Source organism: Ovis aries, chromosome Y (assembly GCF_016772045.2).
Source record: "Ovis aries strain OAR_USU_Benz2616 breed Rambouillet chromosome Y, ARS-UI_Ramb_v3.0, whole genome shotgun sequence".
Taxonomy (NCBI): Eukaryota; Metazoa; Chordata; class Mammalia; order Artiodactyla; family Bovidae; genus Ovis; species Ovis aries.
In genome coordinates this window covers 10,603,593-10,675,681 of record NC_082741.1, presented here as the reverse complement: position 1 = coordinate 10,675,681, position 72,089 = coordinate 10,603,593, and the positions used below count along the sequence as shown (strand labels likewise).

Sequence of the window (72,089 nt, the reverse complement as noted above, 5' to 3'; positions counted from 1 at the left end):
AGGGTAAAAGAGGACAGTGCAAAAGTAGGCATAAAACTCATTTTAAAGAAACCCAGATCATAATATTGGATTCCATTACTTCATGGCAAATAGAAGGGGGGAAAGGGAAAGCTGTGCCAAATTTTCTCTTCCTGGGCTCTCAACGCACTGCAGATGGTGACTATAGCCATGATATTAGAAAACAAATGCTCATTGGCAGGAAAGCTTGGACAAGCCTAGACAGTGTGTAAAACAGCAAAGCTACCACTTTGCTGACAAAGGTCCATACAGCTGAGGATATGGTCTTTCTAGAGGTAACATATGGTTGTGAGAGATGGACCATAAAGGAGGCAGAACGCTGAAGAACTGATGCTTTCTGAATTGCGGGGCTGGAAAAGACCCGTGAGAGTTCCTTGGACAGCAAGGAGAACAAACCAGTCAATCTTGAAGGAAATCAACCCTGAATAGCCATTGGAAGGACTGCTGCTGAAGCTGAAGCTCTAATACTTTGGCCACCTGATGTGAAGAGCCAACTCACTGGAAAAGACCCTGATGCTGGGAAAGATGGAAGGCAGAATGAGAAGCCAGAGTCAAGGATGAGAAGGTTGGATGGTATCACAGAGGCAGTGGATATGAACCTGGGCAGACACCAGGAAATGGTGGAGGACAGGGAGACCTGGCGTGCTGCCATCCACAGCTTCATGAAGTGTCAGATACGACTTGGCCACTGAACAATCACAAGTAAGTGTCCTAATTTCATTCTTTTACCTCTAGCTGTCAAGATTTTCCAGCATCACTTGTAGAAGAGGTTATCTTTTCTCCATTGCACATTGCTGCTTCCTTTGTCATAGATGAGGGGACCGTTTGGGCATGAATTTCTGTCTGTGTTTCTGTCGTGTTCCATTGGTCCATATTCCTGTTTCTGTTTCAGTTCCATGCTGCACTGATTACTATAGCTCTTTAGTAAAGACTGAAGTCAGGGAGTCTGAATCCTCCATCTCTACTTTTTCTCTCTCAAGACAGCATACTTCTTTAAGGTCTTCTCTATTTTCATACAAGTTGTAAAAAAATTTTTTTTTCTATTATCTGTGAGAAATGCCATTGGTACTTTCATAGGACTGGCACTGAATCTGTAAACTGCATTTTGTAGTGTAGCCATTATCACAATATTGGATGCAGGGGGCACTCTGCAGAAAGAGAGAGGCAGTGGAATGTCCCTAGCAAAGCCGAGGGGTCCCAAGGAGAGGTGAGCCTGATGTCCACCAACCCAGCCCATTGGCAAGCAAGAGACAATCAGACGCAACAGGGGTTCTGTCTAAGCAGTTCCGCTTTATTGCCACAACCTCTTGGTTTATATAGGCAAGCAAGGGGCTTTGCGAGGGACTTTCCATAGTTGCACCAATCACGTTAAAGGTCAAATTGTAATATGCCATAGTTGCACCAATCACGTTAAAAGTCAAGTCTTAATATACCATAGCTGCACCAATCACGTTAAAGGTCAAGTCGTCATGCGTTTCATTGTAACAGGAGTCTATGATGACCACGAGCTGTCCACGTGCACGGAACTCAAGAGAGCCAATCAAAAGTTTTGATGAAAAACTTAAGCCACGCCCTCATCTCTTCCGCCAGGCACCATCTTAGCTCTAAACCGCAAAGCTAGCCCTTCTTTTTCAAGGTTTCCCACTTAGGGCCCCACATCTCCCCCTTTTTTATTTTATTTAAGCCCTTGAGACATTTGTATTGATGTTCTGTAGAAGAAGGCATAAAGCTGTAGGTGGCCAACCTCCAGCCTCACCAGCCCCTCTCATGGCTGTGCCTGTCTTAGGTTGCCCTCCTCTGAGGGTCTTACCTGTAATTGGCTATCCAGCCACCTCTTGGGGGCTAGGCAGAATCTCTCTAGATGATGGGCATCTGGAACTATTTATCTGTCTCAGTGAATCTCTTGAAGGGCTAAATTAATCCAGGGGTTTTGTGGGTGCCCAGTGTGGGGCTCCTTTTCCATGACCTGGGCAAGCATAACTTCTTTGCTGTAAGTGCCTACTGCAGGCTGTGAGATTTTTTACCTTTAACATTACAAGCGGAATAACAAAAACAAGCAAATAGAAGGCATTTTTAAACCAGGTAAGTGGACTTTGTACCCAGTCCAATAGATCCGTTGCTCCCTTTTTCACCTGTTAGTGTCTCATTTAACACTGGAAAAGCTGACAAAAGCTGGGGTATCTCATATCACAGTCTATGTGTGCCAAGACACTCAGTGTCTCAATTGCTCTGGCATGGAGATCAAGCTGTTGTTGGAGTCCCTATATGGTGAATCTCAGGTGTTCCAGCTGGTTTGAAATCCTTGTGCAGAGGCAGTGGACATGCCATTCACAACCTCGATGGTCAGAGCTTGTTGAACTCAATGGATGCTGACACTGTTGACCCTCATGGTTGACGGCCTTGTGTGTCATTAAACCCAGACTTTAAAGATTCTAAAAACTGTTTCACAGCCATGGCAATGATGAAGGTCAGCAAGGAGAGGATAGGTAATCCGACGATCACCAGGAGCAGTGTCCACCAGGGTCGCCTCATCGATGATCTGAAAGGAGAGAAAAGATCGCCTCAGAACTTTTTGTTCTTGGGCTCAATATGTGAGTGTCTCTTTAATCTGTCAGATTTTGAGATTTGACCCCTCTCTTGTAGTGTAAATTTAAGATTCCTTGCTGGCACCCATATAGGGCTGGGGTCCCCAATGGGGAATATGCATCCGAATCCTCTTCCCATTGTAAGGAGTGGATGGGGCCCCTTCCACTGGCCAGTGATAGGACCTTTCCATCTCACTTGTATTTCAGGTTTTGTTTCTTGGTTAGACCAATGCTTTTGAAAACATGGTATAGGTTCATTTTTTGAAAAATTTAAAATGTTTAGAATAAAGAGTGCCAATTCCAAGTTGCCGGTGAGGGCTTATTCCCCCTTTTTGTTTTCGTAATTGAGCCTTTAAATTTTGATGGTGCCACTCAATTATGGCTTGTCCCTGGGGGTTATGTGGGATTCTGGTGTTATGACGAATGTGCCATTGTTGGAAGAATTTCTGTAACCTCTGGCTGATGAAGCGAGGGCCATTATCTGTTTTTATTTGATGGGGAAGGCCCAAGGTCACAAAACATTGTAAAAAATGGCTTTGAGCATGTTTTGCTTTTTCTCCTGTGTGGGCAGTAGCCCAGCAGGCATGAGAGTAAGTGTCAATAGACACAAAAACATACTTAAGTTTTCCAAAAGGAGAATAATGGGTCACATCAGTTTGCCACAGCACATTGGGTTTTAGCCCTCGAGGGTTTACTCCTGGGGGATGTAAAGGCGGTACTTGTAGATAAGGAAGACAGGATTTACAAGTATGTATAATTTTCTTTAATTCTCTAATAGGGATCTATGGAAACCTTTTATGTAGCCCTCTCCAATTTATATGAGTAAGATCATGAAGATCATAGGCATCTTGTAAGTTACAAGCTTGGATTGTAAGGGAGGCTGCTCTATCGGCCAGGGAATTTCCCATTGAAAGCAATCCAGGTAAATGTTGATGACCCCTAAGATGGTGTACATAAATGGGGTTAACCCGTTCAAGTAACAGGGCACGTGCTTGTATCATAAGGGGAGTAATAGGATTGTTATCTAGCTGTATGTGAGAATTTAGCAATCCTGGAAGCAAGTTTAAGACTGTCAGAAAACAGATTCATGGGTTCAGGGACTTTTGTGAGCACCATGACAACAGCAAATAATTCTTTAAACTGTGCGGACCCCTCACAAGGCCCAAAATACTCTCGTATATGTTCATCTGGCTATTGTGATTGCTGTGGTGGCTGGAACACGACGACTGCTGCACCATTCTTTCCCCCATCAGAAAAAACATTGAAGATATCTGGTATAGGCTTAAAGAGAAATAGTTGGGGAGCCCTCCAATCTAGGCAACCAAAAGAAGGAACCCATTTGTGTGGCCCATAATGACAGTCAAGGATGCCTAGGTACCCCTCCAGGGCTAAAGCTATTCTCCCATTGTTTCTTTGAATCCATTCAAAATCTGATAGTCTATGTGGGATAACAATCTTATCGGGTTCATGTGCATGGCATCAGACTGCGATATCTCTTCCCTTCTGTATTAAGTCAGCCATTTGATCTATACTGGTATAGACTCGGGGAGTTCCCCCCAAGGATATGTGAACCCATTGTAGAGGCTTCCCCCCCAACCCGGACCAAGGCTGCCATAATTAAGGACGGACTAGGCAGGACCCACAATTGTAGACTCTCTTCAGGATATACCTGGTAAGCTGGGCCACATTGAGGGCCTTTTGTCTTGAAAGATCTTTTTATGGGAAGGAAGAAGGGCTATCTCATCATTGGGCAGTCTATCTTTTAATAGATAAAGAGGGGCAAGAGTTGACCTGCTGAAACAGGGATCCAGCGTCGTAGCCAATTGAGTTCTCCCAAGACCCGTTGTAGGCCAGTCAGGGAGTAGGAATCTTGGATGTATAGCTGAGGTTTTAGGGGGATCACACCTTCTAGGGACAGCTGAGATCCAAGAATCTTAAAAGGTGGGACAACCTGACTTTGTCAGAGGATATATGGAGTCTCCCTTTTGATAGACACTTTCATAAAATTTTATATGCTTCTGTCATCTGTTCAGCAGTAGGGGCACCCAAGATGATATCATCCATGTAAACATACAATTTAATATATGTCAGACCCCTAACTGTCTGGAGAAGATCTTTTACATAATTTTGACAATAGGCAGGGCTGTTTGTCATTCCCTGTGGTAAAACTGTCTATTCGAAATGCTCATCAGTCCTCTTGAAGTTAGTGGAGGGTACTGAAAAGGCAAACTTTTCACAATCTTGGGATTGTAGAGGTATAGAAAAGAAACAGTCTTTAATATCTGTTACCGTAAGACATAGATTACTAGGAATAGCTGGTATCCAGGGTAACCCCCTTAGGGGTGTCCGTTGGATGATCATTCTCTCATTGATCTTTCTAAGATCTTGTAACCTCCTCCATTTTCCCGAGGATTTCTTAATTACAAATATCGGGGTATTCCAAGGGCTAGTAGAAGGGCGGATATGTCCCAAATTTAGTTGTTCAGAGACGATTTCTCTAAGGTCTTGTAGCTTAGTGGATGGAAGAGGACGCTGCTCCACCCATATTGGGGGTCCAGGTTTCCATTGTATAAGAGGAACCTGGGGGCAGTGGCCCTTAGGATTGGGAGGCACCTTCCATTGGGTTAGAGGCTCTCCCTTGTGAAGCTGATCAAATTCGGGATCTCCTCTATAGTTTGGTATGGGAGAATGTTTATAATGTTGATATTTTTCCTCATTAAGGTCATCATAAAGGCCCTTATAATCCATGGTAATATATACATCTGCTTGTCCCAAAATATCCTGGCCAAGCAGATTTGCATTCAATCCAGAAGCTATCAGGGGCCAAACGTCTCCTGTAGAACCATCAATATCTTTCCAGGGGAGCCACTCAGCAGTCTCCTTACATTGAGTGTCCCCCCCAACGCCCAATAATTGAGGGCCAGGGACCAATTTCCATCTAGGTGGGACCTCCTCTGCCCTGAGTACTGTCTGATCAGCTCCTGTATCGATCAGACATCGAAATCTCTTTCCTCCCATGGTAATATCCATTTTAGGCCTTAATCCAGGCACAATAGGCACAGTCCAATTGGCTCTGGGGGGCTCTTTGGCCTTAGTGATCCCCCTTAGCCTTGTAGGGGGTTGGAGCAAGCTGCATCTAGGGAAGGGTTTTGAAGGAACTTTTCAATATAATCTGGAGAGAAATGAGGTCCCCTTTTGGGTGATGGGGCTGGGGGTTGCCCCTCATCTAGTTTAGAGGCTTGCCTTCATTCTCAAATTTAGATTTGCACTCTGCCCTCCAGTGATATCCCTTCCTACATCGCAGGCATGGAGTAGTGGGGGGGTCTCCGACCAGCAGGCCCTCCCCCGCCTTGAGGGCACTCCCTCTTAAAGTGTCCCTCTTGTCCGCAGCCAAAGCATTGACCCAATTTTGGGGGGACTAGGGGTCCCTTAGGGGTCCTCTCCCCCCCAGAGGCCGTCATAGCGGAGAGGGCCTTGGTCATCGCCTCGGTAAGAGCTTCAGTCTGAGCCTGAAGGGCAGTCAAAATAGAGCGGGTCTGATGGCTCTGTGTCCCCACGTCTTTGGTGGCTACAATCCATCACTCCATAGAGTGGTCTTTCTGTCCTGTGCAAGCCAACTTATGGTCTGAGTTCATCTCTTCCCAGACTAATGGTCTAACAAATTGATCTCTCAGGGGCCCCGGAGGGAATTTCCTCTGTATACTCTTTTCCACCCAATTTATGAAGTGGAGAGGTCTTCATTATTTTTTTTGAGTGATGCCCGATATAGGGGGCTCACTGGGGCCCTCCACAAGCTTTTTCCAGGCGGCCAGGCATATGGACCGCACCTGATCTGTATAAGGAGCAGGAATGGTGGCCTGTTGAGGTCCCATACTCCATTGATCTGCCATCCCTGACAACATCCCAAATGTCACCAGGATAGCGGGATTGGCAGCTTGATTTCTTTTTGCCTGAGCATGACACTCTTCCTTGAGAAAGGCACACCATTTGATATAGGTATTCCTGGGGAGCACTGCCTTACATAGCATCTTCCAGTCCTGGGTCATACAAGGTTGATGAGCCAGGCCCTGGAGAATAGTTTCTGCCCACGGGGAGTTCGGGCCATCCTCTGCCACTGCCTTTTTGAGCTCTTTTAAATCATTGGCCTCCCAGGGGTACCAGGCTGCCGGCCTATTCCACCCCGGGTTAACATTTACAGGAAAGGCTTGAGTCGGGCCAGTAAAAGGCAGCGAGGATCTCCACGGGTCTCTGATATAGGTTCTCCCTTTCCAAAGTGACCTCATTGTCTTTCCCACCCAAGGTGCCCCCAGAATTTCCTCAAATGGGGGAGGCAGGAAGGGGCACAGATCTCTCCCCTGGGCTCCTGGTCTCGGGACATCAGAGGGGTCCCTATTCTCTTTTGCCCCTTTATCATCCCCAAAAGGCTCCCATGGCCCACTATTCGCTCTAGAGTATTTATTCCCTACAGTCTCTTTTGCTATGTTTTGGTCGGACATGACTCGTTCCTCGTCTAACTTTTCCCATAGTTTTCTTGATTTTGAATTGGGGGTACCCATACCAGTGACATGCTCCTCGCTCCATGAGAAGCAGAGCTTGAGGGCCAAAATGGTCAGACAGAACCTTAAGGGGGGCTTCTCACCGTGTTGAGCCTCTCATTGCCTAGCAAGGGTTTGTACTCGATCCCAAGTGTCCCAAGAAAACAGATTGGCTGAAGCAACCCAGGGGGCTAACTGTACAATGGCCTAAGTGTCAGAAATCTCAAGTCCTCTGCTTATGAGCATATATCTCAGTGCCCTGAGTGCAGGCTCATCAGATTTCCCGATGTTATTTCCCATGCTGCTGAAAGAGAATAGAAAGAAAAGTCTTTGAGGACAACCACCAAAAATCCTACCGGGAGTGGTGGCAGCCAGAAAGCTGGGCTTGTGGTATGCTTTTGAAACTGTGTATGTGCCTGCATTGTTACACAGAAGTTTTCTTGCTGGGGGTGGGCACCCTAGAAGTTTCTAGCCTGTTCCGTGACCCTCTTATCCTGTCACAGGAGTCTTCAAGTGGCAGGCGCCCTAATGGCCTTTAAGTGCCTGACCCATGCCCACAGGGAAGATTCTAGCCCACGTTCTCAGTTAAGAATGATTAAAGGACCAATACAGTATACTAACACATATATATGGAATTTAGAAAGATGGCAATGATGACCCTGTATGCAAGACAGCAAAAAAGACACAGATTTGTTTAACGGACTTTTGGACTCAGAGGGAGAGGGAGAGGGTGGGATGATTTGGGAGAATGGCATTGTAACATGTATACTACCATGTAAGAATCGAATCGCCAGTCTATGTCCAACACAGGACACAGCATGCTTGGGGCTGGTGCACGGTGATGACCTGGAGAGATGTTATGGGGAGGGAGGTGGGAGAGGGGTTCATGTTTGGGAACGCATGTACACCCGTGGTGGAGTCATGTCAATGTATGACAAAACCAATACAGTATTGTAAAGTAAAATAAAGTAAAAATAAAAATTTATTTAAAAAAAAAAAGAATGATTAAAGGGGAGTTTCACCTGGTCGGGCTCTGGTTACTGAGGCTTACTTGTTGTGGGGCCTTCAAAGTCCACCAGAGAGTGGCCCTAGCCAGGACTTATCAATTGCATCCACAATTGTTCGCCTGTTCACTGAAACTCTCGAAAAAGGAGTTAAGAACAGATCAGAAAAGAAGAAAAGAACGAAAATAAGTCAGGAGAGTTTTTTGCCACTTCCCTCAAAAGAGAGGGGGACCCACCTTGAAATCCAGATTACCTCAGGCGATACTCCTCTAAAGGGGACCTCTGCACCGCCACCAGCCTGCGGTCCTTCATCACTCCTCTTTCAGAGCCGCACGGTGACACCACCTCCATCCGTCCACTTCACAGCCCACGTTGGGTGCCAGTTTCTGCAGGGGTTGCTCCACAGAAAGAGAGAGGCAGTGGAACTTCCCTCAGCAAAGCTGAGGGGTCCCAAGGAGAGGTGAGCCTGATGTCCACCAACCCAGCCCCTCAGCCAGCGAGAGACAATCAAACGCAACAGGGGTTCCGTCTAAGCAGTTTCGCTTTATTGCCACAAACTCTTGGTTTATATAGGCAAGCAAGGGGGCTTTGCGAGGGACTGTCCATAGTTGCACCAACCACGTTAAAGGTCAAGTCTTAATATATCATAGTTGCACCAATCATGTTAAAGGTCAAGTCGTCATGTGTTTCATTGTATCGGGAGTCTATGGTGATCACAAGCTGTCCATGTGCACAGAACTCAAGAGAGCCAATCAAAAGTTTTGACGAACAACTTATGCCATGCACTCATCTCTTCCGCCAGGCGCCATCTTAGCTCTAAACCGCAAAGCTAGCCCTTCTTTTTCAAGGTTTCCCATTTAGGGCCCCACAATTGGATTCTTCCAGTACATGAGAATGGTAACTCTCTCCATCTCTTTGTGTCACCTTTGTTTTAGCCATGCCTTATTCTTTTCTGTGCACCAGTCTCTTTGCAGCCTAGGTAGGTTTTTTTCCTGGAAATTTTACTCTTCTTGTTGCCATGGTGAATGGGTTTGCTTCCTTAGCTTCTATTTTTGATTTTTTTTCTTATTGTATAGGAAAGCAAGAGTTTTCTGTGTGTTAATTTCATATCCAGCAACTTCCCTAAAGTCCTTGATTAGTTCTAGTCGTTTCCCAGTAGCATCTTTGTATTCTCTGGGCATAGTGTCACGTCATGTGCAAACAGTAACAGTTTTGCCTCTTCTTTTCCCCTTCGTTTGAAAATCGTTTTCTTCTTCTCCTCTGATTTCTGTCATTTGGAGTCTCAAGACTATACTGAATAAAAATGGTGAGAGTGGGCATCTTGGCTTATTCCTAACCTTGTGAGACATGCTTTCAGTTTCTTACCATTGGGAGTCATGGTTGCAGTGGATTTATTCATATGTGGCGGCCTTCATTAGGAAAATTGAAGAAGATTCCCTCTGATCCCACTGATTGTACAGGTTTTCCCGTACACTCATCATAAATGGGTGTTGAATTTTGTCAAAAGTGTTTTCTGTATCTGTATCCTAAAGAGTTTCAGGACCTCTCCTTGGAAAACTTAGTTATCTTTCAGTGTTCTTTGTCCCTTTCGCTCCCTGATGCGAAGAACGGACTCATTAGAAAATGCCCTGATGGCTGAGAATGATGAAGGTAAAAGGAGAAGTGGTCAGCAGAGGATGAGATGGGTAGATAACATCACCAAATCTATGGAGATGAATCTGAACAAATTCTGGGAGACAGGGAAGGGAAGTCGGGCAGGCTAGAGCCCATGGGGTTCCAAAGAGTTGGGCATCACTTACTGACTGAGCAACAACACAAATTCACTCCTTCTGTGATGGACACTACAATTTATTCTTGACTACTTCCTACTGGAAATCAGTGGAGAAATAACTCCAGAAAGAATGAAGGGATGGAGCCAAAGCAAAAAGAATCCCCAGTGGTGGATGTGACTGGTGACAGAAGAAAGATCCGATGCTGTAAAGAGCAATATTGCATAAGAACCTGGAATGTCAGGTCCATGAATCAAGGCAAATTGGAAGTGGTCAAACAAGACATGGCAAGTGTGAACATCGACATTCTAGGAATCAGTGAACTAAAATGGACTGGAATGGTGAATTTAACTCAGATGACCATTATATCTACTACTGTGGGCAGGAACCCCTCAGAAGAAATGGAGTAGCCATCATAGTCAACAAAAGAGTCCCAAATGCAGTACTTGGATGCAATCTCAAAAACAACAGAATGATCTCTGTTCGTTTCCAAGGGAAACCATTCAATATCATGGTAATCCAAATCTATGCCCCAACCAGTAACACTGAAGAAACTGAAGTTGACAGTTTTATGAAGACCTACAAGACCTTTTAGAACTAACATCCAAAAAGATGTCGATTTCATTATAGGGGACTGGAATGCAAAACTAGGAAGTCAAGAAACACCTGGAGTAACAGGCAAATTTGGCCTTCGAATGCGGAATGAAGCAGGGCAAAGACTAATAGGGTTTTGCCAAGAAAATGCACTGGTCATAGCAAACACCCTCTTCCAACAACACAAGAGAAGACTCTACTCATGGACATCACCAGATGGTCAACACCGAAATCGGATCGATTATATTCTTTGCAGCCAAAGATAGAGAAGCTCTATACAGTCAACAAAAACTAGACCAGGAGCTGACTGTGGCTCAGATCATGAACCCTTATTGCCAAATTCAGACTTAAATTGAAGAAAGTAGGGAAACCTGCCAGACCATTCAGGTATGACCTAAATCAAATCCCTTATGATTATACAGTGGAAGTGAGAAATAGATTTAAGGGCCTATCTGATAGATAGAGTGCCTGATGAACTATGGAATGAGGTTCGTGGCATTGTACAGGAGACAAGGATCAAGACCATCCCCATGGAAAAGAAATGCAAAAAAGCAAAATGGCTGTCTGGGGAGGGCTTACAAATAGCTGTGAAAAGAAGAGAGGCAAAAAGCAAAGGAGAAAAGAAAAGATATAAGCACCTGAATGCAGAGTTCCAAAGGATAGCAAGAAGAGATAAGAAAGCCTTCTTCAGCGATCAATGCAAAGAAATAGAAGAAAAGAACAGAATGGGAAAGACTAGAGGTCTCTTCAAGAAAATTAGAGATACCAAGGAAACATTTCATGCAAAGATGGGCTTGATAAAGGACAAAAATGGCCTGGACCTAAGAGAAGCAGAAGATATTAAGAAGAGGTGGTAAGAATACACGGAAGAACTGCACAAAAAAGATCTTCACGACCCAGATAATCATGATGATGTGATCACTCATCTAGAGCCAGACATCTTGGAATGTGAAGTCAAGTGGGCCTTAGAAAGCATCACAATGAACAAAGCTAGTGGAGGTGATGGAATTCCAGTTGAGCTGTTTCAAATCCTGAAAGATGATGCTGTGAAAGTGCTGCACTCAATAGGCCAACAAAATTGGAAAACTCAGCAGTGGCCACAGGACTGGAAAAGGTCACTTTTCATTCCAATCCCTAAGAAAGGCAATGCCAAAGATTGCTCAAACTACCGCGCAATTGCACTCATCTCACATGCTAGTTAAAGTAATGCTCAAAATTCTCCAAGGCAGGCTTCAGCAATATGTGAACCGTGAATTTCCTGATGTTCAAGCTGGTTTTAGAAAAGGCAGAGGAACCCAAGATCAAATTGCCAGCATCTGCTGGATCATGGAAAAAGCAAGAGAGTTCCAGAAAAACATCTATGACTGCTTTTTTGACTGCCAAAGCCTTAGACTGTGTGGATCACAATAAACTGTGGAAAATTCTGAAAGAAATGGGAATACCAGACCACCTGACCTGCCTCTTGAGAAATCTGTATGCAGGTCAGGAAGCAACAGTTAGAACTCGACATGGAACAACAGACTGGTTCCAAATAGGAAAAGGAGTACGTGAAGGCTGTATATTGTCACCCTGCTGATTTAACTTCTATGCAGAGTATATCATGAGGAACGCTGGACTGAAAGAAACACAAGCTGGAATCAAGTTTAGCGGGAGAAATATCAATAACCTCAAATATGCAGATGACACCACCCTTATGGCAGAAAGTGAAGAGGAGTGAAAAAGCCTCTTGATGAAAGTGAAAGAGGAGAGCAAAAAAGTTGGCTTAAAGCTCAACATTCAGAAGATGAATGAATGGCATCCGGTCCCATCACTTCATGGGAAATAGATGGGGAAACAGTGCAAATAGTGTCGGACTTTATTTTGGGGGGCTCCAAAATCACTGCAGATGGTGACTGCAGCCATGAAATTAAAGACGCGTATTCCTTGGAAGAAAAGTTATGACCAACCTAGATAGTATATTCAAAAGCAGAGACATTGCTTTGCCAACTAAGGTCCATCTAGTCAAGGCTATAGTTTTTCCTGTGGTCAGGTATGGATGTGAGAGTTGGACTGTGAAGAAGGCTGAGCACTGAAGAATTGATGCTTTGAACTGTGGTGTTGGAGAAGACTCTTGAGAGTCCCTTGGACTGCAAGGAGATCCAACCAGTCCATTCTGAAGGAGATCAACCCTGGGATTTCTTTGGAAGGAATGATGCTAAAGCTGAAGCTCCAGTACTATGGCCACCTCATGCGAAGAGTTGACTCATTGGAAAAGACTTTGATGCTGGGAGAGATTGGGGGCAGGAGGAGAAGGTAATGACCGAGGATGAGATGGCTGGATGGCATCATGGACTTGATGGACGTGAGTCTGAGTGGACTCCGGGAGATGGTGATGGGCAGGGAGGCCTGGTGTGCTGTGATTCATGGGGTCACAAAGAGTTGGACACGACTGAGTGACTGAACTGAACTGAACTGAACTTCCTTTCTAACCCACTTCACCCTGTCTATATCTCAGTTATGTTTAATTCTTCTTCTTATCATGCTTTAGATTCAGCCACATATCACTTTCTTTATTGCCACCAACCTGGCCCCAGATGTGTGGGTTTCAACTGTAGTTGACTCAGTGGTCTCCTATCCATTCTCTAGCATCCACATATGTTCCTCACACACTGCCTACCTTTCTGCAATCACAAGCTAAGCCTTGTGACAGAAGCCAAGAACTTAAGATGAGCCTATGAGGACTCTGTATTCTACCTTATTCCCAATCTACGTGGTGTTCTTTTAACTCTATTCTTGAATCATATTGACCTTTCAGTCCGTGCTCCATTCTTCTCAGTCTCACTGTCTGTGCCTATGCCATTTCTTCTGCTTCCATTGCTTTTTCGTTTTTGTTAATGCCTATGAGACCACTGCAGATGGTGATTGCAGCCATGAAATTAAAAGACGCTTACTCCTTGGAAGGAAAGTTATGACCAACCTTGATTGCATATTTGAAAGCAGAGACATTACTTTGCTAACAATGGTCCACCTAATCAAGGCTATGGTTTTTCCAGTAGTTCATGTATGAATGTGAGAATTGGCCTATGAAGAAAGCTGAGTGCTGAAGAATTGATGCTTTTGAACTGTGGTGTTAGAGAAGAATCTTGAGGGTCCCATGGACTCCAAGGAGACCCAACTCTAAAGGAGATCAGTTCTGGGTGTTCTTTGGAAGGAATGATGCTAAAGCTTAAACTCCAGTACTTTGGCCACCTCATGCAAAAAGCTGACTTATTGGAAAAGATTCTGATGCTGAGGGGGATTGGAGGCATGAGGAAAAGGGGACGGCAGAGGATGAGATGGCTGGATGGCATCGCTGACTCAATGGATGTGAGTCTGAGTGTACTCCAGGAGTTGGTGTTGGACAAGGAGGTGCCGGGAGCCAGCGTGAGGAACTCTGCCCATGGCAAAGGTCATGAGGAAGGAGGCTTCAGCATACGCAAAGGCAGGATTGAGCCTCAGGAAACCCCCTGTTCCCGAGCATCTACCCCCAATACCAGAGTCTGCCCACTTTACTGTTTTATGCTCTCACCTACACCTCTGACTTTACAGGGGGCTCTCCCCCATCACCTCTCTCGGAGAAGGAGTTAACCTACAGCCCCAGTTAATAACAATTCCTGGGCATGAAAAGAGCATTTCAACTTCCGAACTCCTCTGAAGTTTATCTAGCCTGCCTGTACAGGTTCGTCTGGCCGCATGTGATTGTTTACAGCCTCCCAACCGTGAGAGGCAAGAGATGCTATAAACTTTCTAAATACAGATTCTTTTGAGAAGTTAGAAAATTATTAGAATAGTATAGTGGGTTGATTAGAGATTATATTGGTGAAGGGTATTTCATTTGTTGAGCCAATATTTGATGCTAAATCCCCTGCCCTTATGCATGTTAATGAATATATAACTAGCATATAGGAGAAATAAGTATTGACCTTTAAGATTAATCATGTTAAACTTAGGCTAAGTAAACTCCTTTCTTAATTGTAACCCACTACACCTTTACCCTATAGGAATGCAACTTTATCTTGTACCTTTGGAGGGTGGTGCTTGGTTTAAGAAAAATCACCCCTGGAAAATAAGTTTCTGGTTGACTGACCGTTATCAGAAAAGAAAGGATCATAAAATGTCAGCAGGCCTCATGGCCATAAGATGATGTAAAACCCCTAAGACCTTTTTTGTATACATTTATATGAAGCACCTGGTTTTGCTAATGATCAGGACTGCCAACCCCCACTTGACTCTAAATTTTTCATTTGTCTCTATGTGTAACAAAAGGTATATAAGCAAACCTGAAAATAAAGAAATCAGATCAGTTTCTGGAAAGACTGATTCCCCCGTGTTGTCTTTCTTGTTCTCTGTCTTTCTGGCTGAATTCCCACCTGGAGTGTGGGTGCTCGCCAAGCCTGCTAAGTTTGCCCTGGCTTTTAAGTTCCACGCGAGAGGGAGCCCAAGGTGGGACACCCTCCAATATTCAAGTGGGCACCAGTGGCCTACATAGGTAGTGCAAGCTTCCTGTCTCAACGCTTTATTTGTACCCCATGTAAACCAAGTTATTCAGCCTCTTTTTCTCCACTAATTTTCCTAGTACACCATTTCTTTCTAATCTCCCTCTATATCTTTAATTAAGCAATTAATTCCTGGGATGCTGACTCCATCCCCACTTCAAATTACCCTGCATCCACCGGGGCTGGAACCCAGCAAGGAGGCCTGGCATGCTCCAGTTCATGGAGTCCAAAAGAGTCGGACACGACTGAGCGGCTGAACTGAACTGAACTGATGAGATCTCATTTTAACTTCCTCATGCAGCTTTTTCTGATTTTACAGATTGTTATTAGATTATTATTCTAGATTGACCTCTTATATGTGCTTTGATAGATTGCCTTCAGTAACTAGAACAGACGACCACCTCCCAAGTCTATTTCCTTTGCGATTTTATTCCATTCCCTTCTGGAATACAGGTCTTTATTTGAAACATACAACCTACATAATCGATAAGAAACAGGTCTGTTAAACTAACTAACTAAACTTAAGAAACTTAATAAACTCTGGACTTGAAGACAGATTCTTGAAATCCTATCCTTCAAAAAAAGAATAATATTGTTTACAAGTTAAAACAACCAGTTTTGGGTGTCAATCCCAAGATCAGCTAAAAAGAAATATCATCAGATTCTAAGAAAAGCATATATATTTCCATGACTAATGTGACCAAGAAACATCAAAAAGAAAAAAAAAAAGTAATCTAAGAGGCCTGTATCAAGGAGAGTAAATAGCAACAGACAGTGGCATTTCACCTTAAGGAAAACTGAGGCTAGAGTATGAATATGTTTCACTTTCAATTTTTTTGGCAAATAGTAGTTGCTATTGAGCTGTTTTAAATCCTGAGAGATGATGCTGTGAAAGTGCTGCACTCAATATGCCAGCAAATTTGGAAAACTCAGCTGTGGCCACAGGACTGGAAAAGGTCAGTTTTCATTCCAATCTCAAAGAAAGGCAATGCCAAAGAATGTTCAAACTACCACACAATTGCACTCATCTCACATACTAGTTAGTAATGCTCCAAATTCTCCAAGCCAGGCCTCAGCAATACATGAACCAAGAACTCCCTGACATTCAAGCTGGTTTTACAAAAGGTAGAGGAACCAGAGATCAAATTGCCAACATCCACTGGATCATGGAAAAAGCAAGAGAGTTCCAGAAAAACATCTATTTCTGCTTTATTGACTATGCCAAAGACTTTGACTGTGTGGATCACAATCAACTGTGGAAAATTCTGAAAGAGATGAGAATACCAGACCACCTAACCTGCCTCTTGAGAAATCTGTATGCAGGTCAGGAAGCAACAGTTAGAACTCGACATGAACAACAGTCTGGATCCAAATAGGAAAAGGAGTACGTCAAGGCTGTATATTGTCACCCTGCTTATTTAGCTTCTATGCAGAGTACATCATGAGAAACCCTGGGCTGGAAGAAACACAAGCTAGAATCAAGTTTGGTGGGAGAAATATCAATAACCTCAGATATGAAGATGACACCACCCTTATGGCAGAAAGTGAAGAGGAGCGAAAAAGCCTTTTGATGAAAGTGAAAGAGGTGAGTGAAAAAGTTGGCTTAAAGCTCAGCATTCAGAAGACGAAGATCATGGCATTCGGTCCCATCACTTCATGGGAAATAGATGGGGAAACAGTGCAAACAGTGTCAGGCTTTATTGTTTTGGGCTCCAGAATCACTGCAGATGGTGACTGCAGCCATGAAATTAAAGACACTTACTCCTTGGAAGAAAAGTTATGACCAACCTAGATAGTATATTCAAAAGCAGAGACATTACTTTGCCAACTAAGGTCCGTCTAGTCAAGGCTATGGTTTTTCCTGTGGTCAGGTATGGATGTGAGAGTTGGACTGTGAAGAAGGCTGAGCGCCAAAGAATTGATACTTTTGAATTCTGGTGTTGAAGAAGACTCTTGAGAGTCCCTTGGACTGCAAGAAGATCCAACCGGTCCATTCTGAAGGAGATCAACCCTGGGATTTCTTTGGAAGGAATGATGCTAAAACTGAAACTCCAGTACTTTGGCCACCTCATGCGAAGAGTTGACTCATTGGAAAAAAACACTGATGCTGTGAGGGATTGGGGACAGGAGGAGAAAGGGACAACCGAGGATGAGATGGCTGGATGGCATCACGGACTCGATGGACGTGAGTCTGAGTGAACTTCAGGAGATGGTGATGAACAGGGAGGCCTGGCGTGCTGCGATTCATGGGGTCACAAAGAGTCGGACATGACTTAGCGACTGAAATGAACTGAACCGAACTGATTCTGTAGTGGGATTCTTTCCCATCAGATTCCCTGAAAACACACTCCAGGTTTGCTACTCACAGAACTAAGTGGTGAGGGTTTTCAGGAGAAATGGAATGAGGGAAGCAAAATACAGCAGAGGAAAAACAAAATGTAACCTCAAGCGGAGACCAAGTTGCACCATGCTTTATCTCATGTTGTACTACATCGTTTGCTTCCATGTCACCCAGACAAAATTTGTCCCATAGATGTGGGGTTTTCACCTCTGGGATGAGGAGGCTTTCATGTGACCAAAGGCAATTTTCCATAATAGGGAACCTTTCAGAAAAACTCGTGGCCAGGATGTAGAGTTGACAGATACCTAGTCAAAGGGACCTGGGTAGTGCACTAAAAGAGGTATAGTCTGGTGCAGTCTTCCCAGCAGGCCACACTGGCTCTCTTTTTTACCACTGGTCTTCCTACTTATTGTATGCCTGATTCAGAGGCTACCTCTGACTCTTGGACCACTAGAATTTGCCATGAAGTGATTCTCCAAGCCAGGCTTCAGCAATATGTGAACCGTGAACTTCCAGAAGTTCAAGGTGGTCTTAGAAAAGGCAGAGGAACCAGAGATCAAATCCCCAACATCGACTGGATCATTGAAACAGCACGAGAGTTCCAGAAAAACATCTATTTCTGCTTTATTGACTATGCCAAAGCCATTGACTGTGTGGATCACAATAAACTGTGGAAAATTCTGAAAGAGATGGGAATACCAGACCACCTGACCTGCCTCTTGAGAAATCTGTATGCAGGTCAGGAAGCAACAGTTAGAACTGGACATGGAACAACAGACTGGTTCCAAATAGGAAAAGGAGTACATCCAGGCTGTATACTGTTGCTCTTCGTACTTAACCTATATGCAGAGTACATCATGAGAAATGCTGGGGTGGAGGAAACACAAGCTGGAATCAAGACTGCTGGGCAAAATATCAATCACCTCATATATGCAGATGACACCACCCTTACGTCAAAAAGTGAAGAACTAGAGAGCCTCTTGATGAAAGTGAAAGAGGAGAGTGAAAATGTTCGCTTAATGCTCAACATTAAGACAAGTAAAATCATGGCATTTGGTCCCATGACTTCATGGCAAACAGATGGGGAAACAGTGAGAGACGTTGTCAGGGAATCTTGACAAAGGGATTGAACCTGGCTCTCCCACGTTGTAGGTAGATATCTTACTTTCTGAACCTTGCACATCAAGGGCAATGAGAATACTATGCATTCCACCGACTAACCACCATGTTCAATGTCTAAGGTCCTGGGTACAATTGTCCTGTTGAATGGTTCCTTTTGGCTGCTACTAGTAATCTAGGCTCTAAAGTGAAATAAAAGATGCTCAGTCATGTCTGAATCTTTGCGACCTCAGGGACTCAGCAGTCCATGAAATCCTCTAGGCCAGAATACTGTTGTGGGTAACCTATCCTTTCTCCAGCCAATCTTCCCAACCCAGGAATTGAACCAGGGTGCCCTGCACTGCAGGCAGATTCTTTACCAACTGCGCTATCAGGGAAGCCCCTTCCAGGCAGTGAGGTCAACCTCTAAAATGCATGCGTTAGTACAAAGTCCTGTGCACAGAATTAGATACTTATGAGTAAGAAGGATTCTAAGGAGCAAAATAGCCAGGTGTTTAGTATTGAAAATATCTATATATGAAAGAGTTTAGAGGTTCCAGGGGGATGCCTTGATTATGAAGCTTGCAGGTAAAGGAAAAATTAGAAGAAAGAGTTTGCAGGCCCACATTTGTTCCATAATTCAGCTTCAACATCTTAAATATTATCGATTGTATACACTGTCTTGTGAGGCAGAAAAGGTTAATGCTTAGAGTTGGGCAAGTGATAACCTTATCCAGTATCGTAACTATATAGATTAAGAAATAGACATACAAGAGAGGTTGCTTGTTTAAGCCCAGCAAGTTATTAGTATGAATTTTCCTCAGACAGGTTCGACCTGAGAAAATTGCAGCATATCCCCAAGCTACTGTAGGGCTTATGTTTCCATAAGGCTGGACAAGATACTACACTCAGCATCTGATACTATATATAAGCCACTGTTACCATTGTCATCATTTTCTGTACTACTATGTTTTTTTTCTCCTCAGCAGCAGTAGCTGTGGTGGTTACCTGCTGTTGCTTACACTCTGATCAGCCAGAGCTTTTTAATATTAGTCCAGGGCTCTCAAGGTCTAGTGGTAGATTTCTTGGATGAATATGTCAAAGATGAGCAAGCAGTAATTTATCGGTCAGCTTGTGGTCCTACCTGTAGCTATTCACCAGAAAGAGAGAATCTATGAATAACTATGTCAGGAATTTGTAAGCGCTATGAATAAATACGCTCAAGTGCTCTTCACACTATTCTACACCTCAGTCTAAATAGAAGTGAGAGTAAAAAACGATTGTAATGAGTATGTCTGATACATATTAATGCACAGACACCAGCCAGACTATAGGTCGTGATGTATTTGTTGAAGCTTATAGATGTTCTGGAAGCTTCTGAAGATGTAATTACATGCGAGTTAGACTCGTCAATAGATCAGGATTTGGTAGCAGAGACTGGGAAATAAGGGAAGGACAGTTCAGTCACAAGGAAGAACACTGACATGGCACAGTACAGGGAAAGAATAAACTATGGAGACTCAGGCACCTGAATGACAGGTTATGTGTGGTCATGTGCAATGGGCAGGGATGACAGAAGAGATTAAGAAATATCACAGTAAGTAGGATGTGAAACTCATTAGAGATGCTTAAGTGGAGGAATGATAGTTTCTGATATCTCTTCTGTGGAGTAGTGATAATAATCAATTGACTTTTGAGGACCAACTACCCTTTAGTTTTAGGATGCTGTATCTTCAACTTGGCTGAAATAAGCAGTACCAGTGGAAGAGACTAATGCTTGCCCTAGTCCCTAATTCAGGACATAACAGTAGCTCCAGCTTCAGGGCAGCAAACTGGTGGAATTTTCTCCTCCCCAAACATTTCTTGAAGGGGTAGGATACAAGATGGAATAGGTGTTAGGACCTAGTGAGGGAACATGTTGCAGCCATCCTTGAAATTCTGCATCAGCAGCCATAGTTCTGCATAGTTCTAGCAGCATGATTAAAAACATATTTATTTTCTTCAGCTGTTCATTACTGGAATTTGACACCAACCAGCCCCTTTAAGACTTCCTTATGGGCACCGGTGCTTCTAGATACACACTAGCCCCTCTTCAACCCAGCACCAAGCTGTATTTCGTATTTTAACTATAGGTACAAAGACTACCACTGTGCCTCAAACCTATTGAACTTGTTGCAGAACATGTCCGGGAGGGATAAGTTGTAAGAACTTCTTAATCTGCAATTGGTTCTGTATGCCTATGGGTTCTGTGTCCATTTGGGACTTGTCAATACCTGGTCTCTAGAACCTCTGACAAAGAACATAAACCCTAGATGTATTGGCTTATTCCTGGAGCCCTAAGGGGAAATCAGTGCCACTAGCTCATGGGCCTGATACTACCATCCCCAAGGGAACACAGGATCTGCAGAGTCATTATCTTTGTGTGGAAGTTTTGGGAGGTGAAGTTTAGAAAAAAGAAATGTGAAAACATAAAGTTAATTGTGTTGGACACAGATATTCCCATTCCTCTCCTCTGCACTCTACTCCATCATCTGCCTATTTCTCCTGCTTCAGGTATTGAATGGCAGTAAAGAATGGATTTTTCTTTTTTTGTTTTTGTACTTTCATTTAGGGGGAAAAAAAGGTGGGGGGACTCAATGAATTCGGAGGTAGACAAGATTTCGAGAGTTTAAGCTTTTTTTCAATTGGTCCCTCTATCTGCGACTCATCCCAGTCCACAATATCATAAAGCTTTCTTATTCACAAGTGTAATTCTGGAATTTCAGGAAGACTCTCTGGAGCAATGAGCTTGTACAGGTTGCTTTGTCTTGAAAGAGATGCAGGAAAATACATGGGTAATGGTTTTCTTCAGCTCTAAATATCTAACTTAATAGAGCAGAAATACCAAACCACTCCTGTTTTCTTGCCTGTAAAATCCAAAGGACAGAGGAGCCAAGCAGCCTACATTCAGTGGGGTTGCACAGTCAAACATGACTGAGCACACACACACACACACACACACACACACACACACACACATATCTTACTTACATTTAGAAAGAAATTGTTCTCTGTTTTTGAAAGTGGTATATTCAGTTCACACTTAAGGATGAATCTTTTTCTCTAAATTAACTTTGTGCCTTTTTTAATGGACTACTGGCTATTTCTTTTCCTTTAAAGGAAAGAAATTTAAAAAAAAGTTTCCTACTATGTGGAGAGAGTTTTTCTTCCTTTCCTCTATCAACATTTTGGAATTTCTTTCCTGTTACCTGAAGTAAGGATTTCTACATTGTCTTGGCTTTAGGGGGTCTGGTCCATTGGTACATTTCTTCTCTGGATCTGGGAATAATAACCTCTAATTTAATGTTACCCTTGTCTAGAGCAATAGGGAGTGCAATGGAAGGCTCTGCGACTGAGGCGCAATGATAACCTCGAGAATCCCATATATCTCTGCCTCATCTAGGAGTAGCAGGCTACTTTACAATGAGAACAGATCTCTCAAAGCACTAGAGACCCACAAGAACTCATCTCCCAAGTGTATGTTGCTCTGCTTCCTGTGATTGCCATGCTGTCGTGCTTACTTTTATGTCACAAGTAAAAGAAGTTTTCGATTCCATTGTATTCCACAATTATTTCCATAGCAAGAATGTCAATCTCCCACATATTCATTTCTCCAAGCTAATTGACCCTGTCCAAGAATGTATCAAGAAGGCTGAAAGTCCATTCTCTGAAGGAGTTCCCAGATATTAGTGAAGTTTCCACAGGCTTTTCACGTATTTGCCTATTTCATACTGTAATAAGACTGATAAGAAGTCATGAGGTCGGTCACAATTGTCTCCATGAGAAACACATCAGAAGTACTGCTGGAGGTATCTGAGTGCTCAGGGGAAGATGATGTTAGGAAGATGAAAGCATGGCCTCCACAGTGACATATGTGAAAGTGTCAGAAGCAATGGGCTAGACTGATTGATTGCTTTAGTAAAACAAAGAGGGATGGCCAGTAAGGTCAAAAACGATCCTGTCAAGAGTCTAAGCAAGAAGTTGAACTCTGTGGTTTACATTCGAGAGCAAGCAGGATCATCATATGTAGGCAGTGAGGGGGAAGACTTAATGAGAACTAGCTGGGATAAACAGGGACTTATTGATATCTATGACAAATGAACTATGTACAAGGGTTGCTGATTTCTCCTCAGAGCTTATCCCACACTGTTAAGTCAATCAGCCAACTCACAGCCCACTTTGCCATGGCCTTTCTTTCTTTACAACAGTCCTTTATTTACAACAGTCCTTTATTTACAACAGAAGCTTGGCATGTCTGGACTTCTGAATTTTATCTCCCTTTACATTCACTTGTGCATATCTGGCATAGGAGGAGTTACTATAAAATGGGCCATATTTAGTGGCAGGAAGTCATTCAGTACAACTGTTACAGTCAGAGAGTGAGAGAAAAGTCCTAACACAAAAATGTGGCTTTCAAGTTAATGCTATCTTCATTTTGTGTAAGGAGAGATGTATTCAAAGATAAAGAAAGAGAAATCCGAGATAGGTGGTTATATGATCTTGTAATTGAAATATTATGAGGATGCTCCAACAAACCTCTCATCCTTATGCACTAGGAAACAGGTGGAATGAAAACCACAGTTACAGAAAACTAACCATATTGAAAACTTGAATCTTAGCCTTGTCTAATTCAGTGAAACTAGGAGCCAGGCCGTGTAGAGCCATTCAAGAGGGACTGGTCATGGTGGAGAGTTCTGACAAAATGTGGCCTACTGGAGAAGGGAATGGCAAACCATTTCAGTATTCTTGCCTTGAGAACCCCGTGAATCGTAAGAAAAGGCAAAAAGATAGGACACTGAAAGATAAACTCTTCAGGTCACTAGGTGCCATATATTCTTGGAACAAAGACAGACGTTTGTAATATTGTATGGGACGCAGTGATGAAAACCATTGCCAAGAAGAACTGTAAAAAGGCAAATGGTTGTCTGAGAAAGGCTTTCTAATAGCTGAGTGAAGAAGTGAAGCGAAAAGAATGGAGAAAATGAAAGATATAGCCACCAGAATACAGAGTTCCAAAGCACAGCAATGAGAGAGAAGAGAGCCTTCCTATGCATAAATGCAAAGAAACAGAGGAAAACCATAGACTGAGAAAGACAAGAGATCTCTTCAAGAAAATTAAGCATACCAATGGAACATTTCATGCAAAGAGGGGCACCATAAAAGACAAAAACGACATGGACATAGCAGGAGCAGACAATACTAAGAAGAGGTGGCAAGAATACACAGAATAACCATTGATAATGACTGAGATAACCATGATAGTGTGCTAATTCACCTACAGCCAGACTTTCTGGAGCAAGAAGTCAATTCGTCCTTAGGAACCACCGCTATGAACAAAGCTAGTGGAGGTGATGGAATTTTGGCTGAATTATTTCAAATTCTAAATGAGGCTGTGAAAGTGCTATACTCAATAGGCCAGGATACTTGGAAAACTCAGCAGTGGCCACAGTTCTGGAAAAGGTCAGTTTTCATTCCTATCCCAAAGAAATGGCATGTCAAAGAATGTTCAGACTACCAACAATTGCACTCATCTCACACACTAGCAAAGGAATGCTCAAAGGCTCCAAGTCTTCAACAGCAAGTGAACCAATAGCTTCTAGATGCTCAAAGGGGATTTACAAAAGGCAGAGGATACAGAGAGCAAATTGCCAACATCTGCTGGATCACAGAAAGTGCAAGAGAATTCCAGGAAAACATACATTTCTTCTTCACTGAATACACTAGAACCTTGGACTGTGTGGATCACAACAAACTGGAAAATGCTTAAGGAAACACCAACACCAGAACACCTTACCTGCCGCCTGAGAAATCTGTATGCAGGTTAAGAAGCAACAGTTAGAATCGGATGTGGAACAATGGGCTGGTGTCAAATTGGGGGAATGGAGTACATCCATGCTGTATATTGCCACTTTGCTCATTTAACTTACATGCAGAGTACATCATACGAAAGGACGGATTTGATGAAGCACCACTTGGAATCAAGATAGCCGGGAGAAACATCAACCTCAGATATGCAGATATGTATAACACTGATATGCATATGACAAGCTCAGATATGCAGATGACACCACTCTTTGTCAGAAAGCGAGGAGGAACTGAATAGTCTGTACTATTGAAAGTGAAAGTGGACAGTGAAAAAGTTGGCTTAGAACTCAACGTTCAAAAAACTAAGTTCATGGCATCTGGTCACATGTCTTCATGCTGAATAGAGAGACAAACAGTGGAAACACTGAAAGACTTTACTTTCCTCAACTTCAAAATCACTCCAGATGTTGAATGCAACCATGGAATTCAAAGGAGCTTGCTCCTTAGAAGAAAAGCTATGACAGACTTAGACAGCATATTAAAAAGCAGAGACATTAATCTACCGACAAAGGTCCATCCAATCAAGGCTATGGCTTTTCCCACAGTCATGGATGGGTGTGAGAACTGGACCATAAAGAAATTGAAAGCCAAAGAATTGATGCTTTGAACTGTGGTGTTGGAGAAGACTCTTGAGAGTCCCCTGGATTGCCAGAAGATCAGCTAGTCAATCCTAAAGAAAATCAGTCCTAAATATTCATTGGCAAGACTGATGCTGAAGCTCCAACAGTGTGGCTACCTGATGTGAAGAACTGACACAGTGGAAAAGACGCTAACACTGGGAAAGACTGAAGGCAGGAGGAGAAGAGGATGGCAGAGGATAAGATGGTTGGATGGCATCACTGATTCAATGCACACGGGTCTGAACAAGCAAGGGGGAGCTGGTGATGTATAGGGAAGCTTGGCATGCTGTAGTTCATGGGGTCGCAAAGAGTCACACACGACTGAGCGACTCAACTGAACTGAACAGAATTTTACTCACGAGAACCGTCCACTATAGCTGAGTCCTGGCTCCAGCTCTATGAAGTATTCGAAGTGCTGGAACAAGTCTGATACAGCAAGTCTCCCAGAAGTTCCACACCACCCACCAAATATCTCCTGAATTTCTAAGTGGTGACGCTTCACTTGGTCTAGTCTAGTACACTGAGGCATTAGTACTGTAAAAGCTCGGACACCAGTAGCCACATTTTTTAAAATTAAATTTGGAAATATATCCCCAAGCCAGCAGGCATATCTAAAGCAGCTGTCACCACTGCAGGAATCCAGATTGTAGCTCAGAAGCTTCCCCTTCATTCTCCTTTCCAATTCCCTCCATCATATCACCCACCTGTAGAATTCTCTGTCCCTGGCCTGTGAAAGATTCTCTGTTCTTAGAGTCTTCACTGAATTCCATGAGTGCCCATCCATTGTCCATATTTTGAGCTGCCTGCTGACTGACTGGAAACATTTGAGGAATGGAAATGAGAGGCTGAAAACAGGCCTACACTGAAATTTATTAAGTTCCATAGAGGGAACCTGCACTTCCTTTTAGCTAAGCTGAGTGTTTTTAGTGATTTGAATCCTATTGACATGATCATCTAAGAGATGAGCACTTTCTCTCTGAAACTGGCACTAAAGGCTTCTATATGGCTTCACTTTTGGTGTCCGTCTTCTCCAAGGCCTACTGTACCAGTACTGTTACCTCCAAATATTCTCAGTTAAGCATGCCTTGGGCCTGATGTGCTGCAATAGAGAGTCTTCCATGCATGCCTATGGCAGATGGTGGAAAGGACTTGTTAGCACAGTTTCTTGAGCTGGTAGAGTACGTAGAGTCTATAGTCTTTATCAATCCTGGGGACATGTCCCTGGTATGGCTGAAGATTTTCATGGTGAGCTTGCCTGGAGCTGTGGTTTTGCTGCTCATAGCAGCCTTTGTGGCAATAGAGGACCATGTACCGCTCCATGGGTTCAGTTCAGGTCAGTTCAGTTCAGTCGCTCAGTCATGTCCAACTCTTTGTGACCCCATGATTCACAGCACACCAGGCCTCCCTGTTCATCACCACCTCCTGGAGGTCACTCAGACTCATGTCCGTCGGGTCCAGCAATCTCATCCTCAGTCATCCCTTTCTCCTCCTGTCCCCAATCCTTCCCAGCATCACAGTCTTTTCCAATGAGTCAACTCTTCGCATGAGGTGGCCAAAGCACTGGAGTTTCAGCTTCAGCATCATTCCTTCCAAAGAAATCCCAGGGTTGATCTCCTTCAGAATGGACTGGTTGGATCTCCTTGCAGTCCAAGGGACTCTCAAGAGTCTTCTCCAACACCATAGTTCAAAAGCATCAATTCTTCCATGCTCAGCCTTCTTCACAGTCCAACTCTCATATCCATGCATGATCACAGGAAAAACCATAGCCTTGACTAGACAGACCTTAGTCAGCAAAGTAATGTCTCTGCTTTTGAATATGCTTTCTAGGTTGGTCATAACTTTTCTTCCAAGGAGTAAGCGTCTTATAATTTCATGGCTGCAGTCACCATCTGCGGTGATTTTAGAGCCCAAAAAAATAAAGTCTGAGACTGTTTTCACTGTTTCCTGTCTATTTCCCATGAAGTGATGGGACCGAATGCCATGATCTTCGTCTTCTGAATGTTTAAGCCAACTTCTTCACTCACCTCTTTCACTTTCATCAAGAGGCTTTTTCTCTCCTCTTCAGTTTCTGCCATAAGAGTGGTGTCATCTGCATATCTGAGATTATTGATATTTCTCCCAGCAAACTTAATTTCAGCTTGTATTTCTTCCAGCCCAGCGTTTCTCATGATGTACTCTGCATAGAAGTTAAATAAGCAGGGTGACAGTATACAGCCTTGGGGTATTCCTTTTCCTATTTGGAACCAATCTGTTGTTCCATGTTGAGTTCTAAGTGTTGCTTCCTGACCTGCATAAAGATTTCTCAAGAGGCAGGTTAGGTGGCCTGGTATCCCCATCTCTTTCAGAATTTTCCACAGTTGATTGTGATCCACACAGTCAAAGGCTTTGGCATAGTCAATCAAGCAGAAATAGATGCTTTTCTGGAACTCTCTTGCTTTTTCCATGATCCAGCGGATGTTGGCAGTTTGATCTCTGGTTCTTCTGCCTTTTCTAAAACCAGCTTGAACATCAGGAAGTTCACAGTTCATGTATTGCGGAAGCCTAGCTTGGAGAATTTTGAGCATTACTTTACTAGCATGTGAGATGAGTGCAACTGTGTGGTAGTTTGAGCATTCTTTGGTGTTGCCTTTCTTTGGGTTGGGGTCCTTTAATCTGGACTGTATTTCTGGTTTGTTTTATTTTTTTTCTTTCAGATATGTAGTTAGGAATCTCGAATGGTGGCCTCTTTGGGGTCTCAGGAATCCAGAGGAGTGGAAAAAAGAGTGGAGGCCACAGACAACAAACTGACATGGAGAAGGTGACACAAACACGCCCACCTGGCCAAATGTGTGGAGCAGGCCCAGGCATCTCCAAAGGTTTAAGAGGCCTTGTGATCCTCTAGGCTGCCTCATGGCTACTGCAGCCTAGAGTCTTGGTGAGGGGAGGTTTAGGGAGGCATGGTGACCATGACATCACAAGTTTGCAATTTCACTACAGCAAGAGGCAGCAATGCCCTGGTCACTACCATTTGCCTCCTAGGATTTAAAAAGAGATGTATGGGAAGGATGAAAAGACAGGGCTGAATCTTTTTTAGGAGGTCAGACTGCCTTCCTGATATGTTTATTTTCTTTTACCACTCCCTGTGATTTATGCTCATTCTAATATGTCCTAGGTCAACCTGACCCGTTGAAAGAAGATTACGTTCTAGCCCAGCTGAATCTCTAAAGAGACAGTGAAAGCTCTTAGGGAGCATGAGGAAGCTGTGAGGTTTATCAGTTAATGAGAAAGAGAGTTCCTTGCCATTTTCCATTTCCTGAAAATATATATAAGTAAAAGATGCCTCTTTTGGAACTGACAGCTTCTTTTCCAGAGAAAGTGCATGTATCAGTTTGCTAGGGTTGCCATAACAAAGTGCCCAATACCAGGCAGCTTCAATATATGTTTTCGGCAACTCCTGGGTATCAAGTCAGTAATCAAAGGGTCAGCATATTTGTCTTCTGACATCTTTTTGGATTGTGACTGGCCATTGTTTGCCTTTGTCTTCACATAGTAATGTCTCTGTGTTGTTTGTGACTGATCTCCTGTTCTTATAAAATGCAGTTGTATTAACCCAACTACCTATATAGAGGCCCTATTTCCAGAAAAGTTCAGAAAGAAATTATATCTTATGGAGGTTGACTACATATAAAGTACAGAGAGTTAGAGATTCAACATACACATTTTGAGAGAATAAAACTTATTCCCTAATATCTAGTTTCTTCTTTCCACTTGGTACTGCTCTATCTGTCTCCCAGAGTTCACCCTATGAACTAGCTCTTCACAACACAGAAAAGAAAAATGGATTGTCCAGGGGTAATACAGATGAAGACAAATTCAGAATTTATAACCAATCTAGAAATCCTCTCCTCAAATTCATAAGGCAAGGAAAGCATTTCTATCTTGGAGTAAGTATTAAACCATAATGTGATGCACATGATAAGCAAACTACTAAAAGACTGACAAGACAAAAGATATATTCTACATATGCATCCTAGAAAATCAACTCGTTAAAAAATGAGACCTGATGACAAACTTTGTCACACTTTGTCCTAAATTCACCTGGCAATTGGGGGAGATATCAGTGTCTGCTAATTTTCCTTACACAGAAGGAAAAACTGCTCATACTTTTCTGAATGTATGTGGTTTTGAAATGAGGCATTCTCTCAGAGAGTCTGTTTACCCTCCATAAACTTGAGAGATAACGTGCTACTGTAACCAACCCATGCACCCAACACCCTTAGGCCAAGCAATATTGAAACATTGGAGTTTAAAGTAGAAATATGTTTTATTGCAGAGCCATGCAAGGAGATGGGTGGCTTATACCTTTAAAAATCGGAGTCTACCTACAGAAACAAAAGACCTACATATAAAAAACTATAAAACTCTGATGAATGACAAAAATAGATGGAGAAATAGACTGTCTTCTTGGAATGGAAGGATCAATATAGTGAAAATGAATATACTACCCAAAGCAATCTATAGGTTCAATGTAACCCCTATTAAGCTCCTAGCAGTATTTGTCAGAGAACTAGAACCAATAATTTGACAATTTGCATGGAAATCCAAAAAAGCTCGAATAGCCAAAGCAATCTTGAGAAAGAAGAATGGAACTGTAGGAATTAGCCTGCCTGACTTCAAGCTATACTACAAAGCAACAGTCATCAATAGAGTATGGTACTGGCACAGAGACAGAAGCATAAATCAATGGAACAAAATAGAAAGACCAGAGATAAATATCCGCACCTATGGACACCTTATCTTTGACAAAGGAGGCAAGAACATACAATGGAGAAAAGACAAGCTCTTCAACAAATGGTGCTGGGAAAACTGGTCAACCACTTGTAAAAGAATGAAGCCAGAACACTTTCTAACACCATTCACAAAAAAATAAACTCAAAATGGATCAAAGATCTAAACATAAGACCACAAACTATAACATTCCTACAGGAAAACAGGCAAAACACTCTCTGAAGTAAATCACAGTAGGATCCTCTATGACCCACCTCCCTGCATAATCAGAATAAAAGCAAAAATAAAACAAATGGAACATGATTAAACTTAAAAGCTTTCACATAATGAAGGAAACTATAAGCAAGGTGAAAAGACAGCATTCAGAATGAGAGAAAATAATAGCAAATGAAGCAACTGACAAGGAACTAACCTCAAAAATATAAAGCAACTCCTGCAGCTCAAATCCAGAAGGGTAAGCGATGCAATTTAAAAGAGGGGGGGGGAGGGGCAAGAACTAAACAGATATTTCTCCAAAGAAGACATACAGACGGCTAACAAACACATGAAAAGATGCTCAATATCACTGATTATCAGAGAAATGCAAATGAAAACCACAATGAGGTACCATTTATTTATTGTCACACATATCTATTTATTACCACAAAAGTCTGTTTATTTAATGTTTATTACCAAACATCTATGTATTACCACGATGAAGTACCATCTATTTATTGTCCACAAACAATAAATGCTGGAGAGGGTGCCGATAAAGAGGGAACCCTCTCACACTGTCAGTGTGAATGCAAACTAGTACAGCCACTATGGAGAACAATATAATGATTCTTTAAAACCAGGAAATAGAACTGCCATACGACCCAGCAATCCCTCTGCTGGGCATAAACACCAAAGAAACCAGAAGTAAAAGACACATGTGCCCCAGTGTTCATTGCAGCACTGTCTACAACAGATAGGACGTGGAAGCAACCTAGCTGTCCATCGGCAGATGAATGGAGAGGAAAGTAGTGGTATATATAGACTGTGGAGTATTACTGACCTATTAAAAAGAATGCATTTAAATCGATTCTAATGAGGTGGATGAAATTGGAGCCTATCATGCAGAGCAAAGTAAGTCAGAAAGAATAAATAACACATATATATGGAATTTAGAAAGATGGTAGCAATGACCGTATATGCGAGACAGCATAAGAGACTCAGAAGTAAAGAACAGACTTTGGGACTCTGTGGAGAAAGCAAGGGTGTGATGGTTTGAGAGAATAGCATTGAAACATGTATATTATCATATATAAAATACATTACCAGCCCAAGTTCGATGCAAGAGACACGGTGCTCAGGGCTGGTGCACTGGGATGACCCTGAGGGATGGGATGGGGAGGGAGGTGGGAGAGAGGGTCAGGATGGGGCACACAGGTACACTCATGGCTGATTCATGTGAATGTATGGCAAAACCCACCACAATAATGTAAAATAGTTAACCTCCAATTAACAAAATTTTTAAAAAGAGGTAAAACTAAAAAGATTAGAAAATATTGTAACTGAGTGAGAATAAAAACACAGCATATCAGAATTCCTGAGATGCATATCTAGAAGTGCTTATAATTTCAAATATTTGTATTAAAAACAAATAAAAGTGTAAGCCAGTGGGGAAAAAATCACAAACTCCCTCAAATCTTTCAGCAAATGCCACATATAGGAAACGTGAGGGAGGGGTGTGATTAGCTGACGCAAACTTCTTGCTGACAGATCTTGTGTTCTTGAGGTAAGGTGGTGGTCAGCTAACTGTGTTCTTATAATCCTCTAGGGAAACAAATATTATCCCCTATGCACTGAAAGGAGATTCTCAAGATTGACTTTCACCCTCCATGGTCCTGGTTGTGAGGAGAGGTCCCTGTGTAGGCCAGTTATCCTGTCTGAGAGCACTCATCTAGCATCCAGTCTTGCTACTTCCAGCAGTGCACAGTCCCAGTTGGAAGAGGCAGTTCTCAGTTCTCTGTGCCCTCCTTGTACCAAAGCACCCACACCTTCAATACCCAGCCAGGGAGGCCTGGTGTGTTGCAATTCATGGGGTCGCAGAGAGTCGGAGACGACTGAGCGACTGAACTGAACTGAACTGAACACACCATTGTGTATCTGTACTCCGACTTCCTTATCCCTTCATCTTCCGTGGGCATCTTCCATGTCCAGCTATTGTAAACAGTTCTACTTGAAGACTGGGATACGTGTTTTTTAGTACGTGCTTAGAGGAAATGTAAACGTTGACAGACTCTCTCCTCTAGGAACTCACTTGAAGTATTAAAGCTGTTTTTAATGTTTTCAGAGAGGATACGTTTACAGATATGTGTCTCTCTCTGTTTTGAAAGGCACCACTCCCCTCCCACCCCTGATTCTGAGAAACCTATGATGGAGTGTCTCCCTTTACCTAAAATAGAAAACCGAAGAAGCTGTGAAGATCAATGACAAGCATAGTTCTCTCAGATGGGAAAGTAATGAAGAGTGGTCTGGTTCTGAAATGGATTGACAGGGAGACATAATTAACCTGAAATGATTTTGAAAGATAAATAAAATGCATCAGCTACATGTGTCTGTATATTTAGGGAGCAGGTCCTCAGGACAAACACGTCAGTTGAATGTAGGCTTCTCAATTTTAGTTCAGTTCTATTCAGTCACTCAGTCATGTCTGACTCTTCACGACCCTATGAATCTCAGCATGCCGGGCCTCCCTGTCCATCACCAACTCCTGGAGTTCAATCAGACTCACCTCCATCGAGTCAGTGATGCCAACCAGACATCTCATCCTCTGTGGTCCCCTTCTTCTCCTGGTGCCAATCCCTCCCATTATCAGAGTATTTTCCAATGAGTCAACTCTCCGCATGAGGTAGCCAAAGTATTGGGGTTTCAGCTTCAGCATCATTCCTTCCAAAGAAATCCCAGGGCTTAATCCCCTTCAGAATGGACTGGTTGGATCTTAAAAGTCTTCTTCAACACTGTGTGGGAATTATCAGTCCATGGAGATTTGTAGAGGGGGTTAAGTTCTATGTCGTGGTTGTGTCAGGGGATGCAGTTCTTCCTTTGGGGTGGGGGTTGGGGAGGATGGAGAAAGAAGATGAGGGGCCCATTAACTTTGGGTCTGGCAATTATACGAGGGCAATGTGGATGTTCATGGAAAGGGTCTGGTGAACCAGGGCCAGAGATCGAAAGAATGGAATGCAATTTTGTTGGAATGTGGTGCCCCAGGTATCTTCTCTGTTGCATATCATCAGACTTCAAGCATACAGAACAAGGAGAAAGCCATAACATTCAACTCACTATGAACCTAGAAGGCCATATGTATATGCGTGTGTATATGAGTGTATGGCCAGCTTTTCTGAGAGTCCACTTCCCAGAGCTAGATTTCCAGGTAACATCTTAATGGGTGGGGGTAGAAGGTATATGGAGGGGGCGCTGTGGCCAAGGTAGAAAGTGTGGGGTGGGAAGGCAGTGAGGATATAGTTTCTGGCAAAAGTGACCAGGGGGAAAGATAAATTGCCGGGAAACAGATAAACAAAAGAAAACAGATCCTATCATAATGTTTGAGCTCATGTGAACTTTGTTATTTTCTCCAGGAACTCAGTTGAGGTACAAAGCATGCATGGGCAGAAGTTAGGAATGAGGATATTAGGGCCAACCTACCCAGCCATGTGCTCTGTGTCCCATGCTGCTGCCACTGCTGCTGCTGCTGTGGCTGCTATGGCTAAGTGGTTAATATCCCTTTTTCCAGAAAGGCTTAAGCTCTTTGCCCAAGGCCCTCTATCAGGCCAAGGTATAGAAATAACATTTTTCTCAGGAACCCTCTGGTGACAGTGTCTCTTCCTTGCTGAATGGCTCAGCACAGAATGTTTTCAACCACAAGGGACCTATCTCTCTTCTAGGGCTTTTTCGCTACTCTGTGAGCCAAGGGCCAATGAGCACACCTGGAGCATATGGAGCTCACTGAGGGACTGGTCAGCACTTAGGGTGGTCCTTCTGAAGTAGATGACTGCTGTCCGGAACTGTGTCCACCTCTGCATTGGGCAAAGGACAGACTGGCACAAATGGGGTATGGAGAGTTCAACATTTGTCCTCTCAGTGTTGTCTTCTCATCCTAGATTCAATGGCTCCAACGTGGACATGCCTGAGGGTTATATCCCACATGAAGTTCTGTCCCACATGAAGTTCTCACTATAAAACTTTTCTCCGTGAGCGGCATCTCTTTGGAGGGCAAAGGGTGAATGTTGAACATCAATGTTCACAGGTTTATGGATGTTCCATTCAAGATGTCCCAAATGAAATATCCTGCTCATGGCCAGGTTTTGCATTTGAATATCTAAACCCCAGCTTGGCCCCTTCTCCAGAGAAGCATCTACAGCTCTAGAAGGCAAGGCTTGACTTTCTCTGGGTGATTTCTAAACAACCAGCCCAGGAGACACTGGAAACATGTCTTCTTACTTTTTTAACCTATAAACTTCAAAGACTACTTGAGGCTCCATCAGGCTGGTACCTGTCTTTCTCAGCTCTAGTTCAATACAAAACAAAGCCTAAACTATGGTGTAATAACTCTGCAGCAGGTGTGAGATGGCATATTGGGTCATGGTTTTTAAGACCTTAGACTGGGCTCATCTAGGGACTGCATGGCATTTATCCACATTTAGAAGTTTTAGCAAGGCATTGCAAAGAATTTAAAGACAAGAAAAGTTTAGGACAGGGTCTCCCAATGCCTAACATTTCCTTCTAGTGCTTCAGGACTAAGGGTGACTTTAGCTCCAACCTGTTCTGGAGTGAAGAGTGCCGAGATAGTCATGAATCAGTTAGTAAACTGAACTGTGGATGTTGACTGGACGGACATTCTCTGGAAACTTGCCATGACTTGTGTCCCAGACTCTTGAGGGCTTTCACTTAGGCCCTAAAGTCTAGGTGCTATTAGATTTGAGTGCACGCTTGGATGTGTTGTGTAAGGTTTTCTTCCACCGAATATCAATGCGTGTGAGACTTGGTGAATTAGTGATGAATTCATGAGCATTCTTGCTCAATCACCCTGAGCTGCATTTGCTTCCTGTGCCCTAGATGTGTTCATGTTTTCCTCTGTTTAGAATGAAGACTGGGTGTCTCCATTGTGTTTGCCCATGAATGTGAATTGATGTTTCTTCCTGTGGGTCTGCCTATACTCCTGTCTTCTTTCATGATGCACCCATGCTTGTGCTATTATGCACAGCTCTGCTGCCATAGCTGTCTGAGTTCTTGCACGTCGCTATTCAAAACACATGTAATGTGTTGCTCGTATTCACTCATTTTTTTTTAAAGTTTGTGTATCTTTGTTAGACTGCATGTGAATTTGACCCTCTCTTTGATTCCTGGGTCAAAGGCTTCCAACATCTTTTTTTTTGGGAGGGGGGGGTTTAAATTTTAAAATCTTTAATTCTTACATGCATTCCCAAACATGAACCCCCCTCCCACCTCCCTCCCCATAACATCTTTCTGGGTCATCCCCATGCACCAGCCCCAAGCATGCTGCATCCTGCGTCAGACATAGACTGGCGATTCAATTCACATGATAGTATACATGTTAGAATGTCATTCTCCCAAATCATCCCACCCTCTCCCTCTCCCTCTGAGTCCAAAAGTCCGTTATACACATCTGTGTCTCTTTCCCTGTCTTGCATACAGGGTCGTCATTGCCATCTTCGTAAATTCCATATATATGTGTTAGTATACTGTATTGGTGTTTTTCTTTCTGGCTTACTTCACTCTGTATAATCGGCTCCAGTTTCATCCATCTCATCAGAACTGATTCAAATGAATTCTTTTTAACCGCTGAGTAATACTCCATTGTGTATATGTACCACAGCTTTCTTATCCATTCATCTGCTGATGGACATCTAGGTTGTTTCCATGTCCTGGCTATTATAAACAGTGCTGCGATGAACATTGGGGTACATGTGTCTCTTTCAATTCTGGTTTCCTCGGTGTGTATGCCCAGAAGTGGGATTGCTGGGTCATAAGGTAGTTCTATTTGTAATTTTTTAGGGAATCTCCACACTGTTCTCCATAGTGGCTGTACTAGTTTGCATTCCCACCAACAGTGTAGTAGGGTTCCCTTTTCTCCACACCCTCTCCAGCATTTATTGCTTGCAGATTTTTGGATCGCAGCCATTCTGACTGGTGTGAAGTGGTACCTCATTGTGGTTTTGATTTGCATTTCTCTAATAATGAGTGATGTTGAGCATCTTTTCATGTGTTTGTTAGCCATCCGTATGTCTTCTTTGGAGAAATGTCTATTTAGTTCTTTGGCCCATTTTTTGATAGGGTCCTTTATTTTTCTGGAATTGAGCTGCAGAAGTTGCTTGTATATTTTTGAGATGAGTTGTTTGTCAGTTGCTTCATTTGCTATTATTTTCTCCCATTCAGAAGGCTGTCTTTTCACCTTGCTTATATTTTCCTTTGTTGTGCAGAAGCTTTTAATTTTAATTAGATCCCATTTGTTTATTTTTGCTTTTATTTCCAGCATTCTGGGAGGTGGATCATAGAGGATCCTGCTGTGATTTATGTCTGAGAGTGTTTTCCTATGTTCTCCTCTAGGAGTTTTATAGTTTCTGATCTTACATTTAGATCTTTAATCCATTTTGAGTTTATTTTTGTGTGCGGTGTTAGAAAGTGATCTAGTTTCATTCTTTTACAAGTGGTTGACCAGTTTTCCCAGCACCACTTGTTAAAGAGATTGTCTTTACTCCATTGTATATTCTTGCCTCCTTTGTCAAAGATAAGGTGTCCATATGTGTGTGGATTTATCTCTGGGCTTCCTATTTTGTTCCATTGATCTATATGTCTGTCTTTGTGCCAGTACCATACTGTCTTGATGACTGTGGCTTTGTAGTAGAGCCTGAAGTCAGGCAAGTTGATTCCTCCAGTTCCATTATTCTTTCTCAAGATTGCTTTGGCTATTCGAGGTTTTTTGTATTTCCATACAAATCTTGAAATTATTTGTTCTAGTTCTGTGAAAAATGTGGCTGGTAGCTTGATAGGGATTGCATTGAATTTGTAAATTGCTTTGGGTAGTATACTCATTTTCACTATATTGATTCTTCCGATCCATGAACATGGTATATTTCTCCATCTATTAGTGTCCTCTTTGATTTCTTTCATCAGTGTTTTATAGTTTTCTATATATAGGTCTTTAGTTTCTTTAGGTAGATATATTCCTAAGTATTTTATTCTTTTCGTTGCAATGGTGAATGGAATTGTTTCCTTAATTTCTTTTTCTACTTTCTCATTATTCGTGTACAGGAATGCAAGGGATTTCTGTGTGTTGATTTTATATCCTGCAACTTTACTATATTCATTGATTAGCTCTAGTAATTTTCTGGTGGAGTCTTTAGGGTTTTCCATGTAGAGGATCATGTCATCTGCAAACAGTGAGAGTTTTACTTCTTCTTTTCCAATTTGGATTCCTTTTATTTCTTTTTCTGCCCTGATTGCTGTAGCCAAAACTTCCAGAACTATGTTGAATAGTAGCGGTGAAAGTGGACACCCTTGTCTTGTTCCTGACTTTAGGGGAAATGCTTTCAATTTTTCACCATTGAGGATAATGTTTGCTGTGGGTTTGTCATAGATAGCTTGTATTATGTTGAGGTATGTTCCTTCTATTCCTGCTTTCTGGAGAGTTTTTATCATAAATGGATGTTGAATTTTGTCAAAGGCCTTCTCTGCATCTATTGAGATAATCATATGGTTTTTATTTTTCAATTTGTTAATGTGGTGAATTACATTGATTGATTTGCGGATATTGAAGAATCCTTGCATCCCTGGGATAAAGCCCACTTGGTCATGGTGTATGATCTTTTTAATGTGTTGTTGGATTCTGATTGCTAGAATTTTGTTGAGGATTTTTGCATCTATGTTCATCAGAGATATTGGCCTGTAGTTTTCTTTTTTTGTGACATCTTTGTCAGGTTTTGGTATTAGGGTGATGGTGGCCTCATAGAATGAGTTTGGAAGTTTACCTTCCTCTGCAATTTTCTGGAAGAGTTTGAGGAGGATAGGTGTTAGCTCTTCTCGAAATTTTTGGTAGAATTCAGCTGTGAAGCCGTCTGGACCTGGGCTTTTGTTTGCTGGAAGATTTCTGATTACAGTATCAATTTCCGTGCTTGTGATGGGTCTGTTAAGATTTTCTATTTCTTCCTGGTTCAGTTTTGGAAAATTGTACTTGTCTAAGAATTTGTCCATTTCTTCCACGTTGTCCATTTTATTGGCATACAACTGCTGATAGTAGTCTCTTATGATCCTTTGTATTCCTGTGTTGTCTGTTGTGATCTCTCCATTTTCATTTCTAATTTTATTGATTTGATTTTTCTCTCTTTGCTTCTTGATGAGTCTGGCTAATGGTTTGTCAATTTTATTTATCCTTTCAAAGAACCAGCTTTTGGCTTTGTTGATTTTTGCTATGGTCTCCTTTGTTTCTTTTGCATTTATTTCTGCCCTAATTTTTAAGGTTTCTTTCCTTCTACTAACTCTGGGGTTCTCCAACTCTTCCTTTTCTAGTTGCTTTAGTTGTAGAGTTAGGTTATTTATTTGACTTTTTTCTTGTTTCTTGAGGTATGCCTGTATTGCTATGAACTTTCCTCTTAGCACTGCTTTTATAGTGTCCCACAGGTTTTGGGTTGTTGTGTTTTCATTTTCATTAGTTTCTATGCATATTTTGATTTCTTTTTTGATTTCTTCTGTGATTTGTTGGTTATTCAGAAGTGTGTTGTTCAACCTCCATATGTTGGAATTTTTAATAGTTTTTCTCCTGTAATTGAGATCTAATCTTAATGCATTATGGTCAGAAAAGATGCTTGGAATGATTTCGATTTTCTTGAATTTATCAAGTTTAGATTTATGGCCCAGGATGTGATCTATCCTGGAGAAGGTTCCATGAGCACTTGAAAAAAAGGTGAAATTCGTTGTTTTGGGGTGAAATGTCCTATAGATATCAATTAGGTCTAACTGATCTAATATATCATTTAAAGTTTGAGTTTCTTTGTTAATTTTCTGTTTAGTTGATCTGTCCATAGGTGTGAGTGGGGTATTAAAGTCTCCCACTATTATTGTGTTATTGTTGATTTCCCCTTTCATACTTGTTAGCATTTGTCTTACATATTGTGGTGCTCCTATATTGGGTGCATATATATTTATAATTGTTATACCTTCTTCTTGGATTGTTCCTTTGATCATTATGTAGTGGCCTTCTTTGTCTCTTTTCACAGCCTTTGTTTTAAAGTCTATTTTATCGGATATGAGTATTGCCACTCCTGCTTTCTTTTGGTCTCTATTCTCGTGGTATATCTTTTTCCAGCCCTTCACTTTCAGTCTGTATGTGTCCCTTGTTTTGAGGTGGGTCTCTTGTAAGCAGCATATAGAGGGGTCTTGTTTTTGTATCCATTCGGCCAGTCTTTGTCTTTTGGTTGGGGCGTTCAAACCATTTACGTTTAAGGTAATTATTGATAAGTATGATCCCGTTGCCATTTACTTTATTGTTTTGGGTTCGGGTTTATACACCCTTTTCGTGTTTCCTGTCTAGAGAATATCCTTTAGAATTTGTTGGAGAGCTGGTTTGGTGGTGCTGAATTCTCTCACCTTTTGCTTGTCTGTAAAGCTTTTGATTTCTCCTTCGTATTTGAATGAGATCCTTGCTGGGTACAGTAATCTGGGCTGTAGGTTATTGTCTTTCATCACTTTAAGTATGTCTTGCCATTCCCTCCTGGCCTGAGGAGTTTCTATTGACAGATCAGCTGTTATCCTTATGGGAATCCCCTTGTGTGTTATTTGTTGTTTTTCCCTTGCTGCTTTTAATATTTGTTCTTTGTGTTTGATCTTTGTTAATTTGATTAATATGTGTCTTGGGGTGTTTCACCTTGGGTTTATCCTATTTGGGACTCTCTGTGTTTCTTGGACTTGGGTGATTATTTCCTTCCCCATTTTAGGGAAGTTTTCAACTATTATCTCCTCAAGGATTTTCTCATGGTCTTTCTGTCTTCTTCTTCTGGGACTCCTATAATTCGAATGTTGGAGAGTTTCATATTGTCCTGGAGGTCTCTGAGATTGTCCTCGTTTCTTTTAATTCGTTTTTCTTGTTTCCCTCTGATTCATTTATTTCTACCATTCTATCTTCTATTTCACTAATCCTATCTTCTGCCTCCGTTATTCTACTATTTGTTGCCTCCAGAGAGTTTCTGATCTCATTTATTGTGTTAATCATTATATTTTGACTCTTTTTTATTTCTTCTAGGTCCCTGTTAAACCTTTCTTGCATCTTCTCAATCCTTGTCTCTAGGCTATTTATCTGTGTTTCCATTTTGATTTCAAGATTTTGGATCATTTTCACTATCAATATTTGGAATTCCTTCTCCGGTAGATTCCCTACTTCTTCCTCTTTTGTTTGGTTTGGTGGGCAACTCTCCTGTTCCTTTACCTGCTGAGTATTCCTCTGTCTCTTCATCTTGGTTATATTGCTGCGTTTGGGGTGGCCTTTTTATATTCTGATAATTTGTGGACTTCTCTTTATTATGGAGCTTCCTCACTTTGGTTGGGGTTCTATCAGTGGCTTGTCAAGGTTTCCTGGTTAGGGAGGCTTGTGTTGGAGTTTTGGTGGGTGGAGCTGGGTTTCTTCTCTCTGGAGTGCAGTGGAGTGACCCGTAATGGGTTATGAGACATCAAAGGTTTTGGGATAATTTTGAGCTGCCTGTATATTGAGGCTCAGGGGAGTGTTCCTGTGTTGCTGGAGAATTTGGGTGGTATGTCTTGTTTTGGGACTTGTTGGCCCTTGGGTGGAGCTTGGTTTCGGTGTAGGTATGAAGGCATTTGATGAGCTCCTATTGCTTAATGTTCCCTGAATTCAAGAGTTCTCTAATGTTTTCAGGCTTTGGGTTTAAGCTTCCTGCTTCTGGTTTTCAGTTTTATTTTTACAGTAGCCTCTAGACTTCTCCATCTATACAGCACTGATGATAAAACATCTAGGTTAAAGATGAAAAGTTTCTCCACATTGAGGGACACTCAGAGAGGTTCACTGAGTTACAAGGAGAAGAGAGGATGGAGGGGGTAGTTAGAGGTAACTGGAATGAGATGCAGTGAGATCAAGAGAGGAGAGAGCAAGCTAGCCAGAAGTCACTACCTTATGTGCGCTCTATAGTCTGGACCGCTCAGAGGTATTTACAGAGTTATACGGGGAAGAGGAGAGGGAGGAAGTAGACAGAGGTGACCAGGAGGATAAGAGAGAGGAATGAGTAGGAGAGAGACAAATCCTGCCAGTAACCAGTTCCCTAGGTGTTCTCTACCGTCTGGAACACACAGAGATTCACAGAGTTGGATAGAGAAGAGATGGGGGAGAAAAGAGACAGAGGCCACCTGGTGGAGAAAAAGGAGAGTCCAGAGGAGGAGAGAGTGGTCAAGCCAGTAATCTCGCTCTCAGGTAAACCTGGGTAGTGAAGTTTGGGTTTTTAAATGTACAAAATTGACAACAAAAACCTAAGAGCAAAGATTAAAAATCTGGAGTAGATGTTGGATTTTCAAAGATACAATATTAAAGAAAAGCAGAAGGAAAAAGGAAGAAAGAAAAAAAAAGAATTATTAAAAAACAAACAAACAAAAAAACAAAACAAAACAAAACACCAACAACCATCCAAAGAGTATATATGGTGTTTGTCTTAAAAAAAAAAAAAAGTCTTTTTTTTTTTAAATAGTAATACTAGCTTATAGAAATAAAAATTAGAGGAGAAATAGAAGACTTAACAATTTAAAAAAAGCTCGGAAAAAAAAAGGGAAAAAAAAGCAAAAAGCAAAAAAAAAGAATGATTTTAAAAATATTAAAAAATTAAAAATATATCTGGCTCTTCTCTGATGTTATGGGCCGTGTGGGCTCACTTCCAAGGTGGTTCCCTCTGTTTAACTTCTTTTGTTTGCTGGTTTTTAGGCTCATTAGTTCAGTCGCGCTGTGGGGAGGGGGGATGCTGCAAACAAATAGCACTGTCTTGTGTACACAGTATCTCTGCCCCGCTTGATCTGTCCTTTCTCGCAGCGCACAAACCGCTCCGGCTCTACGATGCTCAGCCAGGAACAGTCCGGGGCTGGCCCTAGGCTGCGTGCACTTCCCCGGTCCAAGCCGCTCAGGTTCGGCCCTCAGGCAGCCCTCAGAGGCACAAATGCGGCTGGGACTGCGCTTTGTGCCCTTCCTAGGTCCGAGTAGCTCAGGAGTTTGGCGAGCGCGATCGCCACGGCTTGTCACCTTTTCCGCCACTGCCACTCAGCTCTCTGGGTGGACCGCTGGTGCACCCCGTGAGGCAGACTGTGACTGTCCAGCACCCCCAGAAGTCTTAGCAAAGGAGCCTGCTTGCAGTTAGGTAAGTAAAGTCTCTCCGGGTCTGCAATTGCCCCTTTCCAGTCCTTATGGCTCTGGCTGCCTGTCCCCGGCGGGGAATGGTCTGCAGCCGGCTTTTTCCACTCCGTCCTTTGTTCTGTGCTCAGTCCTGGCGTTGTCTTATGTTCGAGCTTTTCGCGTGGTAGCTATCCCACAGTCTGGTTTGCTAGCCCAAGTTAGATCGTTCTGGTTGCGTGTGGGGCGTTCCTGCCCGATTCTTGGAAAGCTCTGCAGCCCGTGCCTCCCGCGGGTCCCTGCCCTGCCCCCACTTCCCAATGGCGGATGCAGGCGTCTGTGCTGCTTTTCCGCAGGGGGAGTTACTGGTGGGCTTGTAATCTGTTGGTTTTAATTATTTATCTATTTTTCCTTCCTGTTATGTTGCCCTCTGTGTTTCCAAGGCTCGCCACAGACTCGGCAGGGAGAGTGTTTCCTGGTGTTTGGAAACCTCTCTTCTTAAAATTCCCTTCCCGGGACGGGCTTCCCTTCTCGGGACGGAGCTCCCTCCCCACCTCCTTTGTCTCCTTTTTCATCTTTTATATTTTTTCCTACCTGTTTTTGAAGACAATGGTCTGCTTTTCTGGTTGCCTGATGTCCTCTGCCAGCCTACAGAAGTTGTTTTGTGGAGTTTGCTCGGCGTTGAAATGTTCTTTTGAGGAATTTGTGAGGGAGAACGTGATCTTCCCATCCTATTCCTCCGCCATCTTTCCCTCCCCCAGCTTCCAACATCTTGAATTGAACTTTTTAAAAACAAATATTTATTTTAATTGGAGGTTAATTATTTTACAATATTGTATTGGTTTTGCCATACATCAGCATGAATCCACCACAGGTATGCACGTGTTCCCCATCCTGAACCCCACCCCCCACCCCCCTACCATCCCTCTGGGCCGTCTCAGTGTACCAGCCCCAAGCATCCGGTACCATGCATCGAACCTGGACTGGTGATTCATTTCATATATGATACTATACATGTTTCAATGCTATTCTCCCAAATCATCCAACCCTCACCCTCTCCCACAGAGTTCAAAAGACTGTACTATACATCTGTGTCTCTTTTGCTGTCTCGCATACAGGGTTATCGTTACTATCTTTCTAAATTCTATATATATGCACTAATATACTGTATTGGTGTTTTTCATTCTGGCTTACTTCACTCTGTATAATAGGCTCCAGTTTAATCCACCTCATTAGAACTGATTCAAATGGAGAAAAGGGAACCCTTTTACATGGTTGGTAAGAATGCAAACTAGTACAGCCATTATGGAGAACAGTGTGGAGATTCCTTAAAAAACCGGAAATAGAACTGCCTTATGACCCAGCAATCCCACTGTTTTCATACACACCGAGGAAACCAGAATTGAATGAGACACGTGTACCCCAATGTTCATTGCAACACTGTTTATAATAGCCAGGACATGGAAGCAACCTAGGTGTCCAACAGCAGATGAATGGATAAGAAAGCTGCGATACATAAACACAATGGAGTATTACTCAGCCATTAATAGAATTGGACTTTTTAAAAGGGTTTCATGATATTTCTACACAGGAAGAAATGCTTTATCACAGGAATAGTTAACAGTGACCCACATGTGGAAACAAGAATACTCACACCCTTACATTAATGCCCAACATGCAAGAATATCACTCGTTGAAATGAGAATGTTAATTAGGATCACAAAGGTCAAAGATGTCGCAGGAATGTATCTGTCAGAAAATATTTATCTATCAGGAAGGATTTGAGGTTGGCTTGTTAAGTGTTCTACAAACACTACTGAAGGATTGAAATACATTAAATTTTACCCCTACCCATGTATTCTTGTATTGATCATTAAACTGACATTACTGATGCAGAATTTCTTCATGATTTTAAGTAAATCATCATCCAAGTGATAGGAATTGGGGCTACCTTTCTGTAAAGAGAAAGTTGTTAAAGAATTCTTGTCCCAGGAACAAGGGGTGCATGACCAATTTCAAGTTCAAAGTCCCGTGCTCTTTCTGCGTCGTTTCTGGAAGGAAAGCACAGGGAATGGAATCACACCAACCTGATTGGCACTGTGAGCCAGTCCAAGGCGACAGGAGTAGAGAACATAAGTATATGTCATTCCACTGCCCATAGTAAGGACTTTCAACCATGCCAACCTCTGCATGTCAATCACCCTCATGAGTAAATCCCATTCACCTTTCAGGATATATCATAGAAGTAGAAGAAGACACTGACTTGATCAACTACAGAGTGAAACAAATAACTGGGACATAAAAGAGGGGTGCTTACAAAAATCCATATACTGGACAAGTAAACCAATGCCAGAGTTCAGCTCCAGCAGCCAGGGAATCAACCTGAAGGGATGGGCGGTGTTGGCGAGTAATGATATAGCCTCTCATTTAGTTTTTTTGGACTGCATGTTTATTTCAAGCTTTAGATTCTGTTTTGTACTTTGACAAAAGCATTAGGTTAGAGGTTTGACATTTTCAATTTCCCCTCACCCAGATTTACTGTCTCCATAAATCATTGTTGTCCTTCAAGCAGAGTTTCTGCTGCAGCAGTTCTCTTGGAATTGTGTTTACTTTAACTCATGATTACATTGTAACTCATGCTTATATCTGGGCTGCATATCACAAACCTCAGTTTATTTCTTATCTTTCTAAATCCTGTTTTCCCCTAGTATCCTGATCTCACTGTCTCTTTAAAAGCCTTCTGGATATTAATATCTCTAAAATTCCTAATCTCTATAAGCTATAGCAAAATATGCTAATATTAAAACATTCTTTAAATCTTTAGCTTCTGTTTTTATATTCATAAACCCTAAATTCATCAAACTCCTTTGCCATAAACATTCCCCTCACAGGTAAGTTTCAGAAAACAATCCTTCCCATGGCCTCAAGCTGCAGCCTACATGGTCATCCTGGACCACTCTTTTGTAAAGATCCTTTAATAAATGTCAATGATTAACTTTATGAATTATTCTCTGAGCAAAACTGCAGAAGGCTTTGTGCCTTCCCATGCTCCTCTCAAGAACAATAAGCACCTTAATATTCTTTTCAGTCAACTTAACCAAGGAAGGGAAAATTCAAGTCAGAATCACACGGCCTAACTCCTTCATCTCAGGTCCGTGCCTGTGGGACAAAGAGAGGGAGTTGGGTCATGCCTCCATTTTGTCAGTAATGTGTAGTGTGGCTCCTGACAAATCAATATTTCCCCATATATGCAAGTTTCGTTTCAGAATTGTTGCGTGTGTGTATGTGCATGCACACCCATGTGCACTGGTGAAAACTGTGTGAGTTCTCTGATCTGGCCTGGCTGGGGGATGGAAGAGGAGACACTGAAAACATGAAAGAGCTTGTGTAAGGTACAAAGATCTTGGGGCAGCAGAAGCACAGACATCCTGGAAAATGGCCCAGAAATCTCACCACCCCCTCCAGTATTCTGGCCTGAGGGATTCCATGGATTGTATAGTCTATGGTGTCACAAAGAGTCAGACACGACTGAGAGACTCCACTTCACTTTAGTTTATAAAGAGGCATCTCTGTCAGCTCTACCTCCTCCTGGCTCACTAAGGGAGGGTGACCCTAGACTAGGAGACTCTAGTTCTTGAAGAAGAAAGAGTGACTGTGAAAAATTCTACGGGTGTGATTATTGACTGTTGCCAGAAATGGGGGTCACTACACATGGGGGGGGGCCTGCTTCATTGCATATCTTAGGCTTGAATGATTTTCAAATGTTCTACCAGATAGTTAAGTAAGTACAAACCCATTCATGAGAACCTGAGTGGAGACCCCTTATCTGCGCTTTGTCACCTATATTTAATAAAAGTTTTCCAGGGCTGCAATTATTGTGTAAACTGGAGAAGTCTATATTTTGTCTTATTCAGAGCCTAACCATGGGCTGCTCTGCAGTTTGTGGCAATCACATGATGGCCACAGTACCTCGATGGCTTTGTGAATGGCTGAGGCTGCGCACTTGTGTCCTCCTGCATTTGCCAGGCTGAATACTCAGTGATGGCACACTTGGGTGCAAGGCTGTGTGCTCATACATTTACCTACTGGAGCACACGCTATTGTGAGTATAAATACATGTGTGTTCTCAGTCGTGTCCAACTCTTTGTGATCCTATAGATCCCAGGCTCCTCTGTCCACAGGATTCTCCAGGCAGGAATACCAGAGTGGGTTGCCATGGCCTCCTCAGAGGAGCTTCCTGACCCAGGGATCAAACCTGTGTCTCTTATGTCTCCTGCATTAGCAGGTGGATTCTTTACCACTACTGCCACCTGAGGAACCCTTGAGTATAAATGAACTTCTCTATTTCTTAAAAATTTTTTTTAATGTGGACCATGTTTTTTTCTTACTGCTGTTATTTTTATTGTCTTACACTTATTTTTGCAACATAGTTTTATTTTTATAATCAATGTATTCATTTTAATTGGGGGCTAGTTACTCTAAAATACCGTAGTGGTTTTGCCATACATTAACATGAATCAGCCATGGGTGTACATGTGTTCCCCATCCCAAACACCCCTTCCACATCCCTCCGCATCCCATTTCTTTGTGTCATCCCAGTGCACCAGCCCCAAGCACCCTGTCTCATGCATCGAACCTGGACTGGCTGTTTCACATATGATAATATACATGCTATTTTCATGTGCCATTCTCGCAAACCAACCCACCCTTGTGTTCTCCCAGAGTACAAAAGACTGTTCTATATATCAGTTTCTCTTCTGCTGTCTTGCATATAGGGTTATCACTACTACCATTCTAAACCCATAGGTATGCATTAGTATGCTGTATTGATATTTTTTCCTTCTGGCTTACTTCACTCGGTTTAATAGGCTCCAGTTTCATCCACCTCATTAGAGCTGATTCAAATGTATCCTTTTTAATGGCTGCATAATAGTTGACTGCGTATACATACCCCAGCTTTCTCATGCATTCGTCTGCTGATGAACATCTAGGTTGCTTCCAATTTTGAGCTCTTTATTGAATTATCTTTTTTTATTTGTTTTTTATTTTTTTATCTTTTAAATTTTTACTTTTACTTTATTTACTTTACAATACTGTATTGGTTTTGCCATACATTGACATGAATTTGCCACAGGTGTACATGAGTTCCCAATCCTGAACCCCCCACCTCCCACCCCATATCATCTCTCTGGATCATCCTTGTGCACCAGCCCCAAGCGTCCTGTATCCTGTATCAAACATAGACTGGCGATTCATTTCTTAAATGATAGTATACATGTTTCAATGCCATTCTCCCAAATCATCCCACCCTCTCCCTCTCCCTCTTCCTCAGAGTCCAAAAGGCCGTTCTACACACCTGTGTCTTTTTTGCTGTCTCGCATACAGGGTCATCATTACCATCTTTCTAAATTCCATATATCTGTGTTAGTATACTGTATTGGTGTTTTTCTTTCTGGCTTACATCACTCTGTATAATTGGCTCGAGTTTCATCCATCTCATTAGAACTGATTCAAATGTATTCTTTTTAATGGCTGAGTAATACTCCATTGTCTATATGTACCACAGCTTTCTTATCCATTCATCTGCTGATGGACATCTAGGTTGTTTCCATGTCCTGGCTATTATAAACAGTGCTGAAATGAACAATGGGGTACACGTGTCTCTTTCAATTCTGGTTTCCTTGGTGTGTATGCCCAGCAGTGGGATTGCTGGGTCATAAGGCAGTTCTATTTCCAGTTTTTAAGGAATCTCCACACTGTTCTCCATAGTGGCTGTACTAGTTCGCATTCCCACCAACAGTGTAAGAGGGTTCCCTTTTCTCCACACCCTCTCCAGCATTTATTGCTTGCAGACTTTTGGATCACAGCCATTCTGACTGGTGTGGCATGGTACCTCACTGTGGTCTTGATTTGCTTTTCTCTGATAACGAGTGATGTTGAGCATCTTTTCATGTGTTTCTTAGACATCCGTATGTCTTCTTTGGAGAAATGTCTATTTAGTTCTTTGGCCCATTTTTTGATTGGGTCGTTTATTTTTCTGGAGTTGAGCTGCATAAGTTGCTTGTATATTTGTGAGATTAGTTCCTTGTCTGTTGCTTCATTTGCTATTATTTTCTCCCATTCAGAAGGCTATCTTTTCACCTTGCTTATAGTTTCCTTTGTTGTGCAGAAGGTTTTATTTTTTTCTAATTAACATAGTTTATTAATAATAATAATAAAACATCTCTTTGCTATTCACCCCTCCTACTTATGAACATGTTATCTATTTATATAGAAAATCTTCATGTGTTTCAATTTAAAATGAGACCATTCTATTAAAAAAAATTTTGTCTAGTTGTGTCTCTAGGATATTATGGTCTATGTGTCTCTTACTAATGGAATTGGTTTTATTTTATTTTTTATTAGTTTTTTATTTTTTAAATTTTAAAATCTTTAATTCTTACATGCGTTCCCAAACATGAACCCCCCTCCCACCTCCCTCCCCATAACATCTCTCTGGGTCATTCCCATGCACCAGCCCCAAGCATGCTGCATCCTGCGTCAGACATAGACTGGCGATTCAATTCTTACATGTGCAGAAGCTTTTAATTTTATTTATTTTATTTTTATTTTTTTTTCTGTTTATTTATTTATTTTTTTTTTTTTCATGCATTCCCAAACATGAACCCCCCTCCCACCTCCCTCCCCATAACATCTTTCTGGGTCATCCCCATGCACCAGCCCCAAGCATGCTGCATCCTGCGTCAGACATAGACTGGCGATTCAATTCACATGATAGTATACATGTTAGAATGTCATTCTCCCAAATCATCCCACCCTCTCCCTCTCCCTCTGAGTCCAAAAGTCCGTTATACACATCTGTGTCTCTTTCCCTGTCTTGCATACAGGGTCGTCATTGCCATCTTCCTAAATTCCATATATATGTGTTAGTATACTGTATTGGTGTTTTTCTTTCTGGCTTACTTTACTCTGTATAATCGGCTCCAGTTTCATCCATCTCATCAGAACTGATTCAAATGAATTCTTTTTAACGGCTGAGTAATACTCCATTGTGTATATGTACCACAGCTTTCTTATCCATTCATCTGCTGATGGACATCTAGGTTGTTTCCATGTCCTGGCTATTATAAACAGTGCTGCGATGAACATTGGGGTACATGTGTCTCTTTCAATTCTGGTTTCCTCGGTGTGTATGCCCAGAAGTGGGATTGCTGGGTCATAAGGTAGTTCTATTTGCAATTTTTTAAGGAATCTCCACACTGTTTTCCATAGTGGCTGTACTAGTTTGCATTCCCACCAACAGTGTAGGAGGGTTCCCTTTTCTCCACACCCTCTCCAGCATTTATTGCTTGCAGATTTTTGGATCACAGCCATTCTGACTGGTGTGAAGTGGTACCTCATTGTGGTTTTGATTTGCATTTCTCTAATAATGAGTGATGTTGAGCATCTTTTCATGTGTTTGTTAGCCATCCGTATGTCTTCTTTGGAGAAATGTCTATTTAGTTCTTTGGCCCATTTTTTGATTGGGTCGTTTATTTTTCTGGAGTTGAGCTGCAGAAGTTGCTTGTATATTTTTGAGATTAGTTGTTTGTCAGTTGCTTCATTTGCTATTATTTTCTCCCATTCAGAAGGCTGTCTTTTCACCTTGCTTATAGTTTCCTTTGTTGTGCAGAAGCTTTTAATTTTAATTAGATCCCATTTGTTTATTTTTGCTTTTATTTCCAGAATTCTGGGAGGTGGATCATAGAGGATCCTGCTGTGATTTATGTCTGAGAGTGTTTTGCCTATGTTCTCCTCTAGGAGTTTTATAGTTTCTGATCTTACATTTAGATCTTTAATCCATTTTGAGTTTATTTTTGTGTGCGGTGTTAGAAAGTGATCTAGTTTTATATTTTCTGGTCTTATGTTTAGATCTTTAATGCATTGAGTTTACTTTTGTGTGTGGTGTTAGAAAGTGATCTAGTTTCATTCTTTTACAAGTGGTTGACCAGTTTTCCCAGCACCACTTGTTAAAGAGATTGTCTTTACTTCATTGTATATTCTTGCCCCCTTTGTCAAAGATAAGGTGTCCCTGTGTGTGTGGATTTATCTCTGGGCTTTCTATTTTGTTCTATTGATCTATATTTCTGTCTTTGTGCCAGTACCATACTGTCTTGATGACTGCGGCTTTGTAGTAGAGCCTAAAGTCAGGCAAGTTGATTCTTCCCATTCCACTCTTCTTTCTCACGACTGCTTTGACTATTCGAGACTTTTTGTATTTCCATACACATCTTTAAATTATTTGTACTAGTTCTGTGAAAAATACTACTGGTAGCTTGGTAGGGATTGCACTGAATCTGTAGATTGCTTTGGGTAGTATACTCATTTTCATTATATTGATTCCTCTGATCCATGAACATGGTATATTTCTCCATCTATTAGTGTCCTCTTTGATTTCTGTCATCAGTGTTTTATAGTTTTCTATATATAGGTCTTTAGGGAAGTGCAGGCAGAGTGCAGGCCTGACCGAGTTGGAACATGTGAGTCCGAGCTGGGAGGGAATGCTTCCTCAGGAGTGAGGCTGAGGCTGGAAAAGGATTAGTCCAAAGAGCTGAGCAAGAGAAGGAGCCTTCCAGGATGCTGGGATGATATATGCAAAGCTTTCTAGCCTTCCCTCTCTGGAACACCTCCCTCAGGACCTTCCAGCTTCTCGTGGGTTTTATCTGCTGAGAACCTAAACATTTTTGTGTTTCCTTAGAACCTGTTTCTGTGGCAGGAAGGGGGAAATGAGGTCCCCCAAATTAAACTTTGGGACATTAAGAATCCACTTCCCAGGACTCTGGGTGGGGTGGATGTGAAGTGGGGGTGGCAGGCTCTCGGATGGTGCAGACATGTCCAGACCCAGGACTTTACCAGCTCATCCTTTTCCAAGAACAGAGCTGTGGCCACCATAAACCCCCCTGCGATAAGCCCTTGCATCACAACTTAAGAGTTGTGAAACTGTGACTATACTTAACCTGTGTCACATTAGTCATTTCAAGCCTTCTCTTTAAAAGCCCTTTCTTAACGTACAAGACAGTGCCCTAAGTGATATAAGTAGGCTACCTGGGTGGGGTCGCATTTGGAGTGTTGACCTTTAAGAAATTCACTTCTTTTTGAGAATATAGGTGATTATATACTCCCAAAGTTTTAGGACAAATGTAATTTTCCATTGCCTTTCCTCCCTCCTGCCCCTAAATAAACCATCAGTATCCTTTAGAAATTAAAAAAAAAATTATTATTGTCTAAATTAAAACCCCCAGAGTATGTCAAGCCTGGAATGTTTTCAGCTTGCATACTTCTGTTTTTGTTGCTGTTGTCGTTTGTTTTAATTTGGAAGAGAGCTCCAGTGGGACTCTATCAAAGGAGTACCAAACTACAAAGCCATCTATTTGCTTTTGTAAGATGAGAGCGAGAACGATCCTTTTTGTGGTTACACTTTGCGCAAGGAGGTATTGGCCTAGCTAATAAAAAAGGACAGTATATTTTTTAATCTCATGGCAGAAAAGAGAGGCACTAGGGTTGCTTTTGCAACCCTATAAGCCTTGCCTTTGGGATCTCTGCCTTTCAGAAGGGCCAAGCTCAAAACCACTTCTGCCCCTGCAAGGGGAAGGGGCAGTGGCTGTGACCAATATCCAAAAGGTTGTCCTAGGAAAGGATAGGGGCTCCTCGCTCTTGGTAGAGATCTGCTCCCAGCCCCACCCTGTGTTCCTGCCCCGGATATTGGCTGAATTCTTCCCCAAAGGAGCAAAAGGGCCAGCCAGTTGTGTAACAACCAAGACACCCCCACACCTAGGCAGAAAAATCAGCCTGTCAGCACACTTTTCCTTTTACACCCCTTGGTTGTCACAGACCCACAGTTAACTGAAACTTTCCCCTACAATAATCAAGAACTCCTGTCTTTTCTGGGTGATAGAAATCTAAAAATGACAGGCATGGAGTCATGCAGCAGAAGCATGCTGGGCCCTAAAAGAGGTGTTGTCATTAAGGGCTTCCTTGGTGGCTCAGATAGTAAAGGATGTGCGTGCAGTCCTGGAGGCACAGATTTCTTTCCTGGGTTAGGAAGTTCCCTTAGGGAAGGAAATGGCAACCCACTCCAGCATGCTTGCCTGGGATATCCCATGTACAGAGGAGCCTGGAGGGCTACAGTCCATGAGGTTGCAAAAGAGTTGGACACGACTGAGTGACTTCACTTTCAGTCCTTATTAAAAGTGTGTGGCAGTGTGTCCAGGCACATCGTCTGAGATAAAGGATGCTGACTTGCACCAGTGTTTTTTGTGTGAACCCGAGGGGACCCCCTCAGAGGGGTGCATGTTCATCTCTCTAGTGTCAGCATTCATAGCTGACCCCCTTCCCCTCACAGATGAATACTCATGTGGTCACCCCTCTCTGCTGCTCAGTGCTTCAGGCAGGTTCTAACCTGCCTTCTAGCCAGCACTTCTCACTGCCTGTCCTCACTCACCCAACTTCTGCCTATTCCTGGGCATTTCTTGGCTAAAACTGTTTTCCAAATTTTCCCTGCTGCTGTTGAAATCCTGCCATCCACATCCATAGCCCAGTTCCTCCATGTAGATACATTTCAAACTCTAGTCACTTGTATTCTTTTTTTTTTTTTTTTTTGTCATTCCCAACCTGCTGGTACAATTACTGCCTTAATATATTTTTTATATGAAGCATCTGCTCTTTAAAAAAGATCAATTTCAATTTTGGACTTATACTTGATTACAAGACAGTAGGCAAAACAGTATTTTGTACTCTGCATAAAAGATACACAATGGATAACTGCAGTCAAAACAAAAGCAATGCTTCTAAATACTCCATAAATACCATTGTGTGGAGTTCCCTTGAGTGTTATGGGTCAAGGTTCCAGGCCATGCTGAGACTATTCTGGTAGAAATTAGAAGAAATGAAAGACAATACTATTCCTTCTGGGTGATTCATTGTTGTTCATTGCTTTGGCCACTGAGAGGCTGTCTGATATTTTGGGGTGCATCCTCTGTAGATTTCCTGACCAAGGAAAGATTTTCTCTTAATGTCCAGATGGACTTTAGCTAAGTCCTTCTCAAAGTGCTTACTGAATTCTAACTTTGTAAAATAAGGCACTTGCAAGATTCTGTTCATCCACTGGGTCATCGACTAGCAGGTGGGCAACTCCAGGCCAAGGGCTGTGTTATATTGGCCTCAGTCCCCCAGAGAAGTTGGCAAGTATCTCAAATGTCAGCAAGCATGTAACCCAAGGAGGCTGATTTTTTTTTTAAGCTAGCACATGCTGCAGAAGTGGCCTAAGCATATAAAATGAGAATGTGCTCATTATCGGGGAGGTCCATGGCATGGTATCCTGGGATGGTGACCTAGAACTCACTGGCCTGGAGACCCTGCAGTTCAGCCTGAGTCCCATTTACCTTCTGTTTTGTTTTTTCATGTGTTGGCTTCAGTTGTAGGTAAAGTTCCACCATCCACAGCAACAGGCAGCCAGACTCCCCCTAAGGTGCTGGTCCTCGACCTCTCATCCTCCCAAACTCCCATGGCTGGGGTCATGGCCACCACCAGCAGCACCTGTATGGTCATGGCCAAGCTGCCACTACCACCAGCACCATGGGAAACCCAGTGAAAAAGCAGAGGCCGCTTTTACCAAAGGAGACTGCCCCAGCCATGCAGCTGGCTGTGTGTAACTCATCAAGTAGTTTCAAACGACCTCCCAGAAGTGGCCCATGCAGAACATGCAGCGCCTGCAGCAGCAGAAGCAGCAAAGCCAGCAGCAGCAGCCTCCATCTTCCCATATAACTTCACAAAGATATTAGTTTTATTTTTTCTATTTGAAAACATCAAAATGGTAAATTCTTTGCCTTTTCCTCCCCCCACCTTTCAGCATGTGTTGGAGGTCAATCCGTGTTAGTGCATGTAGCTCTCTCTTTTTCTTTTGCACTGATGTATAATATCCCACAGTTTATTTAATAAAGTATTCACCTGCAGATAGACAGTTTGGTTGCTTCCAGTTTTTATGTGTTGTAAGCATTGCTACAATGAATACCTTTGTATAAGTTTCCTTGTGCATGTCTGTGAACCCCCAGGGCATAACTTTTGAAAGAGTACAGTATGAGAAGTGGATGATAAAGGATACCTTAATAACTAGGGATTAGCACCCACCAGCCAATGCAAAAGAGCCAGCATCAAGAACCATTGTCATAGTACAGAATGACAGCTCCCAGCTGGAGTCTCTTTCTGGGATGACGAAAGCAGAACAAAGCACTGATCTGATGGGGACTAGTTTGTCTGGCTCTCATGAGGACTGGTACTGGTCTTGTTTCGTGAGGAAACCTGCATTGAGATCCTTCATTATTGGGCTCTTGGATTGAAACTCTCACATACTGAGTGCACCATCAGGAGGAGAACAGGTAAGAGTTGCAGCAGGTTGTGAAATGAAGGAATAGCCAGATATGGAACTGGCCCCCAGTGAAACTCTTCAAAGACTGGGGTGGAGGAAGACCATAAGATTGGACACCGAGTGGGGGAGTACAGCTGGACTGATCCTGCTGTCTGAAGTTTTGCTGTGGCAGAACCGAGTCTGGATGGGGAGTTCCACACTGCTGAATCACAGCCCTTAAGTATAATGAGCCTTCCAGGGGAAGTTGCGAGCTGGCAAGAAGGAGCTCATTGATGGTGTGGTTCCTAATTCCTAGATTGTCCTGTTAAACATTTTTTAAAAACTGGCCAGAACTAGTTGAAGTAGTTAGGATAGATTTTAATCTGCTATTTACTATTGAAGTAGGGCAAAACATCCTGCATGAACTGAAGTCAATTTCAATGTGTACACAGTGCACTGGGGTTTTAAAAGGAGAATAGGGAATATGGAGGGGGAATCATGGGAATTCTATAGAGTCAGAAAATGACAATTTTACACAAAGTGGGAAAGGGGTGTTGGTCCATGTGAAATATCTGAGGTTGCTAACTCAGTTACCTCTTAAAGGTAGGCTCCTGCCCTCTCATAGAGACAGGGCAAATGGCCCTATCATTAGGTATTAACGGGAGCAAACAGGCAATTCTATTGGCAGCCTTGAGTTTTCTTAGGTGGGACTTTAAAGGGGTGTGGGTCATCCTAGGGATGCAGCCTTGAGCTGCTAGAAACCGTATTAGTCCTTAAAGACCTACGTGGAGGCCTTGCTGAGAAAGGACTCCTTGGAGCTTTGCTAAAGTTTGGCCAATGGGAGAATCATTGTCTCTGGAAAGCAGGGAAACTCGAAGAGTGTGGATTGGGACAGGCTTCCTCAGGCAGTGGTGTGACCAAGAGCCATTTGCTTTCACAGCTGTCCAGCACAAAGAGATCACACAGAACCCATCCACTTCCACCAACACCCTGGTGACCAGCACCTAGTCGTTGCTCCTGGTCAACAGCTCAGGGTCCACAAGCACTCTTGCATCTTCGATCAGTCCCACCCATCGCCACCACTTCATCTGAAGTCACTGCAGACGCTGCTAAAATACACTAGCCAAGTGAATGCCAGTGGTGGGATAGGGGAGGGCTAGCCTTGGACCTTTCCAGGAATTAAAGAGGACCTGGAAGTGGTGGAGTCCCTTCCCAACTCACCTGTCCTCTTGGCATGTTCCTTGTTAGGAACATGGTGGGCAGGCATGCCTGCTCTGTGTTCACCTGTGGGAACACTATACATTTAGGTTCTGTCTTCTAAAATTTATTTTCTTGAAGTATAGATGATATACAATGTATTAATTTCTACTGTAAAAGAAAATGATTCAGTTATATACACATATATTTTTCATATTCCCTTAAATTATGGTTTAGCACAGGACATTGATTCTAGTTCCCTGTGCTATACAGGAGGACCTTGTTGTTTATTCTATGTATGATAGTTTGCATCTGCTAATTCCAGATTCCAAAGGGTCCTATCCACCACCCAAGCCCTCGTCTCTACTTCTCTCCTAATTTTCCAAGTGCTTTTATGCTCACTGATTAATCTGGGCAAGTAAAGCTTCCAGATCTCCTTGCTGTTGGATGAGAGTGCTCTGGAGTGATATGCAGGTTCATGTCTGTAGAATCCAGTAAGTGAAAATCACCACCAGAATTGCAGCTCTCTGGGGAGTCCCTTCTGCTCCCTGCTGGGTTCTAGGACAGTAATTGCTACATAGTTGTAGAATGAAAGCAGGTTGCTGCCCAACGTCTCATTGGGCTTCTTATCAGTAGTATGTTTTTAATGCGTACAGTTTTTAAGTCTTTTATGAATTTGTTGTAATATCACTTTATTTTCCTTCTTTGAAAACTTTTCTTTTTATTACAAGGCACATGGAATCGTATCTCCCCTAGTTGGGAATCAAAGCCATACCCCCATTATTGGAAGGCAAGGTCTCAACCACTGGAGGTCCAGGGAGGTCCTCACACCCATTTTATAGTGAGCCCACTGAGATCTGGCCAGGTCAAACAGCTTGTTCAGGGTCAAATTATCCGTGGATGTCTTAATTCACATTCGAATGCTAGTAGCCAGGATCTATGGAGGAGGCAATGGCACCCCACTCTAGTACTGTTGCCTGGAGAATCCCGTAGATGGAGGAGCCGGGTAGGCTGCAGTCCACGGGGTCACTAAGAGTCGGACATGACTGAACGACTTCACTTTCACTTTCATGCATTGGAGAAGGAAATGGCAACCCACTCCAGTGTTCTTGCCTGGAGAATCCCAGGGATGGGGGAGCCTGGTGGGCTGCTGTCTCTGGGGTCACACAGAGATGGATACGACTGAAGCGACGTAGCAGCAGCAGCAGCCAGGATCTAGAATACCCTCTTGACTGCCTTTGAGCTCACTTGTGAATTCACACCAGGCCTGCTGACCACAGCTGTCCAGGTCCACAAACTGATTGTTCTTACATGTGGCTTTTTAAAGCAACCCCGCTGAAGAGTAAGTGTGGCTAAAGAGATAAAATCCAGGTCTTGGGGTTACATCTCTTATTTAGTATATCTGTTCCCCCCATTTTGAATAAAAGAAAAATGTTTATCAAGTCTCTGAGTTTCAGAACAGGAAGTGTTCAATTATTAGGTGTGATCACATCCTCAAAGTTTTTAACATACCAGTTCACCACCAGTTCACCACCTTGAACTAGAATTGACTTCATATTTTAATTTATAATCACTCCATACCTCAGGCATGAAAATCACTCTATGTATGAAATAAAAAAATTCCATATTTCTTGTAGGAAAATTGATGCCAAATCTTTCCATTGTTAAGTATACAGTATTCCGTATTTCATGAAGGAAAGTCAGCACACAGATTTTCAAATGAGAATATGAAAAGTTCCATTTTCATGTTACCGTCTTTATTCCCAATTCAATGTGAAATACAAGAATTTCATACTTCATAGGAAAAAGCTCTGTGCCTAGTTTCAAATGCCAAAGTAGAGAAATCCACATTTCATGTAGGAAAATCAGTGCCCAGATTTTCATTCGTTAAATACACAGAACTACATATTTCATGTAGGAAAATAATAGGTGCGTACTTTTCATACAAAATATGGAGAATTCCATTTTTGCTTTGGAAAGTTTGTGGTGAGATTTTCACAGGTGAAATATAGAGAATTCCATTATTCATTCAATAAAACTTAATGCTTGTATTCTTATGTGAAATAATGAGTTCCATACTTCATATACGACACTTTTGCCCGCATGTCAAAATGTAACACAAACATGGAATTCTCTATGTAGAGAGAGATTCATCTCTAAATCCAGAGATGCTAAGAAGAGTGTCTTGCTAAGAGCCATGACTCACCAGTGCCAGAGGAATTGAAATCTGCCCATTTATTTTACAGAGTCCCTTTCAAAGGAGTTCTGTTCTTATCCAGCCTCCAGGTGAGAACACACCCCAGCCTACCCCATCAGCCCAGGCCTGTTGCACTGGGAGGGGTGAGAGGATCAACCTAAGACACCCTTTTAAGGAGTGATGTTTCAAGCTGGCAAACTCTGAATGTAGCAGCTGCTTATGCTACAGAGCCATCAGTCTCCCAAACCTAAGAGGAAAAGGGCAAGCTGTGTTTATATGGCTGGTCATGTTGCGGAAAGAGTGCTCCTTCACTTGAGGATAGAAAACCCTTTGTAGCCGGGTGCCTAGGGGCTGTGTGTAGCCCCTCTTCTGTGCCTGGGAATCTGGCCCATTCTGCTCCTTTGTATCCTCCATGACTGCCCCCAGGTGCTTTTGGCCTGCCTATCCTTTCTGTTCCGGAATCCATGTTTACACTTACATACCTGTCTAGACATACAGCTTGCTCCATCATGAGATCCCTGAGCTTTTTTGCAGGGCATCAGTGCTTCTGCTCTGGCAAGATCTTTATACCTTATACAGACTCTTTCAGGTTTTCAGTGTCCATTCTTCCATCCCCCAGCCAGGCCTGTTCAGAGAGCTCACACACATATTTTTGCCAGTGCACATGTGTGTGCACCCACACACACACATATACACACACCCAACAATTCTGAAACAAAACCTGAACACCTGAAAAACTATTGGTTTACTTATCCAGTATAATGGACTTTGGTATGCACCCCTCTTTTTTGTCCCAGTTAATTTTTTCACTCACTAGTTGATCAAGTACTGTCCTCTTCTATGATATATCCTGGAAGGGGAATGGGATTTGCTCACAAGGTGGACTAACATGCAAAGAGGTTGGCAGGGTTGGAAGTCCTCACTGTGGACAGTTGAGTGACGTATACCTGTGTTCTCTACTTCTGTCGCCATGGAGTATTTCACAGTGCCTATAAAGTTGTTGTAATTCCAGTCCAAGTGCATTTCTTCCAGAAATGACACAGAAATAGCAAGGGAATTTGAAATTGAAACTGATCATGTACCCCTTCTCTCTGGAAAAAGAATTCTTTAACCACTTTTTCTTTACAGAAAGGCAGCCCCAATTCATATCACCTGGTGATGATTTACTGATAATCATGAAGAAATTCTGCATGGGCAATGTCAGTTTAATGATCAATGCAAGAATACACGGGTAGGGGTAAAAGTCAATGTATTTCAATGCTACAGTATTGTTTATAGAACACTTAACAAGTCAATGCCAAATCTTTCTTGACAGATAAAATTTTCCTGACAGATGCTTTCCAGAAACATCTTTGCTCTCTGTGATCCTAATTAATATTCTCACTTCAAGGAGTGATAGTCTTGCCCATTAGGCATTAGTGTAAGTATGTGGATATTCTTCTTTCCAGATGTGGGTCATGTTAACTATTCTTGTGATGCAGCATTTCTTGATGTGCACAAATATCATGGAAGTCTTAAAAAGTCACAATTCAAGATGTTGGAAGCATTTGATCCAGCAATGAAAGAAAGGGTCAAATTCACATGCATTCTAACAAAGATACCCAAACTTTAAAAAAAATGAGAGAATATGAGCAACACAACGCATATATGTTGAATAGGGATGTGCAAGAACTCAGACAGCTATGGCAGCAGGGCTGTGCATAGTGGCAAAGCATGTGTGCATCATGAAAGAAGACAGGAGGCATACACAGATCCACAGGAAGAAACATCAACTCACATTCATGGGCAAACACAATGGAGACATCCAGCCTTCATTCTATTCAGAGAAAACATGAACACATCCAGGGAACAGGAAGCAAATGCAGCTCAGGGTGATTGAGCCAGCAAAGTTTCACATGCATTGATATTCAGTGGAAGAAAACCATACACAACACATCCAATGTGCGGTAAAATCTAATAGCACCAAGACTTTAGGGCCCAAGTAAAGCTCTAAAGAAACTGGGAAAAAAGTCATGGCAAGTTTCCAGAGAATGACCATCCAGTCAACCATCCACAGTTCAGTTTTACTAACTGATCCAGGACTATCTATCTCTGTGCTCTTCACTCCAGGACAGGTTAGAGCTAAAGCCACCCCTGGTCCTGAAGCATTGGCAGGAAGTATTAGGAATTGGGGAACCCTGTCCTAAACTTTTCTTGTCTTTAATATCCTTGCGATGCCTCAGTAAAACTTGTGAATGTGGATAAATGCCATGCAGTCCCTAGAATGAGCCAAGACTAAGGTCCTGAAATCCATGCCCCAATATGCCACCTCACAGACGCTGTAGAGTTATTACATAATAGTTTCTGCTTTAGTTTGTCTTGAATGAGCGCTGAGAAAGACAAGTAACAGCTTGACGTTTCTCCTAGGATTGTTTGAAGTTTATAGGTTAAAAAAGTAAGAAGAGAAGTTTCCTGTGTTTCCTGTGCTGGTTGTTCAAAAAGCACCCAGAGAAGGCAAATCCTTGCCTTCTAGAGCTGTAGATGCTTCTCTGTATAAGGGGCAAACCTGTAGTGTAGATATTTAAATGCAAAAGCTGACACTGAGCAGGAGATCTCATTTAGGGCACCTTGACGGGGACATTCACAGACCCTTGAAGTTTGACGTTCAACATTAACCCTTTGCCCTCAAAAGAAATGCTGCTTTAGGGAGAAAAGTTGTGGAGTGGGATCTTCAGGTGGGACAGAAATTCATGTGGGACATCACCCTCAAGCATGCCCATGTTGGAGACATTCTATCTGGGATGAGAGGACATGTGGTGGGGGACAATGTTGAGCTCTCCCTACTCCATTTGTGCCAGTCTGTCCTTTGCCCAATCCAAAGGTGGACACAATTCCAGAAGGCAGTTATCTACTTCAGAAGGACCACCCTAAGTGCTGACCAGTCCCTCTGTGAACTCTGTATGCTCCAGGTGTTCCCATTGGCCCTTGGCCCAGAGAGTAGTGACAAAGCCCTAGAAGGACAGGTCCCTTGTGGTTGAAAATAGTCTGTGCTGAGCCATTCAACAAGGAAGAGACACTGGCACTGGAGGGTTCCTGAGAAAAATGTTATTTCTTCACCTTGGTTTGATAGAGGGCCTTGTGCAAAGAGCTTAAGCCTTCCTGGAAAAAGGGATGTTAAGCACTGAGCCATAGCAGCAGCAGCAGCATGGGACACAGAGCACATGGCTGGGTAGGCTGGCCCTAACATCCTCATTCCCCTCACTTCTGCCCATGCACACTTTGTACCTAAACTGAGTTCCTGGAGAAAATAACAAAGTTCAAATGACCTCAAACATCTATGATGGGATCTGTTTTCCTTTATCTAATTCCTTGAAATTTATCTTTTCTCCTGGTCAATTTTGCAAGAAAATAATATCCTCACTGCCTTCCCACCCCTCACTTTCTCCCTAGGTCACAGCCCCCCTCCATATACCTTATACCTGATCCCCTAAGATGTTGCCTGGAACACTAGCTCTCTCTAGTTTGCCCTAGCAAACTCTCAGTAAAGCTGACCGTGCACTCATATACACACTCATATCCATATGGCTTTGTAGGTTCATAGAGTGTTGAATATTAAGTTCTGTACTCTTAGAATATCTGATGATATGCAACAGAGAAGATACCTGGGCCCCAACCTTCCAACAAAATTGCATTCCATTCTTTCGATCTCTGGTCCTTGTTCACCCGACCCTTTCCATGAACATCCACATTTCCCTTGTAAAACTGACAGACCCACAGGTAATAGGCCCCTCATCTTTCTCCATCCTCCCAAACCCCTACTCCACAGGAAGAACTGCATCCCCTGACAAAACCCCAACATATGACTTAAGCCCTGCTACCACTCTCCATGTACTGGTAATTCCCACGTGGAAAACTGAGAATCCTACATGCACCTGAACTATTTGTCCTGAGGACCTTCCCAAACAATACACAGACACATGAAGTTGATGTTTTTTATCCTTTGGAAATATTTCAGGTTTACTTGTGTCTCCCTCTCGATCTGTTTCAGCACCAGACCACTCTTCATTACTTTCCCATCCAAGATAAATATGCTGGCCATTGATTCACATAAAGCAGCTTCATCAGTTTTCTATTTTAGGTAAAGGGGGACACTCCATCATAAGTTTCTCAAAATTGTGGGGCAGGGAGGCTTCCTCTCAAAACAGAGAGAGACACAGATATGTAAACCTACCCTCTCTCAAAACACTAAAGACAGCTTTAACCTTTCAAGTCAGTTTCCACAACAGAGAGTCTGTGAACTTTTACATCTCCTCTAAGCATATACTAAAAACACGTATCCCAGTCTTCACCCTAGAACTGCTTACAATAGCTAGGACATGAAAGCAACCTATATGTCCATTGGCAGATGAAGTCATATGGAAGTTGGGGTACAGATACACAATGGTGTGTTACTCAGCTCTAAAAAGGAACGTGTCAAAGTCAGTTCTAATGAGATGGAATGAAAGTAGAGCCTACTATACTGAGTGAAGTCAGTCAGAAAGAGAAAAACAAACACTGTATGTTAACACAAATATATGGAGTTGAGGACCATGTAGGTTGTACTGAACATCCAACATGCAGGGCAAAAATAGGACACAAACATATAAAGAACAGATTTTGGACTCAGTGGGAGATGGTAATGGTGGGTAAATTTGAAAAAGTAGACTTGAAATATTTACATTACCTTATGTAAAATTGATAATCAGTGCAAGTTTGATGCGTGAAGTCAGGCAACCAAAGTCATGTTGTGGGACAACCCATAGACAGGTAGGGGAGGGCGGTGAGTGGTGAGTTCAGTATTTGGGGGGACATGTGTATACCTATGGGTGATTCATGTTGGGCAGTGTACAGCAATATCTGTCAAGATATTGCAAAGTAATTATCCTACAGTTAAAATAAATAAGAGACTATTCTCCATAATCCTGCACAGTGGTCAGTATTTCAGAATGAAGGTGCCAGTGTGATTATCAAAATTGAATCAAATTATGGGTTAGTGGGGGAATTGCCTTGCACAAAGGAGAATCACTGTCTTTTTTGGAAAGGACACTTCATGAGGAATAGTAGATGAGCCCCAATTTAAGAGGAGCCTGAAGGTGGACTTGTTGGCCATGGAATGACAGTTCAGAGATGTGCAGCTGACTCAGATATAAACTGGAGTGACTTTGGCCTGTCCAGGCTACTTCAGCTACCTCAACCTTCTCTAGTCAGAACCTGTTTTTTCTATACAGTTTTCTACACTTGCTCTTACTGATTCCCTCATGGCCTGGTGTCACTCTCTATTCCAAGGAGTCTCACTTTCTTCAAAAGTGACTTAGATATAAATTGGAGTGACTTTGACCTGGCCAGGCCACTTCATCTACCTCAAGGTTCTCTAGTTAGACCTGTTTTTCACTACAGTTCTGTACCCTTGCTGTCTCTTGTTGATTCCCTCATGCCCTGGTGTCACTCTGTATTCCATGGAATCTCACTTTCTCCACAAGTGAAATAAATGACCGAAGTTGCTGGACAACACTTATACCAGTGCTCAGTCCCGGAGGCCCCAACTCTCGTCCTCCCGGGACATCTCGTGTTGGAGTCTTCCTCTTTACATAGTACTGCAAAGGATTGCACCACAGATCCTTTATGATGATCTGCCAGGGAAATGAGCAAGGTCAGCACAGGGCTGGCCAGTCCATGAGCCCACCTGTGCACCACCAAGAAATCCAATATAAATCACGAATTTGACCACCTCAGCAATCCAGTCAGATCCTGTGAAGTCATGGTCAAAGAAGCAGTTGAAGAAATTAACGCTGCTGTCATGGTGCCTGCAGCTGTATGCCTTACATTCAAACCCCGGGTACCACTGAATGGGAGTGGAATGAGATGCTTGGTATCCTGCAAGAAAAGGAGTATGGGAGAAAGACCTAAATCACTTTCCAATGCAACCTACACTTTTCTGTTCCCACCCTCAAAATCCAGGGAGCTGCCTCTTGCCAGTGATGTTAATCAGAAACTCCTTAAAAATCACTTAATTCTGGAAATACCTATTCCTCTGAAAGGACAATGTGATCTTGTAGTGTTGAGTGGGATGCCTGCATTCCTCCACCTGCCAGACAAAGTGTGGGCAGTGGGGTGGTGGGGTGGGTGTGAAACCTCTTTACAGAGGAGCTGTCCTTTCCAGTTTTCAGGGATAAACCATGTCCTCTCCCCTCCTTGGTCACCTCTGCTCCACAATCATCAGTGTCCCTACCTGACCTTCAAGTTGGTCATGAAGTGAAGCATGTCTTCATCTTGGTTGCTCATCAAAACTAACATTTGTGGGTAGTTCATAAACTGCTTTAGGTGAAGGAGCCTCTAGATGCTAGAGGTAAAAGTCCTGGAAGAACAAATCTAGCCTAAAGTGTAGAATGACATTGTTATGACTTCAACTTACTATTACTTAACTTGTCACATTTATGTTGACACAGACTGCATGAACGCCGAACAAGGCCCAAGGCTGTGCCTATGCATGCACTACCAGAAGAGGTTCTGTTCCTAACAGGAAGGCCCTAAGATGGACCTCAGCATCATGAAAGTTAGCTTTCTTCTGGAAAACAAGCACTCCTAGCTAGAACCAATATGACCGCTTAAACATCCCAACCTAACCGTTAAATTCACTCAGCTTTTCAGAGTAGATGTGGATTCCAGACAAGCCTTTTCTCTGAAGAGTCCCTGGTGCTAATGACAATTCTGACTGGAACCTCTGCAAGAAAGGCCCAAGTATCAATTTGTGGTAGCCAGAACAGCAAGAATATCACACCTAATATCAGGAACAGATATGCTGGAAGGTAACTGTTCAGTTCAGTTCAGTTCAGTTCATTCACTCAGTCGTGTCTGACGCTTTGCGACCCCATGAATTGCAGCACACCAGGCCTCCCTATCCATCACCAACTCCCGGAGTTCACTCAGACTCACGTGCATCGAGTCAGTGATACCATCCAGCCATCTCATCCTCTGTCGACCCTCCTCCTCCTGCCGCCAATCCCTCCCAGCATCAGGGTCTTTTCTAATGAGTCAACACTTTACATGAGGTGGTCAAAGTACTGGAGTTTCAGCTTTAGCATCATTCCTTCCAAAGAAATCCCAGGGCTGATCTTCTTCAGAATGGATTGGTTGGATCTCCTTGCAGTCCAAGGGACTCTCAAGAGTCTTCTCCAAAACTGCAATTCAAAAGCATCAATTCTTTCGTGCTCAGCCTTCTTCAAGTCTGGCTCACACATCCATACATGACAACAGGAAATACCATAGCCTTGACTAGACTGACCTTAGTCAGCAAAGTAATGTCTCTTCTTTTGAATATGTTATCTAGGTTGGTCAAAATTTGTCTTCCAAGGACTAAGCGTCTTTTAATTGCTTGGCCGCAATCACCATCTGCAGTGATTTTGGAGCCCCCAATATAAAGTGTGACAGTATTTCCACTGTTTCCCAATCTATTTCTCATGAAGTGATGGGACCGGCTGCCATGATCTTTTTCTGAATGTTGAGCTTTAAGCCAACTTTTTCACTCTCCTCTTTCACTTTCATCCAGAGGCTTTTTAGTTCCTCTTCACTTTCTGCCATAAGGGTGGTGTCATCTTCATATCTGAGGTTATTGATATTTCTCCCAGCAATCCTGATTCCAGCTTCTGTTCCTTCCAGTTCAGCGTTTCTCATGATGTACTCTGCATAAAAGCTAAATAAGCAGGGTGACAATATACAGCCTTGACGTACTCCTTTTCCTATTTGGAACCAGTCTGTTGTTCCATGTCCAGTTCTAACTGTTGCTTCCTGACCTGCATACAGATTTCTCAAGAGGCAGGTTAGGTGGTCTGGTATTCCCATCTCTTTCAGAATTTTCCACAGTTTATTGTGATCCACACAGTCAAAGGCTTTGGCATAGTCAATAAATCATCCAAAAATGTAAATTTTATACCAGAACTGTCAGATCTATAAACACTTTTGCAATAGCCCAGGTTAAAAAAAATAAAATAAAAAATCACAAGCACCAAACCAAGGGATACAAATTTGACACAGAAGACACGGAGTCCCTGGATGATGGCACTTCTATGTTCTAGATGCATCTTCCGCCTCTCACAGGTCTTATGTTTCAGGCAAGTGTGCACCCTTTGGGCTTTCTTATTAACGGGATCCAGCGCCAGCTGCAGGGCCATCAGCTCCGCAGTGCAGGCCAGTCATTCGGGGTTCTGGGCCCTGCCTGGTCAGTATAAGCACTGAAATGAGGCTCAGGAGTATTTTCTGGGGTTGAACAAGTGCAGGATCCAGCCTGGTTCAGTGCAGGGTCCGAGAGTGAGGCTCAGGAGTGTTTGCAAGGGTCTTGCACAAGGTCTGCCCCAAACCTGATTCAGTGTCGGTACTTAGATGTCAATTCAAGAGTATTTGTTGAGGCTTCAAGATAGGCAGAACTTAGCGCAGTTCAGTACAGGGACCAAGATGCGGACTCAGGGGTATTTGTCGTGGTCTTGAACAAGGGCATGACCAAGCATGGTCTGTGTAGGGATCGAAATGTGGGCTCGAGAGTGTTTGCTGGGGTCTTGCACAAAGGCATGTCGATCCTTGTTCAGTGCAGTGAGTGAGACGCAGGATACAGAATGTTTCCTGGGGGATGGACCAAGGGCAGGAAACACCCTATCTCAGAGGCAGGCAGCGAGTTGCGGGCTCAGGATTATAGGTCACTGGCTTGAATATGGCCAAGACTAGCCTGAGAGTCAGAAAGAGTCTCAGCAGTGTTGGCCGGCACCTTGAACACATGCAGAACCCATCCTAGGTCAGTGCAGAGATGATGTTGTGGGCTCAGGAGTGTTTGTCAGGGCTTGAATAAAGGCAGGGTCCAGCCTGTCTGAGTTCTGGGAATGAGGTATGGGCTCAAAAGTGTTGGTCAGGGCATGGAACTGGTGCAGGACCCAGCAGAATTCAGTTCAGGGACCATGATGTGGGCCCAGGAACGATTGTCTGGGGCTTGAACAAGGTCAGGACCCAGTCTGGATCAGTACAGGGATCAACATGTGGGCTCAGGAGCATTTGCTGGGGGTGCAACAGGGGCAGGTCCCAAAATGCTTCAGTGCCAGGCTCTAGATTTTGGCTCAGGCCTATTGTTAGGAGTCATGAACCTGGGCAGCACTTAGCCTTGTTCAGTGCTGGAACAGACATTTGGGCTCAGGGTTGTCTGTCAGTGCTTGAACATGGGAAGGAGTTAGCCTGGTTCAGTGCAGGGACCAAGAAGTCGGTTCAAGAGTATTTGTCATGGTTTCGAACAAGAGCAGAATCCAGCCTGGTCAATGTAAGCACCGAAATGAGGTTCAGGAGTATTTCTTGGGGTTGAACAAGTGCAGGACCCAGCCTGGTTGGTGCAGGGACTGAGAGGAAGGCTCAGTACGTTTTTCAAGTGTTTTTCACAAGCTCTGGGCAAAGTCAGGTTCAGTGCAGGTACTTAGATGTTGATTCAGGAGTATTTGCTGACGCTTCAAGATAGCCAGAATGTAGCCTGGTTCATTACAGGGACCGAGATGTGGGCTTAGGAGAAATTTTCATGGCTTAAACAAGGGCAGGACTGAGCATGGTCAGTGTAGGGATCTAAATGTGGCCTCAGGAGTGTTTGTTGGGGTCCTGCACAAGGCATGCCGAGCTTTGTTCAGTGCAGCTAGTGGGATGTGGGATCGGGAGTGCTTCATGGGAGATTCACCAAGGGCAGGACACACCAAAGTTCAGAGGCAGGGAGCGGGTTGCAGGCTCAGGATTATATCTCGGTGGCTTTAATATGGCCAGGACTAGCCTGAGAGTCAGAGAGAGGCTCAGTAGTGTTAGCTGCCACTTTGAACAAGTGCAGGACCCATCCTAGGTCAGTGCAGAGAGGATGTTGTGGGCTCAGGATTATTTGTCAAGGCTTGAATAAAGGCAGGGTCCAGCCTACTTCAGATCTGGGAGTGAGATACGGGTTCAAGACTGTTGGTTGTAGCATGGAACCAATGCAGGACCCAGCATAATTCAGCTCAGGAACAGCAATGTGGGCTCAGGAAAGATTGTCTGGGACTGCAATAAGGTCAGAACCCAGTCTGGATCAGTGGAGGGACAGAAATGTGGGCTCCAGAATATTTTTAGAGGGCTTGTGCAAGTACAGGATGCACCCTGGTTCAGAGCAGGGACTGTATGTGCGATCATGAGTGTCTCTCAGGCTCTGAACAAGCGCAGGACCAGCCTGGGTCAGTGAAGGGACCCAGATGAGGGCTCAGGAGTAGTTTTCAGGGGCTTGGACAAGTGCTGGATCCAGCTTGGTTCCATTCAGGGACACAGATGTGCGGTAAGGAGTATTGTAGTTGTCTTTCACAAGGGAAGGAACCAGCCTGACTCAGGGAAGGGATGTAGTGGTGGTCTCAGGAGTATTTTAGAAAGCTTCAACAACAGATGTGTGTTGGAGAGTCTTTGCCGGAGGCATGATCAAGTGCAAGATTCAGCCTGGTTCACTGCAGAGACCTAGTGGTGGGCTCAGGAGTGTTTGTCGAGGTCTTGCTCAAAGGTATGACCCAGCCTTCTTAAGTGCAGCGAGTGGGATGTGGGATCTGCAGTGTTTCCTGGGGGACTGAACAATAGTGGTTCACACCGTAGTTCCGAGGCATCGAGCTACTTGTGAGCTCAGGATTTCTTGCCAGTAGGTCGAATAAGGACGGGAACTAGCATGAGAGTCAGATACAGGCTCAGGTATGCTGGTCTGGGCCTTGAATAAGTGCAGGACCCAGCCTGGTTTGTGGCAGGGACAGAGATGCGGATGCAGAAGTGTTTCTCGGGGGCATAAACAAAAGCAGGACCCAGCATGGTTCATTGCCAAAACTGAGATGTGAGCCCAGTAGCGTTTGTCGGGGGCTTGAACAAAGGCAGGGCCTGGCCAGGTTCAGTTCAGGGCCCATGATGTGGGCTCAGGAGCATTTGCTGTTTTGCAACAGGGGCAGCTCCCAAAATTCTTCAGTGCCAAGCTCACAATGTTGGCTCAGGCCTGTATTAGGGCCATGAACATGGGTAGCACTTAGCCTCGTTCTGTGCAAGACCTGACTTTTGGCTCAGAGTTGTCGGTCGGTGCTTGCACAGTGGAAGAATCTAGCCTGGTTCAATGCAACACCGAGACATGGGTTCAGAAGTATTTGCTGTGGCCTTGAAAAAGGGCATGACCCAGCCTGGTCAGCATAAGCACTGAAGGAGGCTTACAGGGAGGCTCACCGAAGGCATATTTCACGGGGTGGAAAGAGGGCAGGACCCAGCCTGGTTCGGTGCAACCACCTGGAGGGAGGTCAGGAGTGTTTGCAAGGGTCTTGCACAAGGCCTGGACCCAACCTGGGTCACTTCAGGTCCTAAGATGTCAATTCAGGAGCATCCGTTGAGGCTTCAAGATGGGCAGAACATAGCCTGCTTAAGTACAGGGACTGAGAGGTGGGCTCACGGGTATTTAGTGGTCTGGAACAAAGGTAGGACTGAGCATGGTCCACATAGGTATCAAAATGGGGGTCCAGGAGCATTTGTTGGCGTCTTGCACAAAGGCATATCGAGCCTTGATCAGTAGAGCGAGTGCAATGCCGGATTGGGAGTATTTCCTGTGGGGACTGACCAAGGGCAGGACACATGCTAGTTCAGAGTCAGGGAGAGAGTTGTGGGCTCAGGATTGTAGGTCATTGGCTTGAATATGGCCAGGACTAGCCTGAGAGTCAGAGAGAGGCTCAGCAGTGTTGGTCGGCACCTTGAACAAGGGCAGGACCCATCCTAGGTCAGTACAGAGATGACGTGTGGGCTTAGGAATATATGCTGGGGCTTGACTAAAGGCAGGGTCCAACCTGCGTGAGTTCTGAGAGTGATATATGGCCTGAGGAGTGTTGGTCAGGGCATGGAACCAGTTCAGCACCCAGCAGAATTCAGTTCAGAGAATGCGTTGTGGGCCCAGGAGCAATTGTCTGGGGCTTGAAGGAGGCCAGGACCCAGTCTGGATCAGTAGAGGGACCGAAATGTGGGCTCCAGAATATTAGTCAAGGGCTTGTGCAAGTACAGGGCCCAGCTTGGTTCACTGCAGGGAACATATGTGGCCTCACGCGTGTCTCTCGGGTCAGAACAACCTAGATGTGGGCTCAGGAGTCTTTTTCAGGGGACGGAACAAGCGCAGAATCCAGCTTGGTTCCATTCAAGGCAACAGATGTGCATTAAGGAGTGGTGTAGGTGTCATGCACTAGGGCAAGACACAGCCTGATTCAGTGCACAGAACTAGAATTGGGCCCAGGAGTGTTTATCGGAAGTTTGGACAACAGATGTGTGCTGGGGAATGTTTTCCAGAGGCTTTATTCAGTGCAAGACTCAGGCCGGTTCACTGCAGGAACTAGTATCCTAGGGCTCAGGAGTGTTTCTCGGAGTCGTGCTCAAAGGCATGACCCAGCCTTCTTGAGCGCAATGAGTGGGATGTGGGATCACCAGTGATTACTGGGGGACTGAACCATGGCGGTACACACCATAGTTCAGAGGCATCGAGCTGCTTGTTGGCTCAGGATTGCTTGCCAGTGGCTCAAATAAGGCTGGGAACTCACATGAGGGTCAGATACAGGCTCTATGTTGGTCAGGACCTTGAATAAGTTCAGGACCCAGCCTGGTTCATGGCAGGGACATTGATGCAGAGTCAGGAGTATTTCTCGGATGTGTAAACAAAGGCAGGACCCAGCATGGTTCAGAGCCTGAACTGAGTTGAAAGCTCAGGAGTGTTTTTCTGGGACTTGAACAAAGGCAGGGCCCTGCCAGGTTCAGTTCAGAGCCCAGGATGTGGGCTCAGGAGGATTTGCTGTGGTGCAACTGGGGCATTACCCAAAATGCTTCAATGCCAGGCTCAAGATGTTTGCTCAGGTCTTTATTAGGGTCATGAATATGGGCAACGCTTAGCCTCATTCCATGCAAGACCTGACATTTGGTCTCAGGGTTGTCTGTCAGTGCTTGCATATGGGAAGAAGCTAGCCTGGTTCAGTGCAGAGACCGAGATGTGGGTGCAGAAGTATTTGACATGATGGATGGCAGGACCCAGTCTGGTCTGGGTAAGCACTGAAATGAGCCTCAGGACTATTTGACGGTGTAGAAAAAGGGCAGGACCCAGACTGGATCAGTGCAGCGACCTTGAGGGAGGCTCATGAGTGTTTGCAGGGTCTCACAGAAGGCCTAGACGGAGCCTGGGTCAGTGCAGGTACTTAGATGTCGATTTAGGAGTATCCGTTAAGGCTTCAATTGGGCAGACCTTAGCCTGGTTCAGTACGGGGACCAAGATGCAGGCTCAGGGGTATTTCGTGGTCTAGAACAAGGGCAGGACCAAGCATGGTCTGCGCAGGTATCGAAATGTGAGCATGGGAGCATTTGTTGGGATCTTGCACAAAGGCAAGTCGAGCCTTGCTCAGTGTAGCAAGTGCAATGCCAGATTGGGAGTGTTTCCTATGGGAATTGACCAATGGCAGGACACACCCTAGTTCAGAGTCAGGGAGCGAGTTGTAGGCTCAGGATTGTAGGTCGGTGGTGTAAATGGCCAGGACTAGCCTGAGAGTCAGAGAGAGGCTCAGCAATGTTGGCTGGCACCTTACCTTGAACAAGGGCAGAACCCATCCTAGTTGAGTGCAGAGATGAGGTAGTGGGGTCAGAAATGTCTGTTGGGGCTTGACTAAGGGCAGGGTCCGACCTGCGTGAGTTCTGGGAGTGAGATATGGGCTCAAATGTGTTGGTCAGGACATGGAACCAGTTCAGGACCCAGCAGAATTCAGTTTAGGGATCACGATGTGGGCCCAGGAGAAATTGTCTCAGGCTTGAAGAAGGCCGGGGCCCAGTCTGGATGAGTAGAGGGACTGAAATATGGGCTCTGGAATATTTGACGTGGGCTTGTGCACGTGCAGGACCTAGCTAGGATCAGTGCAGGGACCACATGTGGCCTCACACATGTCTCTCAGATCTGAACAAGCGCAAGAGAAGGCTAGGTCAGCAAAGGGACCTTGATGTGGTCTCAGGAGTCGTTTTCAGGGGCTTGAACAAGAGCAGGATCCAGCTTGGTTCCATTCAGGGACACAGATGTGTGCTAAGGAGTGTGTAGGTGTCATGCACAAGGGCAGGACTCAGCCTGAATCAGCGAACGGACCTAGAGTTGGGCCGAGGAGTATTTTTTGGAAGCTTGGACAACAGA

The 72,089-nt window shown here is 43.3% G+C and overlaps 1 pseudogene; it reads right to left on the bottom strand.

The window, feature by feature from the left end:
- Nucleotides 1-45,249: 45,249 nt before the first annotated feature.
- LOC132658898 (testis-specific Y-encoded protein 3-like) lies at nucleotides 45,250-66,069 on the bottom strand (annotated as a pseudogene).
- Between the last annotated feature and the right edge of the window lie 6,020 nt (nucleotides 66,070-72,089).